The sequence below is a fragment of the Astatotilapia calliptera genome, chromosome 19, assembly GCF_900246225.1.
Source record: "Astatotilapia calliptera chromosome 19, fAstCal1.2, whole genome shotgun sequence".
In the NCBI taxonomy this organism is placed as follows: Eukaryota; Metazoa; Chordata; class Actinopteri; order Cichliformes; family Cichlidae; genus Astatotilapia; species Astatotilapia calliptera.
Window position 1 is genome coordinate 19,524,493 of NC_039320.1, and position 72,089 is coordinate 19,596,581.

The window sequence follows — 72,089 nt, forward strand, 5'->3', positions numbered from 1 at the left end:
ATGTACTTACAAAACACACTAAGGTCAGTTTGGAACATTTTCTGAGCACAACTTGACAGATGGATTTTGCTACGTTGGTTTATGGAGTCATGGGTTGTCTACATGCTGTAAGTGTGCTGCCAGCACAAAGTGTCCTATCAGTTAATTTTAGAATTTGGTATTTATAGTTTGGTATTGATTTCTGTTTCGTTTCTGTTTTCAAATCAGTTGAGTTCCAAGTAATTCCCAGAGTTGAGTTCCAGTTCAGTAAAAAAAAATAAAAATAAATGTCTGAAATGTTTTCATTTTCACTTAATATTTTATATATATATATATATATATATATATATATATATATATATATATATATATATATATATATATATATATATATATATTTTTTTTTTTTTTTTTTACTTTGAAATTCCTATTACTTTTTTAAACTATAGGTTTTATTTTTATTACCATTTATGTGTTAATGTTTTTTTCCACACCCAGTTTTTAGTTCACTTTTAGTTATCTGTCTGCTCAGAACTCCTTTGAATCTTGGCTTCCACATTAGAATAATTTAAGGAGAAAAAAAGTCTAAAAGCTACGCTGATATTAATGAGAAAAAGCAAAAACTGAAGGATTTAAACAATAAAAGTAAAAGTAAAAGAGCAAATGTATTTTGAAAGTGAAAACATAAACTCAGAATACAACATTATAACCACTATGACTCATTCAAATCCCCCTGTTTGTAAAATAATCCAATACAAAGTATTTAACTACAGCTCGTTACTGTAACGCTCGATCTCGCTGTCTATTGGCTGCTGGCAAATGCCGCGGTCGTTACATGTCAACCAACAAATTAAAGCGATTCTCCTTTCACTAGATTTTCAGAGAAAGAGAGAGGGAGTGAGAGAGGTTGAAAGGTAGGTTTCGCGCTGCATCCTGGGTACATAGCTCCACTGTGATGCAGTGAGCCTGTTGTGTTGACTGGACACCAAAGTAAAGTGAAACTGGAGCGGGTCGGCTCCGAGGGGCTCTCCGAGCGAGTTACGATGCGTCTTTCACGGTGTTGAACGGTCGCGGTGAGCCATGAGCCAACTTCGCCGGTCGCCTCGAAGCGGAATTAGCCACTGTTGAGCCCCGAAAACGATTCCTTCTCGGAGGGGGGAAAGCAAAAATGAAGAAGCCGAGCGCCCTGCTCCCCGTTGCCGGCTTGACTGGGAAATGGTAGCGTGCTGTAGGGACCGCACTGGGAAGGATCATGGTCGAGAGGAGCAGCAAATTCTTGTTGATCGTCGTCGGATCCGTGTGTTTTATGCTGATTCTCTATCAGTACGTGGCCCCCGGGGTGATCAATTTCGGCTCCCCGCACGGTTATTTCACGGAAGAAGACGAGGGGGACATCTTCCCCACTCCGGACCCCCACTACGTTAAGAAATACTACTTCCCCGTTAGGGACCTGGAGAGGACGATTGATTTCCAAATTAAAGGGGAGGACGTGATCGTGTTTTTGCACATCCAGAAGACCGGGGGGACTACCTTCGGTAGGCACCTGGTGCAGAATGTCCGTCTGGAGGTCCCCTGCGACTGCAGACCGGGCCAGAAGAAGTGTACCTGCTACCGGCCGAACCGCAAGGAGACCTGGCTGTTCTCTCGGTTCTCCACCGGCTGGAGCTGCGGTTTACACGCAGACTGGACGGAGCTCACCAACTGTGTGCCAGGGGTCCTCAACAAGAAGGAGAACAAGCAGAAATCCCTGAGGTGAGACTGGGAGGTGTTTGGTGTAGTCAGGCTACTGTAGACTATGGAAAAGACACAAAGTGTGGTTTAGGTTCTAATCCCCCAAACTGCGGAGGATTTTGTTTGTCTGAAACTTTAGAGCTCTTCTCCATTGGAGGTACAATAAGGTCACTGAAAGCTCGTAAAAACTTACAGTTGATAAATAAACTTATGTCACTCAGTCAAACTGCCTTTCAGTTCTTAGCAGCTTCTTTCTGTTCATGACATATTTTACCTCATCCCCCTGGAGACATTTTAAAAGGCATAATAGTCACTGGTTTAAAGATTATCTCTCCTCATAAAAATATCAAAAGTCCACCTGGAGCAGGGTTTTTTTTTTCTTTTTTAATCGCAGGATTGTTATTGTGATCCCAGAGAAGATAAAGCACAACAGAGGGTAATATAAAGGTGTTATAGTCTCATAAACGAATGTAACAAACACATGAAAATCCCCACAGCTTCTTCACGGATGTGTTGTTCTCTGCATGGGACAGCATTACCATATAATTTTCATAAAGTCATCTATCTGTAGGTCGAGAATAGATGCTGAGAGGCAAATGTTGATTGACATTTCAACACTACACTGTCACGAAATGCCACAGGAGCTCAGCAGCATCTCTGACAATTGTTGATCGGTGCCAATATCAGGGTGCCCTCCCACTGAATCGTACACTGAGATTTGGCTGAATTTATTTCAGGAGGGCTGTAATACATCCAGGCAACATTTCCGCTCAGTAATAATCCCTCGCTTTGACTGCGAGGTACCCAGACACAATGCGCATCTTATTAAGTTATAACCCATTTCTTCTCCACGCCTTCCCCATTGTTGTTGCCCACATATTGCATCCCTCACCCAGACATATTGACGGCTGTATCAACTTCCATTTCACTGCACCCCTGTGGTTAAAGGGTACGCTTGTTGAATGGGTTATGTGTCTTTGTGTTGTCTGAGCTTGTTCAATATTTTATTTTGGCTATGGATGATCAATAGGACAAAGAGGGATTAGAAATTGTGGAAATTTGTCTGTCTGGCAGCCAGGCGTGGTGGAGATGTCAGGCCGGCTGCTCTGCTTCCCATGGCTGCTCAGACTGGGGGATCAGTGCTGCAGGCTGGGCTGGGCTTGGCTGGTAGAGGGGGAGGGAGATTGGGGGACCCTGCGGGGGTTTGGCTCCGCTCTAATCCGGGTGATTATTACCACTGGGACGCGCATACACACATACACATACACACACTAGCAGTGGTATTTGCTACTGGCGTCTGTCCTGACTCCTGTGGTTTCCCTGGGGCAGAGGTGATAACGTGTTCGGCCATTCTGCATGGAGGGCTGAGATATCACCGTGGATGCAGGATAAACTGCCTTTCATCACTTTGTGAACAGTTTCTGAGCCCGCGCGCACCTGAAGAGGCCACAGGAAAAGAACGAGACAAGAAGGCAGAGAAGATGAGAGTAAATATGCACGGGTGAGAGCACAGATGACAGACGATCGCTTGGCCCGGGTGTAATCGACTGTCTGAGCACTCGGGGCAGGAAAAACAAGGCACTGCAAGGGTAAAAACGGCCTAAAGGAAACTGTGCCGCTCCAAGCTGTGTACAGCGCAACTTTCACAAAGAAGAGAAGTGAATAACTGCAAAGAAACAAGAAGCGCTCTCTGTTTCTCTCTCTGTCACGGCTCTGTTTGTTCCTTTTTCTCCCTCATTGCCTCTTTTTCTGGCCTCTGTCCTCATTGTTCGGTCCTCTTGTGGCACTCTTATAATGCTGGGAGCATTTATCTTGAGGGCATTGTCGTGCAAAGGCGAGTTAAAGCGTGAATTTAAAGGTGTCAGTGTGGCATTTCTCGGTGTCCCCCCAACCCGCAGCTTTCCGATCAACTGCGTATATTCGTAGTGCGTTTATGTTTGAGGAAGTGGGTTTGAGTGAATCTATGTCTGTGTGAAACGGAAAATGATTATTTAAAACAGACCTATGTAGCAGGAGCAGTTGTTGTGCTGACAGATCCAGCATCCCTCTCTCCGCAGCTGTGCGCTCATACAGCTGTCGAGTGGATTTTACACAAACGTCTCAAATGCTGCAAAAATAAAATGTGAATTAGGACCATTTCCATCAGCTGGATTGAGGCACATAAATACACCACCTGGCTGTCAACGAAAATATATATCTGCAGGAAAACCTGAATAAAGTCCAGACAAACAAACATATTTAAGATTTAATAGTGGACAAGTCACTAAAGATGGCTACCACTACTACTACTGTAAGGGTATGTGAATACATCCCAAACTCATTCAGTTTGGCTTTGCTTGGTATGCTGTGCTCTATATGATATGGATATTTCCTGAGTTTTAATGTAAGCCAAACATCTATTTCATGTCTATGTCTTTATGTTCACACGCCCTTAATGAAAATCGATGAGCTTTCTCCCACAGTGTTTTGGCAGCACACCAGTCCTTTTCATCTGTGTAGCAGGCTACCAGGGTTAGCCTTGCAGTGTTTCCCCGAGGTTAACTGTCTCCAGAAGTGGATGGGAGGGTTGAGGAAGCTTATCGGTGGGGTTGCAGCTGTAATGACATCAGCAGGAGAGCCACCAGGGTCGTGGTCAGGATTGGCTTCTCTACCAGCAGAGCTTCTTGCAGCGTTGTCTCTTGCTACTAGCTTCATGTGGGATGCATATTAAGAAATAATAATGATGACTAGGAGATTTTAGGGCTGACTTTCGGACGCTGGGGTTGTCGTTGGGTTTAAGTGGAGCTAAAGTGTTTTAAAGCTTTTACTCGTCGCTCAGTCACATGGTGAAACAGAGAGCAGAGGAGAGAAATGACAGTAAAACAGAGCAGATGCACACACTGAGCTGGAGTGAAATTAAGACTCATATAATATGTAATTATCATTAATGAAATGTTTCATTCTTACATTGTTTTAATTTTTTGATTATATTTTATCCCATTTTAATTGATTTATGCTTTGATGCAGTGATTCCCAAATTGCGGGCGGGGCCCCCTGGTGGGCCACAAAAGTATTGCATGTGGGGCAAATTACTAATAGAAAATCAGTTTGAGATTACTCAAGTATGTACAGTTCCATATTTATTTAAATTTGTGTATTGATGTCAAACGTTAATTAAAACTGGTAATATGGGTTGGTTAGTCTGTGGTAGTACTCATTACTGCTTTTGTATTGAAGTTTGTGTCAAAGTGGCAGGTGGGTCACTCACTGGGCTCAGCAGTTTGCATATGACTTGGTAGCATTAGCAATTTATAGCCAAGAGCCTGTTTCTGTTTGTTTGTTTTAAATAAAAATTTCAAGGAAACGCATCACAATCACAGATTCCATGGGATTTTCAGGTTTTTAAGTAGGCTGTAGGACTCTTGACTTTGGGAACTTCTTTAACGTGATGATGAAATCAAAGAACTTTGTCTTTGCTTGTTTCGTTCTGCTGATTAAGCATACCAGCAAAAAACCAAAAAATACTTTCAAGCCTTTTGTGAAAGAAGTATCAATATGGTTTTTGTCCAAACAAGTGCATCCATTAATAAAATTCTGCGATATTTGACAGTTGCCTAATTTATTAACTGTTTCTAATTATGTTTATATGGGGGCATGTTGCCCTTTTAATAAGAGCTAGAGAGCATCATAATTACCCTTATGAGATTTCCAAAACATTTGTGGATTTGGGAGCTGTTTTGTATTGATGCTGTAACACTTTCCAAGCCCAGTTGTTATGGCTGGATTAGTTATTGATTGAACAGATGAGTCTGTTGCACCATTTCTTCTGAATATTTCCACTTGAAGAGAGCGTAACAGCAGCTTTAAAAACGCTGAAGAAAGTAGATAAAGTATGGTTTCTTTTTTTTTTCTTTTAAATACAGTGAATCCTAATTTTTTTTTTTTTTTTTGAAGAAAATAAAACAGTTGATTGGACATAGTTTGGTGTGGAGATAAATGTGGCAGCTTCAGAGCAAAGCGCATTAAAAGGAGCAAGCAGCGGCGTGATGAATAGTTGGTAATGGGGGAGACAGGTCTGGCTTTGATTGGTGATTAGATGAGATCGATATGAACAGTGGCATTGTGGGAGAAAGTAACTCACTTACTTAGCAGAGCGCCACTGAGAGTGGATTTGTCATCTTCCCACTCCTTATACCAGTTTTAATGTTCCCCACTGATCCCATGGGACACACTATCTCGCGCTCACACACGTCCACTAATAAGTGTGTGAAACAAACAGTCAAATGCAATGCTTAAGATATGGCACTTCTAATTGGTTAAGGAGGTTCCTATCACTTTACTCAAATTAAAGCACCACTTTCAAATGGGGGAAACCATCTGTCCTCTGGAAGTGTGTGTGTGTGTGTGTGTATATACACACACATCTCATGACTGTGTGTGCCTGTTTTTCTTTCTTTTTTTTAATCCTGGCATGTCAAAGAGTGTCTTAGTAAGCAAAGTGATGGGGCTAATTTTACTGCCTTAGTCTCAGTCCTCTTTCAAATCGCCCCGTTTCTTTCTCCCCCACCTCCTCTTCAGCCCCCCTTGGCTTTTCTCTAGAACACTTTCCCTCCCTCCCTCTCCTTCCATCCTTTCCTCCCTCCTTCCGTCCACATGACGGTGTCACTCTAATCAAACAGCAGGCTTGCTTTCTGCTTGGTGGCTTTATGGCTGGGGGCTCTCTTGCTGTCTCTCTTTCACTTTTCCATCCATCTCGGGCCCGTTGTCTCTCTTTCCTTCCTTTGCCATCGTTCTCTCGCTCTCCCCCCGAGCGTGACTACTGCATTAGAGGAAATGTCTTTTCATGGAAGATTTGCTGCAATTTCCAAAATGGCTGCTTTGCCTAATGGACAACTGCCTTGGTTCTAATGAATGATTACATGTATGAGGGAGGGGAGGGGACGATGGCAGGGGGGGAACAGAAGAAGAGATGGCGGCGATGAAGAGCAATATGAGGAAGAGGATGGAATGAGTGTGGGACAAGAGGAGAGCTGTCAGGGAATGATTGGAAAGATAAAGGATGGAGGGGTGAAAACGTTTAGTTTCATTGCTGGGGAGGGGGCTAGTCAATTAGCACGGTTGTCAAGCACTGGGCATTACTCTTCTTTCAATAGGTCTGTTTCAGATTCACAGCACAAATCACTGCACCCTAAGATGGCTGTGTGTGTGCGTGCGTGCGCGTGCGTGCGTGCGTGCGCGTGCATGCGTGCGTGTGTGTGGCGTGAGAGCGGATGCGTATGCATGTGGTAGCCCAGCATGATGCCAGTGCAACCCAGCATCCAGATTAACTTTGCAGAGGCAGCCACGGCTGATTGGCATATCATATGTGCGTGTGTGTGTTTGTCTATGCGAGCACATGCACGCGCTCATGTGTAGTCAGGCAGGTCAGTGTTAATCCAATCAGATTAGCTGGGTTTAAGCGCTGCCGGCCAGGAACACCAAAGCCGGTTACGTCCGTTCATCCTGTGGCTGCGGTTATAGTATTCCCGACAAACATTCCCAGATCAGTCCAGCCAGTTATTCCGTTCATGAACTCAAATCCCCTTTTCTTCTCAGGCAAGCCTGCTTATCTTCCTAGAAACCAGGCTCTGATTGGGTTTATCTCTCATGAATAATACCAGTAGCTGCTTTACTTTACCTGATGAATATCATGTTTGTACAGTGGACATGCAGTGATAAGTGTCTGGATGGATGTTTACATTTAGTCGTGGGAACATTAGTAGATTAATGGAGTTTTCAAAGGACACACAATTGATCAATGACAGTTGTTATGACCTGTTTGGTAATTAAGTAAAATATCAAACACTTGCTGTAGGAGGCGACAGGAAGGGCATCCAGTGTAAAAATCCATGCCAAATTAAATATGCAGATCCATCCACTACGGCGACCCCTTAGGAATAAAGCAGAATTTGTGGTTCAGCAGGGATAGCACGTTTGCAGTCCATCTTTCGGCAGACCGATGCATCATCAACTTCCAGAAATGCACAGTTAGAATTTTAGAGGACTGGGCGAAGACCACTCTCTATGCACGTTTGCAGGACCATACCGAAAGAAGCTTTATAGGTTGTATATCTGTACAAGCTGCCACCAGGCCGATAATCCAAAGTTCTTGCTGCTCAACCTGTTTTATTTAAAGTTTTCTTTTTAAAGCTTAAAATGCTTTAGTGTGGATTCGAATAATGAAGCCACCACAGACGTGCCAAAAGCTTCAAATATCAACTCGTTGCTCACAGCCTATTTGAGACTTTGACAGGACAGTGGATAATGTCAGGTGGATCGGTAAACACTGCACTACTAGTTCGTCATTTAGCTTTATCTTGAATTGGGAAAAATGATAATCATTTGTTATCATACAGTTTTGTTTTGGGGATTTTTAAAAGTTAAGTAAAGGTTTTGATTCTTTGTAGTCTGTTTAGTTGAATGCTGTTTCAAGATGTCCTCAAATAAAATGGTTATTTCTCTACTGTTAGAAAAAGTTGAGATGGATTCTGTATCTGTTTTCTCCTTTGGTAACGTAGAATTGACAGGTCTGTGCTTCACTGCTGCTTCGCGTTGACTTCAGGAGTTCAGCTCAGGTTCATTCTCAGGTCATTGCGTCAACGCATAACACAGCCTCAGGATTCAGAGCTGAGACTTTAGCTCAATAGAATATGCCAATACCTCTGTTGGGCCTCATCACTACACACATACGCAGGGTTTTAGTTTGACTCTGTGCCACGGAGACCATCTGCAGACGTTTTGCAGCAAACGAAAGGTTGGCTTTGGTTGATCAGGGATGCAAATGTCTGATTAGAACCAAACTGTTGACGTTGGGCATTACAGAATCGACCTTAAAGTCAACATGAACCGGCACAGAAATCAAACCAGTACAGTGAAGCCGAGTTGAGGCCATTGCACGTAATTGATTGGCCGCAGCTGTTTCACCTCAGTGGATTGTAAGGGCAGGAGAAGTAGAGGGACTGCTAAACATCGTCTCCATTGATGGTATGTGAAAGGTTATCATTACCCTGCCTGCAAGACTTCATTATTGATTGAGTGCTATGGATTAGATAGGTTGGGTTTTTTTTGTCATTGATTGATTGAACTTGAATGACAGTAACATAGAGCAGAGTCTTACCAGACCAGTATGGATGTATGCTGAAGACGGACGACAGACACGCAGACAGAGAGAGCATGAGCGCGGGACAGAAAAGCAGGAGTGATGTGTTTCTTAATCATTACACAGCCCCTACCGCTCTGTGTGTCACTCCTTTTCTTCCACCCTCTGTTGCCGACTGTCAAATGTCAACCCTCGCCACCGCCACCGAAGTGATTCTGCGGCCCTGTGGACAAATAACCGTGCGGTGAATGATTAGCAGACATTTCTATGGCTGTTAATAAGGGGTGTTACGCTGCAGCAGCTCCGCCAACAGGATTACCGCCTATTGATTATCCTAGCCTAGCATTAGTTTTGCTAGCTAAAAGCGACTGGCTGATTAGTGAGCATTTCTATAGTGGTTAATGAGTGGTGCTGCGGAATGCTATGGTATGCTATCCATGAGAATGGGATTACAGTCTATTAATCAGACAAGAGGCTCGCTGGAGTCATTAGCCAGCCCCGCGGCAAAGTCAGCGCATCTGTGGCTTATTTCTGGTTCCTAAATGAGGTTTGGCCTTGTCTCCATTGTCTGGTCTCTCGCTACATATCAACACTGAGTTTCTTGTCTTTCTTTTAACACCCAATGATTCCCTATTCTTTGATCGCACTTCTCATCTTTTGCCCTCCCTCACATCTTCTTTCCTTCCTCAGAGATGGAGAAGGACAGAGAGAGAGAGAGGGAAGGAGACATCCCTAGGGGAAGCCTCTCTCTGCATCCATTAACGGCACTGTCTTTTCACGTCCCTCAATATGACAAGTCCAGACAGGATGTGAACCCGGAGCTGCTCCTCATCTCTCAGTGTGCATTCCCTCTCCTTTATTTGTTAACAAACAAATAAATGCGACCGTTTTCTGCATGCTAGGATTTATGAATAATCTATTCACGAAGCTGATGTGTGTCTGTGGGTGCGTGCTTGCGTGTGTGCGAGCGAGAGATGGCCAAAGGAGGCATGTGAACGGAGAGGCGAGGCTGACAAGCGTGTTAATTGAATTGTGGGAAAAATGCAAATCCTGCACTGCCTCTTTGAGTTAGGGGGAGGAGTTTCAGCTGACTGTGACCGTCTCTGCTCACACACGCCCATGCACACACACACACTGAGCTAACTTTTACCGATCCCCCAAAAAAAACAGTTTTGCCTGCTACTATTTGACGCCTCTTCCCATCATTACCCATCATCCTTCTCAGTTTTTCTGCCCGTCATGCCATCCCAGGACCTCTTTTGTCTCTGTGTGTGTGTGTGTGTGTGTGTGTGTGTGTGTGTGTGAGAGTGTGTGTTCATATGTGTTTGCATGTGAGGGTCCCGCCAGAGTGGGGGAAAAATGAAATTCCTCGTTCTGCTACACTTGGTTTGTGTACTTTGCTTTAGGGCAGAGCTGTAGATCACCAGAGTTGCTCCTTGTTTTGTTTTGGTTGTTTTGAAAGTGCAGTGTGTGTCTGTGTGCGAGTGCATGTCCTCTAACTTCATTGGTGCATGTGTGTGTGCCGTGTGAATGTGTGTCCTGTGGGATCTGTGTTCACAGCACTGTACATTAATTTGATTTGTGAGCCTGCCCGTGACTGCATGTTTGCCTGGTAAACCACAGATGAAATGTGTTGCTTACATTGCTGCCAAGCGTCACTGAAAATGCATATTTCTGATTATCTTCTAATACAAATAATGAGCTTTGAGCTGTGATTTGTTACAATTCCTAAAAGCCAAGGTGTGTTTGTGAACATTTAGGTGCACCTTACCATTATTTCTGCACAATGTCAGCTTCAGATGATGCAGTTTCTTGTTTCTGAGGCCCTCCCAGGGATGTGTCTCCAAAATCACTGCATTTACATGAATAAGATTGACGTTGCATAATAATATCTACATTTTCTAAAGGCTTTAAAAGGCGAAAAAGCTCGACGGTGGTCACTTTAAATATTAACAAGGACAAACCGAACAACAAAAAGTCACTCGCTGCTTTCTTTTCTCCAGTATGAACAGAGCGACAGTTGTGACGTCACATCTGCGCTCGCCTCTGTTCCATTGTTTCCATAACTCGCTGCCGCCTCTCATCCAAACTGGCATCTCCTGACTCGCCCTTGGATTCTTCTGTCGGATTAGTTCTATGTTACAAATGCCACTGGTGACATTGAGTGTTTTTGTCTTAACTCTGGAAACAAGCCCCCGAACTTCTGGTTTCATTTCAGCCCTCTGTGCACCATCTGTAGCTGGGCATAAATAATAAAAACTTCATCGGGCTGCTCGGAGAGATTTAGGTTTTTATTTTGTGCTGAGCAGAATTAAAGGCGAACCGCAGCTGATTACTTGTACCACAAACAGTCGCATGAGGAGCTGTCAGGTGGCAGCTACTAAAAGATGTTTCTTGCACACAAACGCACACAGATTATGCGAGAGGCCTGGTTGAGTTAAGAGTTAAATCCATACGTCTCCTTGTTTGAAAATCAGCACCGACTCTTGTTGATCTGAGCTTTAAATGTAGGGCAGGCCTCTCCTGTAACTGCACTAAAGAGACGAGTGAGAGAGTGTCACTCTGCCAAATAAAGGTCAGCGTTAAAGCTAATCCAGTTATACTATTCTTAGTGCCTCTTCACCTCTTTGTCTCTTGCCGCTCTTCCTTCTCCTCCTCTTCTTCATCTCACTTGGCTCTGTGGATCTGGGCTGCAAGTATGTCAGGTTCACCTTTGTTTTCCCCTTCTCTCTTTCGCTCTGTCAAAAAAAACTTCTTCATCCTGCGCGCCACCACCGCTGTCATTCCGAGTCCCCAGCGCGTGTCAGCTTCCTCCAGAGAGAGGAAGTGATGTGTCAGGATGCGCCTTTATCCGCCAGTGATCTGATCTGATGTGAGATTGAGATAAACACAGGAGGAGTATAATGTTCTCTCCCTCTCTCACCCTGGGGAACTGTACGACGGGTTTCTTTTTTCCCCCCACCCTCTGTCTGTGCCTTTTTTCCCTCATGTGCACAGACAGAAAAATCAGGTGGTCTTGGGGTAATTGCCAAGTTACAAAGGGAATTCTAGGGAGTGGGTCTTTCATGTCTGCTAAGCCCGTCAATTCCTTAAAATATCTCCTTTGATACCTTATACTAGAAGTTTAGGACGAAGTCTTGTAACAGTGAGATCACTGGTTTGATCCCCCATGATATGTAATATTTCTTCCGACAGCTTTGTGTTGTTACAGTCTTTAAGTAAGATACTAAACTTCCATCAGCTTCTAGTTTTATACTTTTTGTTAGCCTGTCAAATAAATGCAAAAAAATACTAAATTACTTCAGGAGCTCCTACAGATGCATAGTAGAGTGTTGTGACATTTTTTTAGACTAGTACTTGAAAAGGATACAAAGTGTATCAATATTTCAGATTTTCCCCTGGAGTTGTCCTAACAACCACATAGATTGGTTACTTAGGCTTTAATAGGCAGAGAAAATCCAGTCCCACTGAGGCTGCACTGTTTTCAGCAGACAGTCTAGTGTCTTATATTTAAAACTGCTGTATTTATTAGAGTAGATACACATGGAGAGGCAAGGCTAATACCATAACCAACCACTTGAACATTGCATCCTTCCATCTTCTACCAGTTATAAAATCAGGGTCGTGGGGAGAGGATAGGCCAGTACATCCTAAACAGGTCACCAGTCTATGGCAGGGATAACAGAGAAACAGACAACTGTTGAAAATGACATTCACTCCTATGGCCAATTTAGAAATCCCAATTAACCTAACCCCATGCACATGTTTGGACTGTGGGAGGAAGCCAGTATACCCAGAGAGAACCCACTCGAGCACAGGGAGAACATGTGAACTCCATAAAGAAAGGACTCAGCCGACCAGTGTGGATTCCCAGAACCTCCTTCCTGTGAGGCAGCCGTGCTAACCACTGCACCCTGGTGCTGCCCGTTGCGGATATTTTTAGATAACTCCCCAACTAAGCCTGAACATCTGTTTCAAAGTTTATTTTCATACTTAGTCAATGGCATCCACTGCTAATACGCTTTCGAGCATTCCACTCCAGTCTCGGCCTAAACCCCGGAAATTTTGGTATGCTGTAATTATCTCCAAGGTAGTCCTGCTACCTCCTAAAAAAATATTTTATTAGACAACCGAACAGATGACCAAAAAAGGATCTTTGACGAGTTCAAACGCATGAAAACGCATCACTTAGCGGTGCTTAAGAGGGCTTTGTCATGTCCCGGAAAGTAGAACATAACAGCCCAATTAGAGCTGAGTATGTAAATTAGATGTTTATGAGAGACAAGACTTATCCTGCCTCTTTAAGGCAAACAGTTAATTATGTGCGCTTCCCTTTAATGGAGTCTTCTCCCCATGGTCGAAGGCAAATGGGATCCGAAAGTCCCACCAAATGCTGATAAGACATGCCTTGTTACTACACTGGATATTAAGAGCTCGAGATGTATTGAAATCGTTCAGTCTTTGTTTTTGTGTTTTTCGCTTGTTCTGAAAATTGGACTTGGCTGCACATCCCAGTCTGTAATTACTCGACAAATGAAGCCAAAGTAATAACTATCAAACCGCTTTCCCAATGACTTCTTGTCACTCCGCTGCCGTCTATGAATTTCATATTCTCCTCTAGTGGAAAGCCAGGTAATTTGAGGTGTTAGCTCCAAAGCTTTGAACAAACGTTACCCCACCACCAATGAGCCTTTAAGCACAGAGAAGCTTTCAGAGGTGAGTGTGTCATTGTGAAGCAAGGTGTTCCCAGAAAATGAGTAAAACAAGTGAGATTGTTCTCTTTTATTTAAGCTTTTTTTCCTTTTTCCCTGCTAGGAAAGTAATTTAAACACAGTGTTGACTGAAAGAGGTGGCGAGGCAGAGGGTTTTGGAAAAAAAAAGATTCAAATTAAGCAGCTGATACTCAGAAACACTACGCATAAACAAAGACAAATACCGGTTATAGGACTAAAAGGCTATTAATTTGCAGAAGGCAAGATACTAACTGTAATGCAACACTTAAACCACCGAAACAAAATAAAGAGAAGTACCATTAACAGTATTTGAAGAAGAAAAAAAAACACAGGAAAAAAGACCTAGGCAGTAGCCGTTTTCTCTGCTTCTGAGTGTCTATAGCAATAGATGAAAGAGAGTAGAGGTATTAAAGGTGCATGAAACTCCCTGGAGTCCAGAAAGATGTCACTTCATCACAACTTGGACTATTTCCCATTTGCGTGATGCTGGCCTTTTGAGCATCACAATGCAAATAGTCCGAGGCACTCATGCAAAAATGCAGACCGTGCTCTCTCTGCCACACACATGCTCCCTCCGTCCCTTACAGACTTTATGATGTTCACTGTTCCCCCCCCCACATGTGCCTTCCCCCCCCCCCCCCCCCCCTCTCTTTTCCTCCCTTCCTTCCCGTTCTCCCCTCGCTCTCTGCCATCTTTTGTCCGGCATCTCTTCACGCTTGACCGGCCTTGCTGTGACTCTTGACTTCAAAGAGCTACTTCATTCATCAGTCACTCATCAGAAAGAGAGGGCCATTCAGCGCTGCGCTAAAAGAGAGGGAGGGGACGAGGAATGAGTGTATAAAAAAGAAAAAAAAAAAGAGTGTGCTTTGGGGGGGCGGGGGATAAGTGTATGAAAAGAGGGCACGAGAGAGAAAGGGGATCCGCTCTTGACCGCGGGAGACCTTGGGAGTCACAAAAGCAAAAAAAGGGACATGCTCCCACACATCCACACACCCATACAGAGTCCCTGTCAGCACTTAAACAAACTGTCTCACACTTGTTTTCCATCCTGTTGGGTGTGTGCAGATGCCTCGTGCACATTTCCTTCCATCGTTTTCTGTCAATCTCCGTTTTCTCTCTCTGTCTTTTTTTTTTTTGTCTTCTCATTCTTCTCATTTGAGCCAGCGGTGCAGAGGGGGCGTCGAGTCCCGTTCCTTCTGTAATCCCCTCACTGCACCTGGGTATTTTTTTTTCTCTTTCAAATCTTTTCTACACGACCGCTCGCCACTATTTCTAAATGTGTATTTTCACTCCATTGGTGTTCACTGACATTCTCCCTCTTTTTTCCCATTCCTCTGTATTTTGAGGTGGCTGGCAAGCTAGTTTTCAGGTCAGTGGGAATTGCTATTGCCTCCCCTCTCAGTTGGAGTCTGGCTCACACTCGACTGCATACAAACACACTCGCACACACAGATATGCACACTTATTGTTCATCCTGCTCTTTTTTCTCTTTTATAACCGGTTTATATGGACATGTGGTTCTGTGGCCTTGTACACACGGTTTCTTAACTTGTAAAGATTTCTTGTAGGTGCGCCAGGTGTCTTTCATCCACCTTCATGTCTTTTCATCATCCCGGCTTTTACTTGCGTTTCTCTCTCAAGTAATAAGTCACAACTGAAAGACTGTGACGCTCTGGGTGCTACGATCTGTTTTTGTGGTTTTTCACTCTGTATGGAGAAGCGATTTCTTTATGACTCACCTTGTTTGTGTGTGGGCATGTACCGTATGTATCTAAACTCTTACCGAAGTTAACCTTTCATGCTCAACAAGCAGGTTTTAATGTTTTTACAAGAGGTAATTATGGTCTTATGTAAGGATGCCAGTGCCTGTTGAAGGACTTTTAAAAGTTTGAAACGGCTTTTTGTTGTATAGAAAGTAAAAGTATATGCATACAGTGAACGGTAATATGTCATTGTCATTTTTATTATTATTTTTTGTGCACCCTGCAATTACTGTGTGCTGAGCGTAAGAGCCTAAAATAATATTTGACTGTTAAGATGTTTTGTTTTGTTTTTTTCATATTTATTTAATTTGATTATTATTTTTTTTTATTGTTAATATATTTTTTCCCATACAGCACAATTTAACTGTTTTTCTAAGGTGTTACGTAGGCACCCCTCACTATCTGGTGCTACTTGAGGCTTCACACTTTTTTCTGATGGGAAATTCAGCGTAAAAGATGGGTGTAGCATCCATTACTGGTTTCTGAAGCGCTGTTTTGAAGCTTCAAGATGTTTCCGTTCATATGTTGGGGTTCTGAAACCAGATCTGAGGAGCGAGGTGTAGCTCTGACGGTCATCCCGGATAATCTTCCTTTCTGAAACTGAGACTGAGTAAAAAAATGGAATAAATGTAATGATAGACTGAACCCATGAACTCGGCAAGGAATTGTATACATAGGTCAAAATAGCATTTTAATTCCTTAAGTCCAGTTAGCTTTTTTTTTTTTTAAGTGCAGGTGTGCAATTTTGTTATACATGTACGATGGCAATAAAGGGCTATTCTACTCTTAAACTAATTCTTACACTAATTACACAAACTCCGGTCTTTACTACTTCTTTTTTTTTTTTAGTTCCTGTGGCAGAAACTGTGGCTTTTGCACCAGTAAGCTGAATTCGTTCAACAAATTTTTCACAGTCCATTTTTTTTGTTAAACTGTTAACAGCGCCAAGAACTAGCATGACTCAGCAGTACTTTGGGCTAAATGTAACAATAAAGGCAGTTTTAGTAAAAGGAAGTCATAGTAACCCAGCATGTAACTACTCATTACACAGTCCTGTAGATGCTAACCTGCTGGGAAGGAAACCGCTAGCCACACCATGCTAACTAGCGCGACATTGTATGCAATTTTAAGCATAGTGGAAAGCACCACACATTTTTAACAAAATTGAAATATATTTTAGTTACTAAGGATTAATAGTTTCAAATAGCTGACAATTTGCAGGAACAGTACTTAACCTCAGCCGTTGAGTGTGGGCTTTCTTTTAGACTGAATGGTTAGTCTTGGGGGGGGGGGGTGTTTTGTTTTTATAAATCTTGTGTTCATGTCTTGGGTGCACTTTTATTGCAAACTGCGTTCTTAATCTATATCATCTTAAATTATGCGTTTGACACGACTCACTCTAAGCAGTGATCCTCTTCCTGTTTCAGCTTGACTGTTTGTTGCTACATTTAGCAACTTTGCAGACATTTGGTAGCATTTTTCTCACGTCAACCAACTGCTGTTCAGCAACGAAGGTCCTTCTACAGTCAATTGTCTCCTTCTGTGCCATTCAGCAAGTTGGAGAGCAGCATGCACTGAGGAGAAGGAAAAAAGAAATTCTGCCTCTTTTGGATCATTTTACTGTCAACGTCTGAAGCCCAACAAACGATAGTCAAGACAGCCCTAAGTGTAACTTATGTTTTTTGTTTATTTTTTTGTACCAAATTTGATTTCCTTCAAAATATTCAAACATCAAAGTCCTCCTCAAATACATTTTACGTTCATTTTATCAAAGCTCAGGATAGGTAGGTAGCTAGGATATTATTTCATAGAAATGAGAGATTTCAGAGTTTTATTATAATTGAATTCACTTCAAATGTAGTTTTCTTAACGCCGAAAAGAGATTTTAATTGCGATTAGAGGCAAAAATGTGAAATTAGTAGATACACAGTGCTGTTCATGCCAAAGCAGCTCTTTCTGGCATTGTTTTAGCTCTGTTTGGTAGAAGTAACGATGCATTGGGCCGTGTTTTTTAATATTTTACCATTCTTGTGTGTAAATAGGGACAAACAAAACATAAATTTGTAGCTTTAAGCAACACAGAAGCCCCCGTTAAAGGCATTCAACTAATTAACCGCCTGAACGAGCCTGAGAAGCTTCAAAAATATTGACATGTTGTTTTTGTCGCTGCATTTTAAAAAGTGGGGGAATGAAAGCAAAGAAGAGAAATTGCGCCCGCTGAGAATCCGTCAAAAAATTGGCAGGAGAGCTGACGTGTCCGCAGACCGCAGTGTTTGGATTTTAAAGTCAAATACCGTGTCCGTGTGCAGTCTTCATGAGCTGAACTTCACTCTAGCAGACGCACACACAAGCTGCTGGGCGCAGCTCTGCACCAACGGCCACAAAAAGCCCGGAGAGAGCAGGTGTAGAGACGAACATGAGTCACAGGTCTTAATAAAGCAGAAAAGGTGCAGAATAGTTAATGAAACACCTAGTCATTTTCCCCTTTTTGTTACTCTCGCTGCCACAGTGATAAAATGTGTGTTTCTGCTTTTGTGTCCATATATAAAAATATATCTGTATTTTTAAGTATTCATCTATATAAGTCTGCGTGTAAATTATGTACACAAACTCTGGCCCTATGGGGCTAGTCGGGCAAGTTCTTGTAAGCCTGGTGGCTGAGAAACAGACCTGCCAGGACATGCCGGCACACATGCACACTCCTGCTAAAACATTAAAACACCCATAGGAGAAAATGGATATGAAGGGAGAAAGAAGCTTAATAAAAGCGCCACGATGAAGGAAATTGGAGGGGTGGGATAATTGTGTTTGAGCAGGCAAACAGAAAGAAAAGCCTGGGAGAGATGATGGAGGTTTTTCTTTAAAAAAATAAATAAATAAAAAGTAAAAGAAACAGAAATCAAGAAGGTGAGGTGAAACTATCTCGTTGCCCCTCCTAACATGATGGAATGTTAATCAGTGTAAAGAGGTCAGCCCTTGCGGCGTTTTGTGCGTCTGTGTGAGAGAGTGTGACGAGGTGAAAAGGTCAGAAATGGGTGTACTGGCTCTTTGGAGCCTCATCTTAAAGTCCTTGAAGTGAACGACTTTACACAGGGGTCCGTTACGACTTTCTTCACAACACAGTCGCAGTCACAAATTGTAGATAAACACCCGATGATGATCCATCAGTTTTGACAGATTTAGAAAAGTGGCCTCAGATATCTGTCGACTGTGTTTTTGTCTATTAAATATTAAAAATCTATCGCACTTACCGTCTTTTCAGCTTCTCTTCCTTCACTCTCTGTTTTGTAAGTGCAGCCGTCAGCCTTTATGAGCAGCTTTTACCTGCCTGCTTTTTTTTTTTTTTTCATTCCCAGAAAGGGAATTATGCTGCCAGTGCATTAGATCTACAGGTTGGACCCACAGGATTGTAGATCATTAAACAGCCACAGAGCCATAATGTGTCGTCCACAGTAAAGATTTAAAACATGTTGTGCATTTCCTCTTATTAAAGAAGTCTGTGGAGGATTATTTCAGGGCAGCGATCGCCTTGGGGTGAGAGAAAAGGCTTTTGCGATATTGACAAAAACATCATAGACACACACACCCCCCCCCCCCCCCTTCTGAATCGTGCACATTGGCGTTTCAACAAAGTGAATGAAAATTTCACTGCTTAAAAATAAACACAATGCATAAATAAAAATTGCAGCTGTGAGACTAAGATGCTTTTGTTATAAATGAACTAAAGGATTTTCTCCTACATGAGTCTTTTTTTTGGTGGGTAAAAAAAATTCTTCACACCAATAAATTAAGTTGTATAGGAAACTGCCCGAAATAGTCTGTGATGTAAAAAGAAGGAAACACAGTCTTGGATTGGTTAAAATGGCAGGAGTTAGCATTGTACTAGCTGTACTACATATGATTTATCCTATGAAGAAACCCATCGAGAGAGATTTGAAGATTGTATGTTCAGTTTTTCATTAAACATACGAAATAATCAGTATTTTATTTTAACCAGATTTTTTTTACTTAAATGTAAAGCTCTCGTATTTGTGTTGTTTCAAATTATCTGTAGTAATTGTTCTTGTGTAAAAGATCCACTTTTAGTCTTCTCTCACTAACTTATTTGACACATCTTAAAGCAATTTGTGTATTTGTTCGGTCACTAATTGAATCTGGAGTAGCAGTTTGTGTCTGTACGTCTCAGCTGAGGTCATTTTTACAACTAAATCAGTCGAAGTAGCTGAGAGTGCTTTTCAGTTTAGTGGGTCGTATAAGAAATCGGGCTGTGTAATTTCACTTGGGAACAAAACAATCAGACCAGGAACTCGTTGAGAGGGCGTGCTGCTCGTCGACTCTAAAGAGATTCTGATCTTACTGGCGTCTAACTCTGTTACATGGAAGAAATTGTAAGATTTCCAGAAAAGTGTTCACGACGGTTCAGTCGGTCCTTGTGTTGAGAAACTGAGAATTCCAGTGAAATAGGATGACTCGTTTATTCGCAATCTCATTTTGTAAATAGTGATGTGATCCTTTGTTGTACATTGCGACCACATCAGGATACGTTTCTAAGGGGAATTTGGTAATGTAGTGTAGTGATCCACATCTGCAGCAGATGCTTCATGTTTGTTTAGCTGTTAAGGAAGTCCTCTCCAACTGGAGATTAATGACTAACAAAGAAACAAGGGCCATTGGGGGAAAAGCGTTTCCTTTTGGGTAGCATATACATCGGAATTAGTTTAATGAGTAACTGTACAAAGTCAAGGTGGTGACATGGATGTGATGAAACCTGATGAGGCAAGACACACTGGTTTAGTTAAAGTGGTAAAAGCTAAATAGGGTAGTTCTTAAACAGTGCTTTTTTTTACTCTACTGATCAGTTTCGTGCCCAAAGGATACTTTGGCATGCTGAATGGAGCAGCCATGGATGGAACTACGAACCTTCCAGTTGGATGACCTGCTCTACCTCCTGAGCCCGATAAAGCTATAAAGCAAAGCAAACTTAAATTCTTTCTCAGTGTTTAGCTGCTTTATCCAACCTGTCACCAGTTTTGTGTTGAAAATGGATTTCATAGTGCAGGTTCCATGCACATCTGCATTGGCTTCACTTTTCAAACCCGGAAGCTACGTCGATTTTTCATACGCTCTACACTTGTCGAAGTAGGGACAGCACAGATGTATTAATGATGGATCCATACCGCATACAGGAAAGCCTTGTAGACGGATTCACTGTTATGGCTTACTGGGACACTTAACAGACCTGAGCCATCGTTAGTACCTGTGCTTTCCCCACTGTGACAAGTCGAACTATCTGCTGTGCTGCTAAAAAGGTCTATAATAGCGTACTAATAGCGTAGTAATACAAGACATTACGCTAAAGTCGTCATTATTATCCTAGATGAGATCAGTCATTTTAGCTAAAGAGTCCACTTGCAGACACAGATGTAAAATAAAGAGCGTATTCAATCGGCAAGAGAGGAATAACAGGATGTATTTTACCAACTTTCTTTGCAAGGATGGATTATACTGGGTGGCCGTGGCGGGAGTTACCTTATGTTAGGTAGGGACTCAGTGTTTTGTTCTGGTAACTGGTGAATTATTGTTAGCCTGTTGATAGATGCTTGTTAAACAGAGGTGCACATAAGAACATTAGCTCGTCTTTATTCTGCCAGTTCCCCAAATTATGCATCTAACAGAAAATAGGCATCATAGATGAAATTGATTTAATTCCCTGGGGTTCAGTAACTTTTTCTTTCGCGTTTCTTTGGCGTTCAAGTGCATTTTGCTGTCTGTCATGGAAATGGGAGAATGCTACCAGCGCTTTCATTGCTTTCCCTTTTAGGTGGATTTATTTTAATACATGTTTTTAGATAAGCTATTAGTGTGCCCAGAGCTGTTGTTGTATAAATGATAGAAAATTTGGCTGAAAGTTTAAAAACATAAAATAAGCCAAGATGGAACAAAAGATAAGGAAAAGGAAATGCCTTATTAGCTCCTTCAAACCCAGCCACTCTCCTCTCTTTGAAGAGTGACAGACTCCGACTGTCACTGTATTGGGGTTCATTCCCCGCTCTTGTACCCAGTGATCTGTGCGTGCGTTAGCGTGGTAGTAACGTGGCATCTCCATCCATTACTACATATGTATGACCACAGACACGAAGGCTGTCAGCTTCGCCACGCTTCGTTTTAATTAACTCAACTCTGAGGCGAAAGTGACTGTCGCGTGTTCGCATGAAGCAAGACGTTCGCATATGGTGTCTGACATGCTGCGGATATGTCGAAAGGAATGGGCGTCTTCTACATCCTGATCTTTCTCCCCTCTCTCTTGGTGTGTAATCACATGCTTATGTATCAGGTGATTTTCTCTATTTTTCTTTCTGTCTGTTCTTATCTTAACCGCTCACTCCATCATCTCTTCCTCTTCTCTTCTCCCTCTTCCTTTCCTCAGAAGCCGACAGCTGCCATCAGGCTTATTTCAGGCACTGGCGCACACACACACACAGGCACACACACACACACGCATCATCGCCTGCTCCCTCTTCTGTTTTCACACTTTCTCTCCATTTGTCACCATCTATCCTAATTTCACCGTCCTTCTGTTTAACTCCATCTGAACATACCTGCTTGTGAGCGAGCGCCTGTGTCCGAGTTGGACCGTCTTCTGAAGCTTTGGCCAACGCCAGCAGAAGAACTGGAGGAACACCAAAGCAAACTGGCTCCTCTGCTACTACTTCCTTCCTCCCTTCTACCTTCCTCCTCCCCACCACCCGCTTTCTACCTGTCCATCTGGTTGCCAGCTCCAGGGAGGAGATTTCTCACCATGTTTGTGTGTTTGTCCCCCCAGCGTCAGCCTCTTTGGGCACGCATCTCTCATTCATTTATAATGAGGTGTCAAGCCTTCCTGTCCCCGTGGCTGCACAGGCTCCCTGCTTTTGGCACACTCTAAGTCGTGTCTGTATGTCTACTTGTCCATCTCACTCTGTCTCTTTCCAATTTATGCATCTGTCTACCTGTCGGTTTGCCCTCCTGCCTGTCACTCCTTTTGTCAAATAAATATCACTTTGTCCCTCCAACTGGCCTTCCTACCTGTCGATCTTTCTGTGCCGCTCTGCCGCTCGGGGTGTTCATTTTTCCCCTCACTTGTCAGCGTGTCAGATTAATTCTTCTGCGTCCTATAAATGAGCCAAGGAGTGGCATTTTGAACTATTGATTTCAGACTGTGTGATTGCTATGGGGATTTTCTGTGGTTCACTTACTGTTGACACAGTGTCACTGTGATAGGACACTTTGTTCCACCTTTATGTCAGCACAAGTCATTATTTACCACTCTTTCTTTTTTTTGTGTTTTTCTTCCATGGCTCCTCCTCCTCCTCCTCCACGTGGCCTCTTCCTGAGCAGGTAAGACCTTTTCATCTGACCTCTTTTGTGTGTTTATGTAAATCAGATCAGTTGTCACAAGACTCAAAGTTACATCGCGCGAGTTTGCTAATCAAACAATTTGCACTGCCCTTGTGGCTTTACACACACACACACACACGATCTCTTGTCCCCGAGCACGCAGACACAGACCCACTTTGTTCTTCACACATGCGTTTACAATCGCAGGTCACACTCGCACACTCAAGGTCCACGTGTGTTGATTTACTAAACTTGTTAAATGTTAACTCGACTTTGAAGCGCTGAAGGTCTTTGCGTCTGTGTTTGTTCTCCTTCGCGGCGTGTTTGTGCGTGCGCGTCGTCCTCCTGTTGGGACGTTTCAGCTCTCCCAAATGGGATTGGCCCTTTTCCTTTCTTCCATTCACCCAGCCTGTGGGACCCGTTTGTATTTGTGTGATTTCTTTATAAGTGTGAACATTGTGTAGTCTGCGCGCGTAAGTGTGCGCGCTGCTGTCTCATCACCTGCAGGATGTTGTTTTCCCTGAGCTGTCTCTTGTGATCTCTCTCGCCTCTGAAGCACCTCTTCTCTAATTTCCCATCGTTCTGTATTCTCCCCATTTTCTTTTCAGTTTTCTTTTTTTTCCCCCCTCAGCCCTCCTCTTTCTCCGGTCCCTTATCTCTTCTTTGCAGCCAAACCCAGCCCAGAAACAGCACCTGTGCGGACCTGTGTGTGTGTGTGTGTGTGTGTGTGTGTTGCTCTGGTGCACTCTAGTGTAGTCTGCAAAGGTGTTTCTCCACGTTCCACCGCTCACTCGTCTCTTGTGTCCAATTCATTTTCTTTTGTCTCTCTCTCACTCTCTCCCCACCTTTCCCCTGGTCTTCAGTCTTACAACCAAAAGTCTAGCTGAGCACCTCACTTCAGTGTGTGTGTGTGTGTGTGTGTGTGTGTGTGTGTGTGCGTGCGTGTGTGTGTGTCCTTGGTCACTGGTGCATCAGGCAGCACTGCAGTATTTTCTTCTTTGGTGAAAAAAAAAAATCACCAAGCTTTGCTTCATCCTCTTTTTTTTTTTTTTTTTTTTTTTTTCTATTTCTCAGTTTTTGGGGTATTTTTTTTTTTTAATAACTAACCAGAAGGCCAACAAAAACAGCCAAAACAAAGTAGCTTCCATCACAAATACGCCAGCCTGTAGAGTCTGTTGCTTCGCTCCCCGGGCTGGCAATCAGAACACAGGCTCAGAGATATTTAATTGTCTCGGCATGTGGAGTTTGTAAAAGAACAGTCGGTATGGAGACTTTTGGGGAGGGGGTGGTGGTGCTGGACTCTCCTCCGCTGATATTTGTCAGAAGTTTTTTCTCTCTCTCTCTCTCTCAGTCTTATTTTCTGTTATTTATTTATTTTTCTTCTTGCCTTGTTCTGTACCTACTGTACGCCCGCAGGGAAGCAGAAGAAAGGATGACCCAGATAGGGGGTGGGGAAGAGAAGGATTGAGGAGGAACAGAGGCTGCGCTGAGGTAAAAAAGTGATATTGAGAGAAAAGAAAGGGGAGGGGTGTGACAGTCGAGAAATTAACTGGCGACACCTGCTTCGTGTCATCGCTCCGTCGAAACGGGCGCTTTTATTCGTCTCCCTCGTCTCTCTCCTCAATCTGGTTTTATTTTTCTGTGTTTTCCACATTTCTTTTTTTTTTTTTTATTTCTGGCGCCCGTGAACCGAAAAGGCGAGGGAATAGGAGGGGACAGACAGGAACATGTCAAGCTGGGAGGGAGGGTGCGAGGCAGAAGTCCCGTGCGCAGCTGTTTTTCAGTTCGTGTGTGTGCGGGCGCCTCAGCGTGTGTGTGTTCGCGAGCATGTCTGAGAGTGTGTGTTGAAGAGTTACTCTCAAACAGCATTATTAACTCATCCGGGTTTTGCATGAGTCGCCTCCCATTCCCAGACAATGCACACACGCACGCACGCACGCGCGCACGCACACTGTCTCTCTCACACACACACAGTGCAGTGAGTTTTGACAGCTCCCCAGGCTCCTATCCTGGAAAGGCGAGACAGGAGAGCAGTGGAGCATGATGGGATGGTAGAAGACCCGGACGTTCATCTCTGAGCCCCCCAGCCCAGTTAATACTTAATGTCCCAGCATGCACACAAACACACACACACACACACACACACACACACCGGCATTAGTAGTACGTAGAGCTAGAAAATCATAAACACATGCACACACACAAGACGTAAGCATGCTTTTACACACACATATAACCTCTCACATACGTGCACACAAACACACACAGGCTCACAGTATATAAAATATTCAAGACCCCATGAAATAATGATGACCATTGATGGAATGAAACTTGCTAATTTAACTGGGACTCTCTCCTCTCTCCTTTGTTCGAAGGACATCAGACAGTAACTTGGGACTTGGATGCACATGCACGCACACCTTCACAGAGTTAATCACAGCAAGAGAGCTGAAGTGACAGGGCATGGGTACCACTGGGACCGTTTCTGAACCAAAGTGCGACGTCTGCGTGCGTGCACGATGGCGCACATGTTCACTCGGCTCATATCATAGTGGATGCATGTGAATTTTACAGTGGTTTGATTGTTAAGTGTGTATACGTGGAGTGTGCAAGTAGGGCAGTTGTCCCTTTTCCTTCGGTGCAACAGCTTCAGCAGTGAGTGGGAAGTGCGACAGTATTGCTATAATGATTAATAATGCTGGCTGCTGTTTGTAGCATTGAGATAGAAGTTTGGTAATCAGTTAATTAAATCAGCTAATTAAATCAGTGTTTGGAGGCGAGCGTGTTTTTCACATTTTGCTTTTCTGAATGGTTGCAAACAGTGGGAGGGAGACGGAGGAGAAGCCCAAACGGAGAGGAGGAGAATATGAGGGCCTGTTGAAAGCTGGACATCTTAGACGATAAGGCCACGTATGAGTGTGCGTCCGGGGCGGTCAGTCTGGGGGCCTGTGCGTTCGTGCGCAAGTGTGTTCACGTGTGTTTACCGAAGGGAGTTCATGAACGTGTGTGTGGCCATGAGTATTTACAGCGTGTAAGTAAATGCACTCGCTCATTCACATGTGGGTGTTTTTCAGAGAGCATTATTAGCTCATCTGGATTTCGCTCTCCTCTGTGTGTTTAACTTAAACAGTTTCCAACAGCAACAACTTCACATTCGCCGAGAGGCAAATTATAAGCGTGTGTGCACGGTGCACATTTTCCACTGATGTCAGCACTTGGACGCGGAGTCACCTTATAGTGAAAGTTGTTACAATGAAATGCTTTCCCTTATAACAACCTCCGTTTACGCGGCGTTACCTGCCACCAATTGTGCTCTTTTTCTGGGTTAAGCTGTCAGATAACGGCAGAGGTGAAATGAAATGTTTCCTCTTATATTCATGAATTCTAATTTAGACAGCTGCTTGAGCAGCGGCGCGATTTGAATCACAGTAAACTTCACATTTGCGACTACATTCAAAACACAGTTAAGAGCTTTACAAAGCAGTGAGGAAGCGAAGCCATTAAGAATAATAGTATAATGAGATGGAACTGCTTGATGTGAATTAAAAGCACGACTGCGGGAAAAGAATATGCAAGTACGCAGCCGGAATCAGACTGAAAGAAAATAATGTGGAAGCTCGCCGCTAAGAGTGCAAAATGGTTCCGAAGTTGGGGTTGATTTTCTTTGCCTCAGCTCCTCAGGCTCTGTGCTTAAAGGCCTCAGAGCCCACTCCACACCCAGGCCCCCACCGTTTATTGCTTGGTGCAGTGCCTGCAACCTGCAGCACATAAAAGCTAAGACAGAATTTGTGTCAGCACTGCTCTGTGATTCTAGTCATGGTGACGCTGGGGTGTTTGATGTTGCAGAGAAGAGGAGGGAGCATTTGTTTGAGCCTCACTGTGTTGGTGCATAGTTTGGTTCACCAATGTGGACGATCCCCTGCCGCCCAGCAGATTGACACCCCAGATCTCTGTTTGTGGCGCCCTTTAATCTGTCTCCTGCGTCTCACCATAATCCCTCCCCTGCCAACCTGCGCTGACAGGTGGAGGTTGCGTTGGGGTGTCCTTGACCTCCACTGCATGGTGGGTTGGCGAGGGACTGGATTAGACCAGATCAGGCCCTGCTCACTCTGTGCTTACGTGTTTCAGGGAGCCGGAAAGAGCTACAGGTAGCAGAAAGGCTTTTGGGGGATTTTTATTTTTCCAACAGCGAGTGGAATGAATCTCAGTTGAGTCAATATGTACTGTAGTATATTTTGCTGCAGCAAATGTTAACACCGTTAAGGGATAAATGCTGAACTGAGTTTTATCCCGCGTATCGGTCGGTGTGTTGCTTATGTTTTTTTTCCAAACTCTTTTAGCGAGAAGTGAAAATCTGGCAGCTAATAATTGACTGTAAGTAACAGGGATGGGAATCAGTCAGTCAAGAGCAGTGGTATCAAGGTACAGTCCCACAAATGATCACAGTACTAGCACCACTACAAATACCAGTTTCCATGCCACGATCCTCCAATAACAACAATGTTACACATAAAAAGTAACAAAAAATAACAGGACCTATTGGTGTTTAGGACCTAATAACACATGAGAACACAATAAATAGCAGGCTGGCTGTAATGAACATAAAAGATATACTCAAGTAAAAGAAAGGCGTTCCAGTTCAAATAACTCTATGAGGACATCTGTAATAGCAAAACACGAATCTAATGCTTTGTAAGATCCTATCATGCTCTTTTAAGACTGTTTCCTGGCAGAGGCTTCTGTCTTCCTGTCAGTTTCAGTCTGCTGACAGTAAGCAGAGTAGTGTAATGCAGCAGTCGTCTGAGGCCAGGCTCACTGGAATAACCCAGCGCAGGTAAAAGCAAATTAAAACGTCATGTTTGCTCTCACTGACCACCTCGCTGAGACAAATAAGCTGGGTTTTTTTTTTTATACTATATGAAAGTGAATGGCGGCTAACCATTTCTCCTTTAAGGTGAGAGAATAAGCACATATTTCATTTATGCTGACTGTGTTTATATGCTAGCAGAGACGAGATGGGGGGGAACATGGTGGTGATTTGCTAAACACCAGCATTATCCTTGCTTGGAAAGCCCTGCGGGTCAGAATAGATAAATCTGTAAGGCTCAGGTTTTATCTGTGGAGGCACACTCACTCATATCGAGTGGTTCGTGTTGATGCTGAATAGAAGAGACAACAAAACTGATAAATGGAATAACAAATCTATAAACGGAGGATAATGTGGCAAACATTTTTTTTTCTTTTTTTCTTTTTAAACAACACTGCAGCTTTTCATAGAAAATTCCTTTCCTGCCCAAAATGAAATTTGATTAGCTGTCCCAGCTGAATGCTGAAAGGATGACCAGTGGAGCAGAGAGAGGAAGCCGACAAATTCCTTTATATACGTTTGGGAGTGTTGCTACGGGGAGGGATGCGGAGAAAATAATAAACAACACATTATTACACCATCTTAGACTTCTCTGTCAGTTAAGAGTCTACGGGGATGTTTGTTCGAAGTTACTTGTGTGGAAGAGGAGCAAATGAGTCTGCACATGATGCACAGGAGCAAACCTGCTTTTCATTTTCTGTTTGAAAGCACTCAGCCACAATAGGACACAAGCCCCCCCCCCCCCCCCCCCCTTCTTACAGATGTAAGTAATAACCGTCATTTTCATCGTCAGATAATCGAGCCGGTTGTTTCCTCCAACTTTGGAGCTGTAAATGTGAGAAAAATCCATAGCAATTTACTCAAATTCTAGATATTTAAGCCTTGCGTCATTTGAAAAGTTCCAAACCAAAACGATTAATGAACAGAGAAGAGAAAATAATGATTTTTTTATGATAATCTAGTAGCTAATATCTGTATAATGCTGAATGTGTAATGTAATGGTTAATAAATTAATTGCCTAATAGTTTGAGGTTGCGGACTAATGAGAGAGGTTTGCACTGGCTCATCAGTTATATCTGTATACTAGCTAGGGCCCTTATTTTCCCAGTCTTTACACACTAAACGGGAATCCAAAACACAGGAGATTAATAAATCCTGCCCTGTCCTATACAGAGGCTATCCAGTAAAGCATAAATGCCCACTCACATAATAAATGGGAAGACTGTCCTCCAGCTGGAAGGTCTGTTTCCATATTCCCCCGGGAAAGGAAGCACCGATGTGGATGGAGTGTCCTTGTGTGAAGCACTTGCAGACCCTCCAGGTACCTGTTGGTATCACACATCACAACATTTCTGTGTTAAGGCCGTACCTGGCAGCCCCTCCGTTGCCCCTGGAGAATTGTGAATACCCTAATAATCACATAATGGATGCCGGTGGCTAAAAGGCTCCAGGCTGCGCGATAGTTTTGAGCTTTTTAAAATGTTTCCTGCAGGGGTGATTAGCAATGTGGCCATCCGGTGTAGACAAGCGAGCCGGAATTCTCAGACGAAATGTCGGCTGCTAGAGCCGAGGTGTCCTTGCAGCTCGGTGATTGATTCGAATTTGAATTATGTTGCTCTCTTCCATTTCCCAACAGAGTCCTTGCTGACATCAGCTCCCCATTAATGAAGCAAAAAAAGGTCTCACCAAAGTGAATCTCCGAGCAGCTATTTCCTCTCGCCACACTGTTTTGTTTTGGTTTTTTCCTTAAATACTCTTCAATATTTTTTTTTCTTTCTAGGACAAGATAAGAATTTAATTTATTTAGTTTAATTCCAATTAGGTGGATTTTTGGGGGCTCGAAAGAGGCCTTAACACTTCTGCACATTTCCCAACACGGGTTCATATCAGAGCGCAGCTGTCCAGCCCAGTCAGGCATAAACTGGTCTTCGGCCTGCCAGCTTCCTATTGCAAAGTCCATGTGATGTTCTGTTGTGCTGATGTGCAAACCGGCAAGTATTCCAGTGGATTTACCGCTTGCGAGTAGGCGTCATGTGTGTTCCCTCCTGCACCAGCAGTGTGGGCAGCACTATTTCTTGCTGTGTGCTATATGTGAGAATAGAAACGGACAGAAATATCCCATCCTGATACTCTTGAAATTGTTCCAAGTTCATGTGTGAACATGTCTAAACTGGAATACATCATATTAGGTCTGTTTGTTTTTTTGTTGGGTTTTTTTTTTTTCTGTCCCCCAAACTGGGAAAAACAAAACACTGAATCCTGCCTTGAAAATTGAGTCTGAGGCTTTTTATTGTGCAGGTGATTGAAATCCCGTTTGATCGATTACAATAATCACCACCGAAGCCATTTGGAGCCGAAAAGGTGCTTTTACATCACGGTCACCCATCTATTTTTCCAGCTGACCTCTTTCCACTACAGGCCTAGTTCCAGTCAGATGGGTATGGATCTGTTGTCAATGGCATCCTGTAGTTTTCTGCCTGTGGTCACTTCTTCTTATCCCCGCAGTCAGACTGTCCACCACACGTACTTCGTGCGCTCACGTGTGACGTTTCGAGGAACAATCGATTCAGTCACGTTGAGATTTTCTCAGAATGTGAAGACTTCACACTATGTGAGTATCGATGTGATTTGAGTTTTAAAGAGTTTTCAGCGGCACAGCTTGTTTTTGCAATTGATTAGAAAGATTTGTTTTCGTCGTGTTTTTTAAGCCTTAGTTTGATATTTTATTTTGCCTTGACAGTGACCGTGCAAATGGAGCCTTAACTCAGTAGTGTCTCTATTAAATCTCACATGAAATAAAGTCACAGTCATAACTACCATCTGTACTTCTTGGTAATATATTAGAAGATCTCTTAGCTGTGAGCAGTCGGCGAACAACTCTAAAAGTTGGCAGCAGTTGATAAAGCTGGAGTTTTGTACTAGGGTATTAAAAAAAAAAAAAACATGCTTGAAATAGTCTCAGAAATATCTAAAGGTTGCCCAGTTTTTAACCATATTAGTGTATTTTTAAACTGCTGCTCTATATTCTGTGCACCATGAAGTTGATTTGCTTATTTGGAGGTTGAAACGAAATTAGATTTTACTTTACCCGTATCACAAGGAAGTCATAAGCAGACAGTCTTCCCCGTTGTCATTGGATAGGTGCTGATTTTTCCATCTGTGCTGGTTTCAAATTTCACCGACATTATTTTCAAAGACAAAATACACCTTGGGTCGCTTTTTTCCCCTTTTTTTCCCTCAGTAGCTGCTTCCTTAACCTAAAATGTTTGCATTCCTGCAAATGTCAGTGTGTCAAGCTTCAAAATAATAGAGCACGCTGTGATGTGGTACTGTTTGATATAAGATACAGCTGCGAGTTTGTTTCTTGTGAACAGCTGTGAATGCCTGTGATGTATGTCTTTAACTTCTTTATAGATCTTTTTTTTTTTTTTTTTACTGCTGCCAGGAGCTGATTGAACATGGGAGGAGAATAGGAGGGGGGGTGAGATTAGAAACCTACAGTAGAATTGTAATTCTCTTCATCTAATGGCCTACAGTAGAGTCAGGGTAATGTGAAAAGGATTAACGCTGGGATGAATGCACGAGAGGAGGGAGAGAGCCTGAGATTACAATGAGAGCTTTGTTTCTCCAACTATCGAGCCGAGGTTCCTGTAAGGATCCATTATTCTTGCTTTAATGCTGCTGTCTCAATGAAAAGTAGTTGGCGGCAATGCATTGTTTCAACAGCAATGGGGATATCACTGCAGTGCTATTCAGCATAATTTAACCCCCCCCCCCCCCCCCCCCCCCTCCATGCTCGTCCTTGCCTACGCCCCCCAAGTTACTTCCCGCCTGCTTCGTTGTGACTCTGCAATTACCTGCGGTGCTAAATCAGAGCCTGACAGCAGTGGCTAAATATGGAGCTTCATGCCCACCTTCACCTTATCAAACTTTCAGTGCTTTGCCAAGCAGGATCCTATCCAAGAGGGATGGAGGCCCCTGATAAACGTCCCGGTTACCCTGGACGACGAAAGTCCTGGGTACCGTTTATCAGTTATATGGGCTGGTTGTCAGGGAGCAGATTGTCAGAGAACAAGGAAGTCGGCGACAATTAGAAGATGGGTGATTTATGACACCTGATTTAAAAAAAGGAAAAAAGAAAAACAGCCGCTTTAGCGTTCGGTGTGTGTGTAGGCGTGAGCGGCGCAATCCTCAGCTGTGCGTGCTTGTGTGTGGATGCACTTGGGCGCGTTGATATGTCAAAGAGTGACAGATATTCCAAGCTTGGAGCTTGCAACATCATTTCCCATTGCTCCTCTCGGCACAGATGTTCGTCTGCGCACACCCTGTCTCACACACACACACACACGCACCCCGCTGCACACATACACACACATTATGGGCAGCTCACTGCATGCATCCCAGCTCCAGCTGTTCCAGCAGTTAGTGGGACATGGTAGATGCCTCTATTAGAGAGCCGCAAATCCCTGCAGAGGTGGAGAAAAGAGATGGAGTGAGCGATGGATAAGAAATGAGCAGAGAGGGATGAACAATGACCCCGGTGCTGCAGGGAGGGAGGGCGGGATCGCGCTCTGGCTCTGGCAAATCTCACAGCAGACATTCTGGACATTTCTGGATCCAGCTTCAGGGAACTTTGTGGAAGTGGAGGGAGAGAGGTACACACAGCAGGGGTGTGTGGGGGCTTTGTGAAGAGGTCTTGGAGCGGCTGATGAATGCTAGTGGAATGCTCCAGGAATGTCGGATGAGGCTTTTTAGGGGCGGCCTGCTTAGCGGAGGCAGATGTGGCCTCGGGGGAAATCACAGGATCATCATTCCATCACTGCTTACCTTTTTCTCTGAACGCACGTGCATCAGACACTTCCACACACACAGACACACATTCCAGTGGAAAGGGGAAAGTTTAAGGGATAACTTAACCCCCAGCTGTGGAGCTCGCTCGCCTCCAACCCTTACAGATGGTTTTATTTACTTTTTACAAGGATTTATGTTTGTGAGTTTGACGCTCCTGCCAGCTGCTGCTTGTACACAGGAGGTTAAATGCTACAAAATAAAGTACAGGGTTGGTAGAATCCCTCTGCTACAGCAGCATCTCTCTGGTACGCCGAACCGTGTCTGACCTCTACAGAAGTCTATAGTTTACTCCTCCAATCTCTCCTGTTTCGTTCTTATCCGTCTGTCCTGTCACTGCTCTCCCGGGGACAGGTTGTGAAAGCTCCAGATCACCGTCCAAAGCATTGTGTAGGTAGATCGGCCTCACTGTTAGGCGAGACAACACAGTGCAGGCCAGACGAACATACTTATCCAGCGGGCTTTTGGAGTGATTAGTTTTCCCTGTGTGCCTTGAGGTCGATCTCAGCAGTTGGTAATGTTTCCTGTTAGTCTGGGATGAACCAATGTGGGCGGATTAACAGATAATAGTCAGTGGGAAGACACGGGAAAAAGACATGGTGAGCTTTCAGCGTGGTGACCCAGTGTGGGAGGTATGCAGGCAGACTCTGATAAGGGCCAGACTGCTAACTGTTTCCTCCAGTTCCTACTGAATGCTAATCAAGAGCAGCAGAAGACAAGATTGGCTAGTTTTTCCTATTTTCCTCTATTGAGCGTCTGCTGCTTCCCTCCCTATCATCTCTTGTCCTCTCCTCTCATTCTGTGTTCCTCTCGTCTCTTTCGCTTTTCTCCGTCGCAGGCTGAGCAGGGATAGCAGTTACAAGGCTTTGCAGATTTAGCATGAAAATGAGGGAAAGCACTTGGCTCGTCAGCGCAGACGTGTGTGTTTAGTGCTCAGTTGACTCACCATATGGAGGAGCTTTATTTGCATAGTATATTGTTCCCTTGGCACATGGTCTCTTGCGAGTTTTAATATACTCTCTTGTAACCAGCACATTAACACGGAATCACTAACCGGGACCTCCAGTCGCCTAGTCTGGCTTCTTATTTTTCCTCGTTCCACTTCCCAACACCGTCACCACAGCATCTGATCCAAGGATTTGTTTGGGATTCTCTTGGATTCACCCTGATTCTCCCCTTTATCAGTGCGCTCGTGTGCTCGTCTCTACATGTTTCTTCTGGCTGGGCACATGAGGATAATTACATATCAGCCTCCCACACAGTCTCTAATATCTTTCCAACAAGACAAAATCTCGCATTGTTCGTATTGGTGAGGGTAGGATGTGCTGCCGCACATTCGCGCACACACTTTCACACACTGATACTATTACTGTTATGTAGACATTCCATTGACTAATATCCGCTCCAAAACACAGGACATAGCTGTTATGAATAAATGCCCAACTCGGTGTACGATGCAGTCTGCAGCTTTTTTCCACATAGATCTGGCCAACTGAATGCTTGTGACTCTATTTACTGTCATGGTCCTAAATTTTTAGTAGATAGCGTGATGAGTTTGATGTTATTACAACATAAAAAAGGTGTTATAAAAGGACCTTCATAAATAGGGTTGCAGACTCAGGGTTAGCTGATTGATTGGTTGGTTGATACGCACTAATCAATACGTGTTATTGAGACAGTCAGCGGTGTTACTTTTATATGGTGAAAAGCACAACATCAACAGCTTTTCAAAAACACCCCCGTGCTTTTGGTAACTTTGAGCTCACCCAACCTAATGGAGACCGCTGGGTCTAACTTATTTAATGCTTAGTCTGAGTTGGCTCCAAACTAAGTGGCACCATGTCAAACGAGTCAACAGAGTGGCTGTGTTTTGTTAAAGTGGATTGCGAAGAAGCTGAGTGGAAACTCTACAAGCAGCACTTTTCATATAGCAGCAAAAACAACTGCTGTGCGTTATCTGAAACAAAGGGGGCTAACTGGTGTGCGTTATGATATCTTTTGTGTTCAAAGGCTGTGATCTCACGCGGCCAGCACCTGAACACGTGCACCCAGCCACAGTTCTGTTAACATGAAGCTGGATGTGAAGCCTTCTCTCTCATCAAAACAGGAAAACGGTATCTGAATAGGAATTTAAATTGCAGGATTCAATAGATCATGTGTGTTGTTGTTTAGTTTGTTGAGTTTGGGAAAGTCCGCTCAGAGTGTTTTTCATCTGGCAGAGCTTATGCCGGATGCCTTTCCTGGCACCACCAAAATAAGAACTACTAATAAGAACTAAAAGCGCTGACTTTTATGTTATGTTTTCATAAAAATATGCATGCAGAATTATTTTTTTCCCCCCCTTGTTGAGGGGTTAAAGAGTGTGATTTGAGACAATCAAGATTTCCTTTTGCTGATTTCAGACCTGCGCACGATAAGCTACAAACAACCTTTTTTTTGGTTCACATGAGACTAAATGGTTTTTCACGGTCTTCCAGTTTTTGCTCTCATTAAACATGTTACACCCTTTACCCAAACTCTCTATTCAGCTGGCTTTTTGTTCTTTTGTTTCTGTACGAGGACTAGTCCAATTACATGACCATTAAAGGAGATATTTATTCACTCTATTTTCATTTTTCTTGCCTCTCTAAAGGGAGCACTCCAGCTTTGACCCTTGGCCTTTGTTTACTTTCATTTTGGAGGATAGAATAAACCCGTCAGCTGTGATATATATTTTTTCCATCAGCCTTTCACTTGTTGTTTTTCCATGTCATTCGTCTTCTATTGGAAGAAAATCCCAAAGCATGTGGTTGATTCGTGCTGGGAGAACAGCAGCCTTATGCCACTTTAGTTATATAAAGTAAATGAATAGATATATGTGATATATATATATGAAACATATATGTGTATATATTAAAAAAAAAAAATTACACATAACATATAATGTAATTACAAGGAGGTATTTCTGTAGTCTATTGATACTAGATAGTGGAAAAGGGGTGGGATTAAATAAGCTTATGCTTCTTCCTGCTCCTTTTTGAACATGGACGTTATTTGGAGTTGTGGTTGCTCGTTTTCCTTTTGTTTGCTTTGTTCATTTGTCTCTTTTAATTCTATTTTTTTTTTTTATACTTTTTCAACATGTTCAAAATAAAGATTCAATCAATCAATCAATCAATAGATTTTTATGCCAAATCCAACCAGGTGGCACAAATTCTGAAAGGCGCTGTTGATACCAAAACAGGTCTCTGGGCTTTTGATTTAGCACACTTTTTTTTTCCAAATACCAACATTTACAATTGTCCTGCTTTTGAATTCTGACTAAATAATTCCAGGTAGGCTCCTCAGCTGAATGCGTAATAGTTGCTGACAACATGAATGGTTATTTAAGCTGACACACACACACACACACACATATATACACACACACTGCATGTACCCTGTCCTCTGCTGTGTTGAATGTCGGGGTGTTGATGCTTGGTAAGTTTTTATCCCAGTTGGTTGGCGAGGAGTGTTGCCAGGATAGCAGCTGCTCCAACTCCACATTCCCCTGCATGTGATCCGAGATTGGAAACTCAGGGGAGCGTCTGACTCGGACAGACACACACACATGCGCACACGGTGAAAAACACATGTACTTAGAGCCACACATGCACAGCTTAGAATCACATAGACACATATGCAGGGTGAAGGCTGAAGAGCTAGAGAGGCTAGATGTCACGGGCCTTATAATAGAGGGATGCCCCCTTAAGCTGCTTCACAGCAGAGCCCAGAAAATCAAACTGTCATATCAATGAGCAGCTCAACACCCCCCACCACTACAAAAAATACTCCCCTCTACACTTCACTTTTCTTTTTCAGTCTCTCTTCTATCTCTCTGCCTCCCTCTTTCCATGCTGAGAAGCAGGTTTGAAGTTTTCTGGAGGACGGAGCGGGCTTTTCAATTATTTTCGGTGTCATTCGTAATGGTATAAGACGGATAGAGGAAGAGGGAGTCATGAGAGAAAAGGGGAGACAGAGCTGAGAGCAGAAGAGAACATGGGCACTGGCAGAGCAGAGCTGTTTGTGGCAGGCTAAATGGAGATCTAATTCAATTTTAGCTATGACCAAAGGCCAGGTTCCTTTGCTAAAAGCCTGCTTGCATCAAATGCAAACACAACATCTGTTTTTTTTTTTCTTCTTCTTCTTCTTTTTTCTAAATCCTTTTCTTCCTTTTAACCCAAGACGGAGACATCAAAAGGGCATGGTTTTTCATCCCTCTTCAGTCTTACATCTTATCTTCTTTTGCCTTTTCTAATTCCTGTTTAAAGGTTACTTCATAACAGCATTTCCAGGTCTTCCCAGCTGCCCTCTGTGTTGGGTTTTGTGCAGAATTAACAGCCTTTTGAATCTCTGAATGCACAGTCAATATGCACCCAACAGATGGTGCCTGGCTCCACTGCTTTTCCTCTTCTTGTTTTTTTCCTCTCCACTAGCTAGGAACAATTTGCTGCTCGGTGTACGTTAGCTGCATGTTGCTCTGCATTGGTTTATTCTGCTCTCTTTCTCTTTGTCGCAGATGTAGCCTGAAATCACGTCTGTCACACTGGCCTTAATCTCACTGATAGCAGCTGCCAGTTGATTTTGTGTGTGTGTGTGTGTGTGTGTGTGTGTGTGTTTGCGTGATCTTGTGTGAAGAATTAAATAAGCAGTTAAAATCCCCCTTAACGCTCTGGTCACTTGAATGTGTAAGTGTGTATTTAAAGCTGTTGGTCAGTGGATAATTAAAGGAATAAACTGATGTTGATCAAGCTGGACAGACACACACATGCGCACACAAACTGTCTTGATTCAAGTTTCACTAGAAAACTTCTGTCTTATCTGAACAACAGCGCACTAGTGCAACGGAATAAGAAAAAAAACACAATAATGTGCAAAAGTCTTGAGCCACCCTCATTTCTTTAGATTTTACCAAAATGATAAATATGCAAAAGTAAATGGAAATGCGCTATGTAAGGCAAAAATAGAGCGAACTCAGTTTAAATAAAATTTCCAACGAGCTTGATAATCAATATTTGGTATGACTTTTATTCTTCTTGAACTCTGGGGCAAGTTTTTTTTTTTTATAATTTCTTTAAAGTTACAGTATGTAAAATTTCACCACTAGATGTCAGTAGGTTGCAAATTCCTGTCAACTGAATTCTGTTTTCCTTCCTCCCAATCCAAGTGCAAAATCCTGGCTACGGTGGCCAATGTAGAACAAACAACTCAGTCTATTGTTCATCTGTAGTGAGTGTAGGATGTCAGTCGGCTGTTTACCTATGCCAGGCTGTAACACTTTGTGAAAGGAGTCCAATACAAGTTTAAGAATCAGGTGACGGTGATACTGAGGTGAGTTATAGAACTTTTCTATTATTAAGCGCTGGTGTTTTTATTGTTGTTAGCTAGATTTAGTGAAGCTTTCTTTAACCTGGATTTTTGGACTCGGACATTTAACAATTTGAGAATGTGATCAAACTGTTTATCAGAGAGAAAGTTTGATTTTTACACTCGAGCTTAACATTAGCTGCAATAAAATTAGTCTCTAACCAGCTGTTGTTGTTTAGCTGGCCTGCTGTCAGCCATGGAGACAGGAGGGCCGCATGTGTAATCTGACAATAAGTAACTGTGACGATATCAGGAATAAATAAGCATGTTTATGCACAGCTTTGTGTGTTAAAGCCCTGACTTCAGCTTAGGAGGTGAAGCTTGAGGTGAGGAGGAAGATGATGACGTTTTTAATCCACATTCTAGTCATGTTTTGGCTTTCCTGATGATTAAACATAGATCTGATTCACACTAATCGGTTTATATTTATGAGTACAACATTCTTTTTTTTCTATTAAAGTACCTGAAAACCTTTAAGTAGTCTTCAGGAATAGTTCTCCAGGCATCCTGTAAGCCATTCTCTTCTTTGGATGTTGGCTGCCTTTTGTTCCATTTTCTGTCAAGGTGATCCCACACTGCTTCAATAATGTTGATGTCTGGGCTCTAGGGAGGCCAATTCATGACTGATGTATTTTTCTATTCAGGTGCGCTTTTACTTCACTGGCAGTGTATTTGGGATTATTATCATGCTGAAAAATGAAGCCATTGGCAATCAGATTGTTCCCACATGGTATTGCACGGTGGATTGAAATCTGACTGTACTTTTCAGCGTTTATAATTTTGTCAAGATCCCTAACAGCACTTTGAAAGAGCAACCCTGGAGAACTATTGCAGCCGTTAGGTGAACTCGGCCTCTAATAGCTGTACAGTGCTGCACCAGAAACCTCCTTAAGATTGATTTGGTCACCTGTTAATTGCTGCAGTCACGGAGTGCTAGTGAAGCTATTGAATGTGAAATATAAACTAAAAGGGAGACTATTCACCTTTAAAGTAAAGGTCTTGCCTTTTCTAACATGTTGGTTGGTGTGGCAAGGCACGACCTTTACTTTGAAATTCTCCAATTTCACCTGGTGACAACCAGCAACCACCTGCAAACCAGTCGGGGAATACATTTTTTCCTAGCAACAGGTAGTTATCTCCTAATCTATAGGCCTGTGTGGCTCATGGGCCTTACCCTTTCCCCTGTTATGCTCTGTTCTAACAAAGAAATAAGGCTAAGCTCCAAAGTCAGATGTGGCTTTGGTCACATTAAATAAATTTGCCTATTAGTGTCTCTAAAGCTCCAATATCTAATCGTTTTTGTTTAATCAACACAACAATTGTGAGCAAAAAGTGTGAAAGCCACAAATTGTAATTTTCCATGATTGTTTGCCTAAATATTTTTAGACCGTGACAGGTCTTTCCCATTTTACATAATTTCTCTTGTTTGCCTGTCACAGGCTGTTTTTGATAAAGGATTTTTAGCAGACTATAATGCAGTTAGTGTAATAGGGTTATTGTGGGGTTATTTCAAGTAGTGTTTATACCACTTAAGCGGACGAGTCATAACATGTTAATTAGCAAGCTTGTAGGCAGATATAATGACTTTCAGACGAGGGAGGACTTGCTGGGGTTTTTTGTTTTGCTTTTTTTTTTTTTTTTTTTTTTTTTTAAGGCCTCTTAAGCTACCAGGCTGTTAGCCATAACTATACATCAGCTTCTCATTTAACTTGCACCCCAAAATGTCAAACTGCTCTTTTAGGAATAGATTGAGCCTTATTGAAGAGATTGAAGGTAAGGAGGGAGGGAAGGCGAGGCGGAAGGATGCTATAGCCTCACAGCTTATTCGAGACAAAGCTGGAGCTGTGAGCTCGAGTTATGTTACTAGACAATAGTCTTCTTTCACCCAAACGCACAGACACACACAGCACAGGGGTTCTGTAGAAATCAGTTGTTGTGCCTGTTGCACAATATTTGGCTGTTATTATTTTGCTATGCCCCCTTCTTCCTGTTCTCCTGCCTCTGCTGACCATCTCTGATTGTAATTTCCTTGGCTGCTTGTTTTTGCCCGACTGATTGGAGGGTGTGTGTGTGTGTGTGTGTGTGTGTGTGTGTGTGTGTGTGTGTGTGTGTGTGTGTGTGTGTGTGTGTGTGTGTGTGTGTGTGTGTGTGTGTGTGTGTGTGTATCTTGTGCGTTTGGACTTGCCTTGCCCTGTCACATGTATATAGCCTGTGTCGTATGATTGCGCATGATAACAAAGGCTAATTTTAGCTGTGAAATCCCTCTGACATTGTGTCTCCAAGTTGTGGCTGCATAATGAGAGAGTGTATGGGGACACAATCTAGGGAATGCCACCTTTATTCTTTAATTCCCTGGAATTTTCTTTCCCATTTTCCTCCACGCCTTGTTCATGCCAGTCCCTCCCTCCAGGCACTGCTCATTAGCCCCTTGGCCCTCTCTAAACAGGTGGGGCATGTTTGGCACAGCCCTCCAACATGCAGTCAGGCTTAATTGGGCTTAGAGGACCCCTTAACCACGCGCGTGTGTGTGTGCGCGCGCGCACACACACACACACACACACACACACACACACACACACACACACACACACACACCCATCATTCATATTCACCCCTCCTCCTCCCTTCACACTTTTCCCTCCATTCTTAAAGAACCAATTGTCCCCGTCCTATTCCCCAGGGTGAGGTTGTGGTTCCTAGGCCGGACCGCGTAAATCCAGCCTCAGGCTTGTCTCCAGGCCTGGCTGACTCACTGACTGACTTCCCCCACATCTCCCTTCTCCCCGTTTTCAGTCAAAAAGATAATAACTACTACCAATACAAGCTCCATTGACATGCAGGAATATATTCCAAATTCACTGGGCTCTCCTGGCCTTTGGCTCCTCAAAGTCTCCGTGCTCGCTTTTTTCCTTCCTAACTCCACCTAGTCTTTACCTCTCCACTACCTCTTTTTCCTGACTTGTCTTTCTTTCCATCCCTGACTTGTTTCTAAGTAAACTCTTTGTCTTACTGCCTGAGAATATATTTATTTATATATATGTTTTTTACCTGAAGAGGATTTTTTTTTTACTTTTCAAAGATACTGAGATTTATCCTCATGTGACTGCAGTTTTTGTTTTTTGTTTTTCTTCGTGCTGCACATATGCTCAACTTTCCAGGTAATCGTGAAGCATCAGCGTGCCTATCTATGTCTGCGTAATTACACCCGCATCGGGCTGCTCTTTTAAAAATTTATTTCTTTTTTTTATCGTTCTCGGGCAAACGCTTGACACTACCTTAAAAGGATGTTTACTTCAAACGAAAGAAAAATCCCCAGTCTCGCTTTTTTGCCTCCTCGCCTTTTTTGTCTCTCGGTAACGAACACACAAGCGTACACTATCCACCGCTGCTACTGGCTCAGCAATATCTCATTATCCTGTTTATTCACACAGCTGAATGCCTACTTTCTCTACACGCGCATGCATATATACAGATGTAGCGCTGGAGCCGAGAAGTAAAGAGAGCGCCGTGGTGTGTCTGCGCGTGGAAAGGGTTGCGCAAGGCAGGTGGGGAGGTTTGAATGTTAACTGCCTTATCACTCCAATTTCACACTCTCGCCTCCAGTCACGCACGCACACACAAACACAATGCACGCACACAGAAAACACCCTGTTGCCTGCAGTCTCGTATGTGGCGACTGATTAACGGACAAACAGGGGGGTCTCTCTCCCTTTCTTTCTCACACACATGCACACACGCACACACATAAAGTGCACACACTAATCCCAGCCAGAGGGGAGGTGTGTGTGTGTGTGTGTGTGTGTGTGTGTGTGTGTGTGTGTGTGTGTGTGTGTGTGTGTGTGTGTGTGTGGCTGCTTCTGTAATGGGGCCACCTGTCTACTCATTAGCCTCGTTATCCAGCCTTTTAATTGCCCCCAAACTCCGCACAGTCTCCTCCTTCGTCTTCTTCTCCTCTTCTTCCTCCCCCCTCCCCTTCATTGGAATAAGTGAACTGTTGGGACATATCAATAATCTAACATCACCGCATATGGCGAGGATTATGTCACAACTTGCAGGTGTGTGCTCGAGTGCGTTTGTGCAATAGGAGTGGGTGAGGTTGCGTTGATTGCAGCTTTTCCATATGTCAGCAAAGTGATTGCTTTGACCTCGGTATCAGGAGGCATGTGAACATGATGCTGGGTGGAGGGGACTTTTGCACGCACGCACGCACGCACGCACACACAACAGGATATCAAGTTTAGTCTGTTACCTTAAACAGCGTGACGCTCCACCTTCATCCCTCTCATTTCCTGGCTCACATTTCCTCTGCTTAACTGGATGCACGATTATGAAAAAGGACTCTGATTACTGAATTTTTATTACTACTGCGCTCACACTTACAACAACGATTATTTGTCTCAGCTTTGGGAGACTATAGCAGATTGTTTTATTGGATTTTGTTTGCAGCTTAGCATACATTTCCACTTTATTTCCGTGCACTATTTCTTAAACTTGCTTAGAGTGCTTTATTCCACACTCTGCGATCTTTATACTCTCGTTGTGGTCCTTTTTGCACCCAATTCAGTTAATAATCACTTCTTTATTACTTTGGGACACAGCTGCAGCCCAGAGGCAAACTTAGCACACATTCTGCAGTTATTTGTCATAATCTCCCTTAAAACTGAAGATAAACTCAGATTTGGGGAGGGGTCTTTTCTTAAGATGAGCCAATTCACTCTGCATCACAAAATTTAACTGCTGTTTTTGGTCACAGTGATGAGCGTTACATGCTGGAATGAATATGAGGTTATAAGTGCGTATCACGGACACAAAAGTGGTTGCTAACTACTTTGATAATTATCAAACTGTCCCAGCTTGTCAAAAACGGAGACATTCGTCAACTGTCGTGCTAGCTGCAGGTTAACTTATCTGGATGGCTGAATAATCAATTAATCATCATTTCCACTCTAAATGTTGAGGGGAAACATCGACATTTAAGAATTGTATATCTGCTGCAGATACATCTCATACAGCCACATCTTCCTATCCTAACATGCGCGCATAACATAAAATTGCAAAAACATGAAAAATGATCTGCGATTACTTGTGCAACTTTCCTTGTCCTCCACCCATCTACCTCTCACCATATCCATCTTACTTTCTCCCGGCTCCCTCTCGCTCTCCCTCCGTCTGTCAGACAGTTCTCTGGGCTGTTGCCAGCCAAGTTACATGAGCGAACAGGCGGCCGAACATTCCTGCCGAACATAGCTTTGCACTCAGGGGATTCCCTCCCCTGTCTCTCTTTTCCTCCTGCCCTCTCTTTGTTTTTGTCCATTCCCGAACTGTAACGAACAGCTCCGTAAGCCGTGGGCTACACTTCCATACGAGGCATTCTGCTCCCTGTTTGCTGCTCCTCTTTGTCTTGTAATCACGAAGAGGATGCATTTCTGTGCTGAAATGCAGCGAGCCATGAGTTATTTTGCACTCATGGCAAAAGCCAAGGTTTCACACGCTCTTTTAGTTATGGTCGCACAGCAACTCCCACTTGCATTGCCAACTTGCATTTTTTTTTTCTTTTTTTTTGTGAAGAATACCTTGCTTGTAGAGAAGAGCTCGCCTGAATGCTTTGTTAATGACTGCAGGGGCTCTGAAGCATTCTCGGTGTTGGATCCAAATTTACTGCCCCAGTGGAACGACGATTCAAAATTGTTACTGTACATCATAATAAGACTCCTTTTTGGGGGCGATGCTGGCAAAATGTGCGCCTAATGGCACTGGTTTCATTCTCTTGACAAAATAATGAGTAATAAAGGCTGGTTAATACAACTACAGTAATTGTTGTTTTGCTAATCTTGCAGTCCTACCAAAAACTCTTGAGTCACCCTCAGTTCTTTATATTTTGCTGGGTGACATAAATGAAATGGGAGCTATTGAAACATGTGCAAACGTACAAGGAAGTAGAGCAGGGCGATATTACCAAAAATATTTATCACGATATACATTTGAAAATTTGCAATAACAATATAACTGACGATATAATTGACACTAGACAAAACACTTTACAACTCCACAACTTTGATGGGTTTTTTTGCACTAATAATGTATTTTTACTTAAACTAGCAGCTGTTTTATGTGCATTAAAGTTCCTTGCTGACAGTTTAACCAAAAGGCATTTCCAGTGGAAATTGGCCGACATATCCTCAGCATAACCATGTATAATATCCACAAAACTTAAAAAGAGGTTATACACACACAATACGGTAATATTATGTTGAAGCACAGTACGTATCACTCCGCGAGGTTCCTGCCTACGATAGCCGTAATGCTCCGACAATCCATCAAGCAGTCCGGGTTCGTAGGTTAGGAAAGTCGTACTAAAACATTTGTCAGATTTTCGAGCGCCGTGTACGACATAAAATCGTTTCAAGGTCAGTAAACACAACCAGAATTCATACATAAGGCGCACGGGATTATAAGGGGCACTCTTGATTTTCAGAAAAATCAAAGGATTGATTTTTAAGTGTGCCGTATTTTCCAAAGAACACGGTAATAACGACGGCCTGCTAGCATGCTCTACCAAAAATAGTGCTTTGTTGTGTGTCTGACGGACGAAAGCTAAACCAGTTCCACACCACTGAACTTGCAGCATTTTTACAAACCAATTCTGGTTCATCCGTTTCATTCAACGATCCGCTGTCGCCCTTCTCATTCTCCATCGCCGCCATGCTTTTCCTGCCAGGTGCGTATGAAAACAAAGGCACTGCGCATGCGCGGTTTTACCCATATTCTATCGCGATATTTCATTTTCTTATCGTTGCCCAACATTATACCGGTATTACCGTGAACAGTATATGGCCCAGCCCTACAAGGAAGTACAATATACGGTGCATAGTGGCTCAAAATCTTATTCATACTTCCATCAATGACAATTTTGAACCAAAAACTTCACATTTACGACTCCTCACTCTATAACACCTTTTGCCACAAAATTTCGTTCTAGTATTTGCGTACTTTGGGAAACCCCAACCAATTCTACCAGTTTCCCTTTCTTAATAATGGCTTCTTGACAGCCACTGAGACCATTTCTATTGAAGCTTCAGTGAACAGTAGATGGATAAACTGAAGGACCAGATTCATCTTTTAAATCTTTACTGGATTTGTTCCTATTTTTTAAGGGCATAACTTCACTGTTCATCTGCTGTAGATATTTTTCTCTAAACCTGTCACTTATTTTTTGTTCTTCACCTATTTCTTCATAATTTAAAAGAAAAGTCTATATACACATCATGTCAAACTATTCATTTTTTACTAATAGTTCTTTAGGAATCAGCTAGTTGGCGCACAAAAACTATTTTATGCCTCTGAAATTGTGTTATCTTTCCTTAGATTTGACTAAAGAAATTGAAACAAATTGTGTTTTCGTGTCAGGCTGCTACTGCCTAAAGATACAACTTAAAATTGGTTCTTTGCTGTGATATTGGTTGTGTGGAGACAGAGCACTGGCTCATCCCTTCAGTTAGATACCTTCACCTACTAAGACTGGATTGACTGTTTTTTCACTCATTTTCAGTGTCTGAAAGAAAGTCCAGAACTCGGAGAGATAAAAAGAAGAGGCAAATCCACACTCTTGATAAGCTGGAGCTAACCAGTGTTCAATATACAGACTGAATAAATGAGCAATTAGATCATTAATAGTGCTAATTAATTTCCTCTTACCTGTTCTGATCAATTAATCAACGATTTCATTTTGCATCTTAATAGTGGCAGTAATCCTGTCTGTTTGTGAAGCTGAATGATGATGTTAATCGCGTGATAATGTGATTTCTCTAATGGAGAAAAAAAAAAGTACAAATCTAAGTTGCTGGTTTTGTGTAACTACTACAAAACCTGCTTTTGAATGTCTTCAATTTACTAGATAAAAACCACCGACTCTCATTTCAACATCAGTTCAAGCAGGGCCCTTTTTTACTTCTACTCTCAATCACAAATAGACGGCTCAGTAATATTGTCTCATTAAGCAAAATGACATCAGGTTCTCTATTAAATGGTTTGATTTGCTGTTTTTTGGGGGTTTTGGACATTTAGTTGCACAAAGCAATCCCTTAGTGGATGTTCCACATGGTTAGGGACAACTGATTTTTCATTGTTTTGCCAAATAATGATTGCAGTTACAGGTCATAATGTGATATAATTCTGAATTCTGTTGCTCTGAAGGTTGGCCTTAGCCACGTTACCCCAGTCACATTTTCTTTGACACATCAGCACATATCCAGTTGCATCCAAAAATCTAAGTCAGGATGTTTTGATATATAGAAAATGTGGATACGCTAAATGGAAAATATTTAGAAACCATAAATTTCCTCTCTTGCTGTTGAGAGAACAAAGAATTTCTGTTAATGTCCTTAATATTTAACCACAAACGCTCTTGGATGTCTGCTTGATCCCACCGTGCTCCCTCTGCGTCCCCTCACCCCAGCGCTGTCCCCACTGTCTCCTGTTCCTCCCACTTCTCTCCCACTCTGTTTTCTTTCCACTCAGTCTCTCATACGTCTTCTGTGTTTAAAGTCCAAATTACCAAGGCAGGCTGTCTGAGTCCCGAGGCTGTTATTGATCAACTAACAAAGAAAGCGGTACAGGGAGGAAGAGTGAGCTAGGGCAGCCAGAAGAAGAAGACGCCCGGAGAGCTTGTCTGAACCGGAGGGTCTATTTCTGTCTGTCTCGGTGCGTCATTATTGGCTAGAGACACTTGGGACAGGAACAGGAAAACAGAAGTAGGGGGGAGGCCAAGAGATCACCTTTTAGAGGGACAAACGGGCACTATAAGTCAGCTTTGTGCGGGTGGGACGGTTCTGGAGCTTGAAGCCTGCCAACTCCGAAAAAGACTGACTACTTGATTTATGAAATGAGGTCAACATGTGTCCAACCTGACGATCAATTATTTTAGGCCTGTGTCGAGTGTGCGCGTTCATCCAAATGATGACGTGAAGGAAGTCCTCAGTGGTAGTCTGCTGAGAGTCAAGTCTCGACATGTTGATCCCTGCTTTCACTCCAACATGGCTGATGTCATCTGAATTTACAGCCATCTTATTCCACACACCAGCTCCTTTGCCAGCATTCAAAGTGCCTGTTATTGAGAGTTAAACCACACGCACACATTCAAAATCTGATTCTTATTTTTCGTTTTTGGTGTAGACCTTGTCAAATCTTGATGTTCGTTTGTGGTATTTGGGCGAAGAAATCTAAATGTGACAAGAAAAAAGAGCAAAGCCACACTTGCATATATTGTGCTAAAAGGAGAGGATGTTAAAGTCCGATTTCTGGCATCTTTTGTGGTGGTACTAATTAAAAACCGTTTATGTATCAAACGTAGCTGTGATGTTAAAAATGATGGCTGTAACTGTGATTTTATGTATATGTATATAGATATATAGAGATATATATATCTCTCTTAACCAGGCTCCTGTTTGACAGGTTTTTATGTCTGATGCATTTTCTGATGCATTTTCTGTGTCTCCTCCCAGGATCAAACTTGAGAGCTTTCGCTTGTTAGCCGAATGTGCAAACCAATACTTATGCATTTATATTATATGGTTTATATTTAAACGTGCTCTGCGTTCCTGATGCATTTTGTTTTAGTCTTCGTTATTGCCACCATGCAGAAGACCGTAAACTTCTCACTGGTCCACATGGTGGATTTTGACAGAAAGAAGTGATGGGATTTGATCACCTCTGGCCAATGTCTGATCACAGTATCCCAGTTTCAATCAATCCTTCCTACTTTGAACACATTAAGTGAAATAAAGTACATTTTAATTTGCTTGTTTTATCTAAAATGAGGTTCATTTTTACACAAGTTATCCTCAGCGTTTCTTCATCATCTTTAAGAAACAAGATGTGCTGCTGGAATTTCAAATCTTTGCATAATTGACCAGCAATCTGAGGATATTCGTGCACGTTTTTCGCCTGCTATTTCCGACCTTTTCGTCTGATTTTTGAAGAGAAATTCACCAGCCTGTGGCGTTGGCATTAAAGCGTAATGGTCAGTTTGGACTCTCCTTGCGGTGGTTTTGCTTCCAATTCCATTTTTAGAGGTGGAAAAAGTTCATTCTCGAGTGGATCTGGTTCCAGACTATTAATAAATCATGGCTGCGACATCATAGGGTGCTGTTGGCGTCACTGTGTTTATAGGGCCGGATGAGCATGATTTACGCATGTAAACACCCTCAGATTTATATTTAAACAAGTTGTCTTAACCCTTTCATGTTCTTAAGGCATTAAAAAACTGTTTGCATCTCTTGTGTACTGAAGCGAACCTCTGGTATTTCTTAAAAAAGAGATTTTAATTGGAGGACAACCTGCAGACCTCCTCACCCTAATTAATGGCAGTCTTGCTTTCTAATGTTTTACTGACTAACAGTAAAGTGGTAGAGAAAGATTTGGGTGTCGCACTTTCAGGGTGTTACTCCAAAAGGAAAAAAATAATTTCCTAGATTGGATGGGCTAAAGTAGACGACCCAGAGGGAAGGGAAGATTTAAACAGAAGGAAATAGAGGCTTAAAAAAAAAAGGAGGTAGAAGTTGTAGAAGTGATGATTTAAGGTCCTCAGGAAACAGGGTTATGTTTTTTTCCGGGCTCTGAGGGACCGTAGCCAGCCCAAGTTCTGTGTGTTTCCTCTTGATAACACTCAGCAACCTCACTTGTTGTCACACTTACTTGCACTGTAGAGAGTCTGGACTGCGTTGTTATAGAGGGATGAGTCTAGCACGTTTTGTGTTTATTCAGTTGTCCTCCAAGTTGTCCACCAAAACCTGCAAGGAATCACAAGCATTCAGTGTTTCCTGACATCGTCGTAGTTTTGGCAAAGTTGGAAATATGAATAAAATATAAAAATGTGGAAAAATACAGATGCACACAAGAGACAAGGAGGAAAGGAGGGGGAAATTTCTCGAAATGGAAAACTACTGGAATCATTGCATGATGGGCTTGCTTTGTTCTTCGTCCTATCTTTGTTTTTGTCAGTCAGTCAGCTAGTGAGCTTCATAATGAGCTTATAGCCTCAATTTTGAATTCAGTTTTACTGATCAGGACAAAGTAAAAAGGGATGAAGTAAAAGAGGTACTAGACAAAGCCCCGCAGTGGCTTCCTCACACCTCTCCCCATTAAGCAGTCGTCTTTTTTTGTCTTTTTTTTTTATCAGTGCTCCACACACCACCAGTCTGACGGGATAAATCTATAAGTGTTCGCCGATTAGTCGACGTGTTTCATAAATGTAATTTTGACTGCTTTTGCAGATAACGCAAAGGCAAACCGGCGAATCTTATGGAAGGAAAACAATGCAATGCATTTAAATGTAGTCTGCAGGAGGGGACCTTTCAAGCTGCAGTGTCATGACTACGAATCCACAGCCGTGCTCAGCCGGAGTATGACGATCTTTAATCTCGCCGGTGAGAGATTGAGCAGTTCATATTACCTTTGAAGCTGATTTGACAAGTGCACATAAGCTTCAGCTACGAGCCATGTCACCTGTGGTGGGGGAGAAAAAACCAGAATACCTGTTGTAATGTTCCGCTCCCTCAGAGCCAAGGGAAAAAACATGGAAAAGGGAGTGGCCTTGCTGGTGAGTGAGTAAAAATACGTGAGGCTAGGTGTGTGTGTGTGGGTTGAACCATCATTACCTTGGGATCTGAGTACACGGCCAGACATCATTAGGCTTTAAGGCGAGAAAGTCTCCGCGGCACTGGTTTCGCAGTCTGCCTGACCCAGCAGACACGACAGGCCGGCATGCCGTTTAAGATCATTTATTTGGCTTTGCGTGTGTGTGTGTGTGTGTGTGTGTGTGTGTGTGTGTGTGTGTGTGTGTGTGTGTGTTTGTGTGCGTGTTATTTATTTATTTAGCCTGGTAATATGCCTGAGCCTTCATTATAGCGGGAGCCATAACTTTGATAAATCACTTGGGCTTGGGGCCCTCACTGCTTTCACAGTATTAGAAAACTAATTGAAATTCTCTTCCGCCCCCTCCTAACTCTCTCCCTCGCTCTAGCTTCCCCTTTTTTCTTTTTCCCTCCCGCTCTGTTTTTCACCCTTTCCCTCGTTCTCCCTTCCCGTCTCCTGTATCGAGGGCCAAACAGTACCGTGTTTTTTCAGTGGAATGGAAGCCAAGAGGGGGAAAATGTCATCACTGATTTAATAGGCATATTCTTACTGAGACACACACACACACACACAGTTCACTCTGGGGAGTGTTAGGAATCTTGATAATGTCATCGCAGGAATCTCTATAATGTACTCAGGTGTCCTGCAGGCTCCAGTTTGACTGTGCCTCTCCTCTGTTTTTGATTAGATGGGTGCGATGGGGTGGGGTGGGGGAGATTTTAGGTTTAGGGTGATGGGATTTAGAGTTTAGATTCTTGTTTCTGTGGCTGTGATTTCCACCTCCCCGCTGTCTCCGAGATTGAAGGTCTGTTTGGTTCGTTGCCTGGGATCTCCCAGCTGCCACTGGATTGAGGGTTTAGTCGTTTCATTGTTCATGATCCCCCCCTTGCCGCTACTTGATTTGTTTCATTTGCAGAGATGTCTCTGTGCTGCAGCTACAATCGGGGTGTGGCTGTTTTGTCGTGCAGGGTCTCCCAGATGATTTTTTTTTTTTTTCTTTAGCTGTCCAGGATCGCCTCATAACTGCTGGATTTAGTTTTTTTTGTCTTTATAATGATGCTCTATCTCTCAGCTGTGGCTAGATTTTGGGTTTATTTGTTTTGTTGTCCAGGATCTCCCTCCTCCTGCTGCAGCTGCTAGTGCTGCTGGATTTTAAGGGATGTTGCCACTTTTTAATAGCCAGACACTGCTACTGTTTGTGTGACACTTGGGGCTTTGTGTCCACCCAGCAGTCCCGCTTCTCTCGCCAGGCGAGCTTTGTAGTGTGAAGCCCAAGATTTAGCGATGAAAGCAGAGACTCTGTGTGTATATGAGAGGCGGCTTGTGTGTGAACCAGGCGATTTCGTAGAGTTCTGTCAGCACACAAAATTCCCTCTGCAAACATTCCTCTGATGTGATGCAGGCCCAGGGGAAAAGGGCAGCGTGTGTGCCTCTGCGTGTGTGTGTTTTTGACAGTTGACGTGCGTCTGCTGCCCAGACAAATCCATACCGCCACTCTGAGCCACGCTGCAGGCACATAGTCACACATAAGCATACACACGTGGGTTATATGTGTGCGTTTTGGTTAATGAGGATGTGTTGATTGATTAGACTGCAGTAATTAGCTGGAGTGTGAAGGCCTAGAAAGGTCTCCACTCTGGTGGGAGTGTCCCCTCTAGAGAGATGTTGAACTGTGCTATGCACCATTACATCACACACAAACACGCACAGACAAACACCACAGAAATGGTTCCATCCAAATCCAAGATGTGGGATGAGTCATCTCTCAGAGAGACTTGGTGCAAGCGCGAAGGAAGGGGAAAGGATGTTTGCCGCGCGCGTGCGTCGGAGCCCGAGACAGAAGGATGTTTGCAGCGTGGAGATGTGTGCTGCACACATGAGATGTGCTTGTGCCAGCAGTTTCCTTTCCTGCACAGCATGGCCCCAACACTGACCCGATCCCTCTGCCTTACAAATCAACTCTCTCGCTCACTTCCTCCTCCTCCCGTGCTCATTTGCAGTTTGGCTTCCAGTCTTCCACCCAGATTTCTTTTGTGCAACACGGAGCTGCTTCTAGTAAATGCAAATAATGTGGTACTAAATATGACAAGCTCAGTGTGAAGCCCTGAGTTAGGAGCATGCACAATGAACTGCTTCGGGAAACCATTGCACACAGTGCCACCATATGGTCGGCTAAAGAACTGCGTGTTGATTTAGCGTTCTTGTTGGCATACTTGATGCGTGTAAAGAGGCGAATAAAATTCACTTAAAACTTTAACTGTGCATACACCAAATGTTCTGTACAACTGAGGTAACCTCTGCTTTTTTTCTCTCCTCCCTTTTGCTCCATCCTTGTCCCCAAATAGAAAGTTCTACTACATCACTCTGCTGAGGGACCCCGTGTCTCGCTACCTCAGCGAGTGGAGGCACGTGCAGCGGGGCGCCACGTGGAAAACCTCCCTGCACATGTGCGATGGACGAACCCCAACGCCCGAGGAGCTGCCCTCCTGCTACGAGGGGTCCGACTGGTCGGGGTGCACCCTGCAACAGTTCATGGACTGTCCCTACAACCTGGCCAATAACAGACAGGTACAGAGGGGGGGGGGGGAGATCATAAGCATCAATGTTTATTTTAATCTCAATAACTTTAAGAACATCAGACACCAAATGTCTCAAATCACTGGAAAAGTTTCTGTACACCATGTTTTTCCCTTTTATTTTACCTCATAACACACAAGAAGGTGTACTGGCAAATTCTCATAGAGCTAGATTGTTATTTTACTATCATTTATTCCTGATGTTTAAAACTGTCTGTAGTCTTGCTTTGTCTCCTCTAAGATGTGTGGCCTGTCCTGGCAGTGGTAGCGACTGGTGATCGGGTACCACAGTTTAAAAAAGCTCAGTTTGCTTTCTTATTAAAAGTAGCGAGGAAGCAAAAATCCATACCATAAACATAATGGAATCACAAAGCTTTGTAATGTATAAAACCAGCCTCAAACGTTGTCTAAAGTCAGCACAAAAGTGTCACCAGGAGTTATTCCTTTGTATCCATTGATTTGGTTCATAATTTAATACTGATGGACTTTTGTGCAGTCTTGTGTGCCGTTTCAGTTGAAGTGTGGTTGTTTTTATCCACCTGTCCAGGGATAATGGATGCAAATTAGATGCTGTGCAAATACTTTTAACTGTGTGCTGTCACTTTTTAAAAATAAGCAATAAAATAAGTTAAACCTGTGCACTGTAATAGGCCTTGACCGATATAGGATTTTTAAGGCCAATACTGATATTTGAAAAGAAATTGGACATTCATATTATTATAGATACAGATTTTTTTAACAGTTTTCACACAAATGGTCAAAAATGGTCCATCAAACTTGCATCACATCACCAGGCCTGACTTCTCTCCTATCAGGTTGCTTTATCACCGTGAGAATTACTGTACAGATGTTGAAAACACCAGCAAAGATGCACTTTGGCTTGAATTAAAGTTAAACAAGTTCTCCTACTACTTTATTTCATTTCTTACATATAAAAAGTGCCTGGTACACTTGTAAGATGAAATCTGCATGAGTGAAAATACACTAGATCTTTCTCCCTCTCTCTTACACACACACACACACACACACACACACACACACACACACACACACACACACACACATTTACTAGTACACCGTCAGGAGTTTGCCTTCTGGTCATAAACACCTCAAATTCGCACCTCCTTTTCTCATGCTATCTCAGTCTCCCACCTCAACGTGTTGGCCAGCTTATCTCATCTGAGCCTCGGGGTGTTATTACTCAGGGTCCTATGACTTATAAATGCGACACGCGCGCACAAACACACACACACATGCATACTTGAGGAATCCTGATAGACCAGCGGGCTATGGTGCATGCAGTGAATCCAAATTTATGTCCAGTCTGTTTGTTTACTGTACTTTAACAGCCCCCCCGTATACCCTTGGTAATGAAGTGATCTCTCACTTTGGAGCAAAATTTTCTTGGCTCTAATCTGCTCCTGCTACTGGAATTTCAGAGGGAAATTTGTTACTGATACCAACATTTTAAAGATAACATATGATGTGCCGGCAAAATCAAAGATTTCAGGATCAAGGCTGGACGATGAATAGTGAAAATCCAAGTAATATTTGTACCACCTACATAAATTCTGTTGCACATGCAGTGAGTGACAGACACTCCATGGGCTCGCACAGCCGCCTTCACGTCCTTTTCTCCCGTCTTTAGGTTCGTATGTTGGCGGACCTGAGTCTCGTAGGCTGCTACAACATGTCCACAGTTCCAGAGAAGAAGAGGGCCCAGCTTCTCCTGGAGTCTGCCAAGAAGAACTTGCGAGACATGGCCTTCTTTGGCTTGACGGAGTACCAGAGGAAAACACAGTTCCTCTTTGAACGAACCTTCAGGTTGCGCTTCATCAGGCCTTTCATGCAGTACAACAGCACGCGGGCTGCAGGGGTGGACCTGGACAACACTACCGTAAGTGCAACATTGTATTTACCGGTAACTCTATAATGCCAGATGTATCATCTTTGATATACGAGTTCTCTTTTCCCCTGAAAAACCTAAATAAATTGCACAAAAGTAACAAAAGTAGTAGATGTAGCAAAAATTAACAAACAAAAGTTAAATAAAAATTACATTCCTTTCTTTCTTATTTGTTCAAAAATAAGAATTTTCTGGCAATTATTTTAAAGCAGCTTATACTATAATCACGCTGTTTCTATTTTAAGATGATTTATTTCTCATTGCGTTCAAATTTGTATTACTTGGCAGATACTTTTTTTTAATAGAAACTGGAAGAAAAAGGAAGAAGTACAATAAGCTCAAACGAAAAATGAAGAAAGGGGGGGAAATGTCAAAAAGAGACGGAGAGAAAAGTCTGCAGTCTGATATTGCTGTGAAATGAGTTGGAATGACTGTTGCTGTTGAGAAAACAGCAGCTTTAAACATGTTCTTCACACTTGTGTGGGAGTTTTTAAGCTCAGTTCTCATCTTAAAAAAAAGAAAGAAAGAAAAGAGAAATCCTCCAGTATACAGCAGACTGGTGATTTATACATCAAAACCAGTTGGAGCAGAGAATATAAAATATGCTTCTGACAGATGCTGTGGAAAGGTGGACCCACTGGTTATTATCACGGAAAGGAGGAAATGTCATATTGTGACAGGTTGGAGTCCGACAGATGTGGCGTTTTGTGTCGCATTTTGTTTAAAAAGTAGGTTATAAAATTGGTTTAAATCTTTGCGAAGCTGAATTAGTTTTTTTTTAAAGGAATTCAAATAATTATATCAGCAGGTTTGGCGGAGACTGTTTACTTTAGACTCTCCTCTAAAGCTGCTGAAAGCCCACTCTTACCCTCATCCCTTCAAGATCTCAGTGAGTCATTTTTGTTTGAAACTGGTTTCTAAATAATTCGACGCCTGTTCTCAGATAGCCGTGCGCCTTCTCCCTGGCTTTCTTTTGCTGGTGTCCCCCCCCCCCACGCCGCTGATCAAACGCCTCAGATTTTCTAACATCGACGCATCACGTCGCTTCCCCCTGTTATCCCACACATGGCTCGCAAATGATATCCAGCACTCCATCACAGATTTCAAAGGGATTCTCTTAATTAAACACACACACCCCCCACCTCCATGTTCAATCTGCACACAGCAGATTACAAAGCCAGCTGCATGGCACAACCAAACAATGTGTTTCTGTTGTCTCCACGCTGGCGATGCATTCTCTTTCAGTTCCCTCTCTCTGCAGACGCGCTATAAAGCATGTGATCAAATGTCACAATGGGATATTTTCGCAATTCCAACTTTGAAACTTTCCCAGCATCGCATGGAGGAAACTGAGACTATATTTAGTTTCTGGGCTTGTGCCTTGAGTGTTTTGGGAACTTTCTGGGCCTGAGTTTGTAATATTGAGCAGTATTGATGGGTCATTAATCAAAGAAATATCCCTGTGTCCCCAGAGTCAGTGTTTGGGTTAGGAGTGGACACAAGTTGATGAAGAAATTAAGGCTTCCACATCAATCCCAGAGCAATCCAATACCATGGCTAAAGTGATAATACATTCAGCTCCATGCATTTCCAAGCATATCGGCCTTACTTGTGATCCATCTCACTTCCCCTGTGAGTTTAGTTGACCAAAAAAGGGAGATGAGCCGCGTGTCAAGTATGATCACTGTGTTCTGACCTTCATCTCTCCACAGAGAGTTTTCTTTTTACTCCCGCCTACATCAACACTCCAGATAAGGGAACACTTTGTGTTTTTTGCATTGTCAGCAAGCGGCCAGGCCGTCCTTGACGCAGAGCACGAGGTAGAACGTGACGCAGTCAGGTCACTGTGCTCCAAAAAGGTCCGCCATGACTGACCCTTTCTGGTTCCTCAAACTAGAGTGAGAGGTCAACTTTAAAAATCTTATGGAAACAATACCGATTAGAAATCAGTGCAATCTAAGAAGAAACCTGGAGCTATTGAAACTTTTAGAAAAGCTAATAAAAGCCTTCCCTGTTCTCTCCCCCCCCCCCCTTTCTCCATCTCATCCACCCAGCTAAATTTCTCCTGCTCTCTTCTTAATAGGTCCAGCGTATAGAGGAGCTCAACGAGCTGGACATGGAGCTGTACGACTACGCCAGGGACCTGTTCCAGCAGCGCTACCAGTATACCAGACAGCAGGAGAGGCGGCAGCAGCGCATCAAGAACCACATGCAACAGAGCCACCAGGGCCTGGGCATCAGCCTGTGGCCCTCCCGCAGCCAGCAGAGCTTGGTGTCGACACTGGAGGACGGGGACGGAGAGCGGGAGGAGGGCGAGGAGGGAGGTAGAACGGAGGAGGCGGGAAGCAGGCTCCCCACTGAGGACTACATGAACCAGATCATCAACCGCTGGTAGCAGAAGAATGAGAACAAACAACAGACATGCATATGTAATGTGAAATGCAAACACATACACACACACTTACACTCACACACACTTACACTCACAGAAAGTGGCGCCTGCTTCAAAGACCCGACTGACTGGAAAAAAAAAATACAAAAAAAAGGAAAACTGACTTTACCAGAGTTGGGCTGCGGGAATCAGAATCCGAGTGGGTTGCTATGGAAACCTGAGCTTGGTCGATTGCATCAGCTCACATTATTGAGGTTTGCCCAGTTGTTATTAGCGCCTGCTTGACCTTTCCTCCCCTGTGCATTTCTTTGTCTCTCCCATCATCATTACTGACTGAGCAGAGGAGAGATATTTTTAAAAGTCGCTGACAGCTGAGTAACCCAACCAGCACTCCCGCCTCCGCTCCTCCTTCTGTATTCCTCTCCGTCTCTATGGCCTGATATGGAGCATGAGAAAATGAATTTAAGTCTGTGAATTCCCGCTAATCCTTGCAAAAAAAGAAAGAAAGAAAGAAAGAAAGAGGGAGAAAGGAGAAAATAAAGGACCAGTCTACTTCCTGGATTCTCCAATTTCAAAGGAACTGGGAGAGCAATGAAAATGTGCTGATTGCTGGGCCGAACAAAGAAAAAGGTGCGTCAGAGACTGCCCCAGAAAGATGGAAAGAAAAGTTGTGTAATAAAAGCTTTCCGCTTTACAAATAAAAAAATGAAATAAAAAAAAAATCTGTCATCTCACCCATGAACATGCTTTGGCCATGAAATAGTGACATTCTCATTTTAGGATGAATTTATTTGTATTTTTCCTTCTGTGTTGATGCTTTTTTTTAAAAAAAGCACAATTGTAATAACACTGAGACCAACATTGCTGCCTAAAGAAAAGTAATTCCTTTATGTCTTTGTTTTTATTTGTTTTATAAGTCAAAGCAAATGGATTAGATTGATGTACTATGGACCATAGCCATTACTGAAGCCTTGCTTCTTAGGGGTGGGAATTTTTGTTTTTTGTTTTTCTAGTCAAGGTTTCCACAGCCCTTGTCGCTTGATAAGTTCATTATTTCTCTTTTTTTTTGGTCTCCATCCTGCAGAGAATGACAGCCAATTACAGCGCAGAATCTCACATAGGTGCGAGGAAATCAAAGGGAGGGGAGAGGAGCAAGTGTGCTGCAGGTTGTTGCCAGGAACTGTGTGAGCGGCAAGCGCTTTGGAAGCCTTAACTCAGACAAATGCTTGAGATGGGAGCCATGGAACTTCTGGTCACCATGGCAATGTGAGCTCTTAATGCAGTGGGTGGCATTTTCAGTTTCACCGTTTATTCCCATTTCTTTCTTTTACCTTCTGACTGCGTTGTAAAAGTAGCAGTCTCAAAGAAGCTTCCGCCCTACCTGCTGAAAGGGCGCCCACAGCGCCGGTGACCCGCGGTTCGTTAGTGGGAGCTGTCTTTTTACCCTGAAGAACGGACAGGGCGAGGTAGCAGTGCCTCTATGTACTGGGAATCATAGTCACCATAATTATTGCTGATACTATGTCTGCATTACACTACAGTAATTTCTCTGACTACTCGTGAGTCTGTGTGGATGAGTGCAATTCTGCAAGAGTGCGTGTGTTTGTGTAAATAGTATGTACAGTATGCCTTTGATTGGCGTATGTGTATGCCTTTGTAAATAGTGTGCCTGACTGACTGACAGAGGATGTGCGATGAGTTTTGCGAGTGAGTGGCTTCATGACCAATTATAATGCCTTTTTTGTTTTTGTGGAGGGCAGCATGTCAGAGCAGTGCGACCCTCACAGTGATGCAAGCCAATAATACTCCCCTCCCCTCTCCTCCTCCCCCGCGACCTGTCCTTAACCCTTGTTTTTTTTTGTCTGTTACCCATGATGAGGCTACGTATAAAGACTATCAGTACGACCACTTAAAATCCTAATGTGCATTTTTGTCAATCAGTCATAAGTAAGCTTAGTGGGATTTTTCTCCTTTTGTGACCTTAGTTCCCCTCTATGTTATTCAGTGATTTGGTCATGTAGCGTTATGTATGCAAACTGCAGGAGGGAATCCAAACGTGCTATCCAGCAGCTGACCGTATCTTCAAAGGCTTTTCCACGTTCCCACAGGGGTCAGCTTTTTAACTGAAAAGTTAAATATTTGCATGGGGAAGACTGAAAAACTATTTCCACGCAGCGTGCCAGCTACTGGCACAGGTCGAGCAGGAAGCCTGTGGAAAGATCGGATTTAAATGCGTCTTTAGCCCAGGGTCATCATTTTATTGTTTTCTACAGTAAGTAGCTGCTTGAGTCACCACAAAGAGAACTGGAGACACAACTTCTATCCAGATCACAGGTAAAAAGAAAATTAGATTTTGAGTTCAAAGCCCAAGGTTGCGTAGGACCTCTGACGTGGTCACAGATGGGGCTCTAGTGGCAGCAGTTTCCAGTCATCTGTAGCTAATCGACATTAAGTCCATAGCAGCTGAGAGATATCTGCAATTTTCTGTATTCTGCCAATGATTGTTTCCTTTCTATAACTGCTGGGAACTTATCTGGTTAGCTGAACACGTCTCAGGAATATAATCAATACTTTAAGGTCATCAAATTAATAGCGCCCAGCTCACTGAAAAATATGGTGCAAAGCTACATCTGTTCATTATCACTTAATCAAGACTTTGTGCTACAGTGGGATTTCGCTTTAGGCTTGAGTTACAGGCTGGAAACAATAAATGTATTTGTTTCACATGCATGGAAGGAAGCATTTTGAAAGAATTTGGGTTTAAAAGTGGATTGGAGTTGGAAAAAATCCCTCATCGACCCTGCCTGCAAGCAAACACTGTCAGCAATAAAACGGGAAAACGAAGAGAATGTAAAAGTGGGACGGGAAGAATCTAAACTGAATGTAGTCCGCTGTTTGTGTCCTCAGGCAAAGGATGCAGGCAAACAACCTGCTTTCCTGGTATCCAAATACATAAGATGATTCATCTGGTTGTTAACGTTATTTTATTTTTATTTTTTTTGTAAACAAAGGGAACAATTTAGCTGAAATTTAACAGGCCGGATCCTCCTGTCCTCCTGCAGATCTCTTTATTTGATCAGCTCTGTTTAAATCAGGGATGATTTATGAAGGAGAAAAGAACAAGGGCGAGGGGGGATGATGAAAATGTACTGGGACACATCCAGAGTCAATATGCTTCTTTTAAAGTAATGCATTAGGGAGAGGAAAAATGGTTATAGAACGAGAGAGCTCCCTTTTTCATATTTTTCCGTCTCAGTCATTGTATTCTTCAAACCGGAGATTTTTATTTATTTTTTTCCCCCCTAAGCTCCGGGCGTTTTGCCCACAACTTCTTTTTCAGAGTCACACTCACATTAGTCCATGTTTTGGCTCGAAACCAATAATATCTGGCTCCGCATTAGTGGTTTCGGAACAAATAAGACACCAATTCTGTATCTCAAGAGCGTTTCATTTTCAGCGTCCCAGTTTCAAGTGTAGTAGTCCTCAAAAACACTCCCCGTACCTGAACAGAGTGTGAGAGGAAATCTCAAACCTTTCACCGAAATGATTCCAGTTACCGATGCTCTGAAGCTATGCTCAGATTTTTGTGTCTGATCTCTGTGTATATCTGATGTCTTAACAGCATTTTTCTTTGTGACAATGAAGCAACCCGGGTGTCGCTAGCATCATGCTTTTTATTTTTTTAAAGAGTGTGATAGAGATGTGTGTTGTTTGTTTTTGTTTTTGAGTTGGTGTGCAGTCTGTCTCTGGCTCCTTCTGTATGCATATTTCTGGGATTGTTTCTTATGATTGCAAAAATGAATCATCAAGCCACCAATTAAAATATTTCATTTTTACAGACCGGGCTGTGTTGTGGTTGTCACTGCGTGTCATTTCTGATGTTTCCCATTCTGTCACTTTATTATCAAGCATGAAAAATATCTCCCGTTTTTTTTTTCTTTTTTTTTCTAGCTGGAAATTACATCCAAGGTACTGAACTTGAAAACGAGCCACATGTTCAATTACACTCAGTGATTTTTTGACAGCTTGAGTGGGAGCCGAGACCTGCAGGTTTCCACACTCCCATTCACAGGCCAATTTGTAACTAAAGGATTTCTTTCTTTTTTTCTTTTTTTTTACCTTTTGCCTACACTAACTGCAAAACTGTGACCCCATAAAGATGCCCGTTCCCCCACCTAATGACGGTCCTCAGTCCTGTCGCCAGTGATCTACAGCCTAATTCAATGTGCAGACACTCTGAGCCTGCCTGATGCACTTATATGCACACAAATATGCTTCTTCCTCTGCTGTGGCAGGTGGGTGTTTGCGAGGAAGAGGACAGCCTGTATAAATATAATTCCGTGTCCTTGGCTGAGCTTCCAGAGGAGAGAGGCCTCCACCCTGCCTCATCAACACACCAGTGAGCTTCAACTCTGACCTATCGAGGCAGGCGTAGAAAATAATTTGCCAGGACAGTGACGAGCAGGGCCAATTGGCTGGAGGGAGATCAAAGCTGGCACGGACAAGAGCAAGAGTGTCGAGCAGATGAGGAATCAGAGAGAGTCTTTATGTAGGACATGAGGAAAGAGATGCTGGGTTTTTTTGTTTTTTTTCTGCCTGACATACGAACAGAAGAGCGGGATGGAAAAGGAAGAGCTGCGAAGCCTCTCTGGCAGCTGGCAAATGGTGTATTAGACTGAACGCAGTCTTTAATCCTCCCCCTAGCTCTGGGTCGCTGTCATTCCAAGTGCAGCTGGACTGGACAAACAATAATGGCTCGACCGTTGCAGAGGGGTGGACAGCTTTTGTGCGGCTGAACGTGTGCATGTGAGTGTTTGGGAGAGAAAGCGCTCGCTCGCTTTTGCAGTGGGAATCCAGCTCCAAGTTGATTGTACGGACTCTGGCTGCAGTCCATTATTAGCAGGTCAAACTGGCTACAGCTCCTCAGTGCTGGTCCCATACGTGCGCCGTGCAAACAAAGAAACTCTGGCGTTATTACTGCTTATTTTCAGCGTGGAATTCTGCAGATAAGTTCATACCGAGTTGCTCCCTTACGTGCATCGAGCCAGGCTATTGTAGTTCTGGAGGACTGCCCTGTTGGCGCCGGCAGCTGGTCACGATGGAGTTTGGTCTTTGTGTCCGGGCTTGAGTCATTTCCAGCAGTGGCATGGCTTAGACCCTCATCGCCAGATATACAATGTGGATAAATCTCTCTACACAAACAATTTGCAGAGTTTCAGTACCCTGTTTTGTCAGATTGTGAATGCGGAGGGCGGTGAGGGAGAGACAGCAGTCCAGAGTGGGAGTACGCATTTTTCCCTTTAGCAATAAAATAAATATGATTAGATGGACCATCTGGGGCTGTTATCTGACCTTCCACTCCACGTCTGGCTAATCTCCCAGGTCAACACCAAATCACCTCTCGTGATACTGCAGGATTGAACAGAAGAATCTAACCTCCCAGGCAGTGCTCTGCTGACTTACACTAGTGGGAGTCCAATCTGAAGGATCTCACAATCCTATTAGGCTTGAAAAATGTGTGTTCATTATGTTTGTTTGCACGCACGTGTGTGTGTGTGTGTGTGGAGCTTTGGAGCTGTGGGACAGGAGCTCATAAAGAGCTGATCTGCTGCAAACTTATTAACCTCAACATAAAAGCCTGATAAATGTTGATGTTGGGGAAATGTAACAGGACACAAACCCGCAGGGGCTGGGCCAGCCCATGAGATCTAAAAGGCTGTTTAAAAGGGATAACATATTCACATTAAGTGACACATGGATCCTTCAGAGAACACAAAAAAATGCTACAGTGCAGGGAAAAAGTGATGCGCTCATTAAGCGTGTGCATTCTCAAAAGAAAGCACCTGGATGTTGTTTTTTGAACATTTTTAATGGACTAAGCAAATATTTTACTCAAACATATACATTTATCAGGGTGTAATTAAGGCTTCCCAACAAATTAATGCATTCTTATGAACTTTGAATTAATCAATTAAAAATATAGAGGTGCAGGCATCGGTTTGTGAAAGCGCCATGTAAGAGTTTCTGTGCAAGAGTAAATAAACGTGACTATATATTAACAGCTGAGGCGAACAGCGAACTGACAGCCTACACTCACTGCAGATGAATGACCAGAGTTGTCATACTGTAGCCACCAAGCCAGGATTATCCACTTTCAGTTCACCCAGCCTGCAATCTACTGACATCTAGTGGTGAGATACTGCATATTGTACCTTTAAGTTGTGGAGACGTTTCACCTCTCGTTCAAGAGGCTTCTTCAGTTCTAAAGCTAAAAGCTGGAGAATCCCAGCTAAAGCCTAGTGGGGGCTGTCCCCTTCAGAGGTGATCGTTGACCCGTTATTGATCATGTGAGGGTGTGGATCATTGCCATCACTGGGGGTTAAGGGTGAAACTACTGTAAGACCTTGGCTGACTTACTCACGTCACCTGAGGTAAATTTGTGAGTGGGGCTTGAAGCAATGCATTGTAGGTGGTTGACGTAAGCCACCACCATGCATTTGTGAAGTTTCTCCTGCGTAGAGATCCAAGCACTCCTCACTGCCCTGCACAGCATATGCTACATTGTTTAGTTAAGCTGTGGTGATGAAGTCCAGTTGCCTTCCTTCTTTTCAAGCTCTCGAGACTACCGTGACCTGAATGACTGAGAACCTGCGCAGATGTTTACGTACGGGTGTAAACAAAACGGTCCTCATCTCCGGGTGTATTTATAGGAAGCGAGCTCAGATCAGCAAAGAGTGTTTGGTCGCTGTTATGTGGTGAATTAGCTTCATGTTAGTGACCCCAGCTGACCCTCATTATACAGTCAGGGACACATTTAATTAGCAGCAACTCACGTGAAACGACAAAATGTATTAATATTAATGGAGGTTTAATTGAGGTCGTTTTGGTCCCCCGTCGAGGCTTTCAACCTCTAAAATGGCTGACGTGCGATAGTGTGAGGAGAGGGAGCCCACAGCCCGAGCTCGCCATTTCAAATGTGACCCCAGAGAAGATGGCAACCATCTCCCATAATTCATCTGAAGATGTCACCTTCCTGACAGATGAACAGGCCCTGTGGGCAATGTGTGTGTGCATGTGTGAGACGGGTTTTAGCTATACTTATGCGGACTAATGGGATGTTTAGGCCTGTCCTAATAGAGATATGGCTGAGTTTTCTGTGTATGTGTTAGATTTTGCGAGTCTGTCCGCATGGGCACGTCAAAATGAAGGTCAAAACCAGAAGGATAATTAATGTTGCTGCTTTTTATATAATGTTAAATCAAACCCTGGAACTGCTCCCTCTGGAGGATCAACTGTCCAATTTAATTTAGGCTGCTAGAGCGAGTAAATGAAAATGCAAGAGCCATGTCTCTGCACCCTGGGACACTGTCTCCGTACCTTTCATCTTCTTTATCAAGACCACACAACAGGTAGAAAGGCAGTCTGGCACATTTTACCAAATCTGCCCCACAGGGATTGTCTATCTAAAAGATATCGCACAAACTCAAGGTAAAGGTTTACAAAATGATCCCAGGTGCTCCTTTCAAAATAAGAGGGTTTTCAGTTTATCTACTTTTTCATTACCACATAACAAATACTTTTAACCAAAAGGACAGGTATGAATGAAGGATTTATTTCCCATGGTTATTACACTGTGCATATAGAATATGTAATTCCAGGAGCTGCATTTCAGAGTAATACCTAGAATCCCAAATACATATAGCTCAACAGCCACTACACACTGAACAATGCTCTCTCTTTTACAGTTCTACAACAGGTGAGTTTTTCAGATTTGGATCAGCACCGGAGACTTGACTTCAGAATATGCATGCTAATCAGTCACAACATTAGGAAGTGAAACATGTGTCTTATCATAGTGAAACGTGTGTAAGGGGTTGGATGTATTGGCACCAATTGAACAATTTTTCCTTGAAGTTGATGGGCAAGTATAGTATCTGAGTGAGATTAGGGTCATGGACTGTAAAGATTGATCCTAATTTGACATAGACAAAGTGTATGGAGACGGTCATGAGAGAGGTACAACAGTGAGTGTCTATTATGAACATAAAAAAGCATTGTCAGATTTTAATGTACCATGCAATACCATGAGGAGAGCAGCAGGTTGGGAGCAGCTTCATATTTCAACATAGCAATGATCCCAAATACACTGCCAATGTGGTAAAACTATACTTGGATAGAAAACAAACAATGCAACACTGTCAGTCATGGATTGGCCTCCCCAGAGCGTGGGCCTCAATAATATGGAAGCAGTGTGCAATCAACTTGACAGAGAACGGAACAAAAGGCAGCTATCCAATGAAGAGCTTTGAATGCCCTTCAAGAAGCCTGGAGAACTATTCCTGCAGACGACTTAAAGAAATTATTTGAAAGCTGAATAAGACATTTCAGGTCGTGTTGAAGAACAGCGGCAGTAAAGTGAACTGACGAGCCACGGGGATGCTGGCGGGAGGGGCTCTTGCAAGGCTGAAATGAACTTTTTTGTTTCAAGTAATTAGCATCATAATTAAGCTGCCTGAATAAATAAGTTGGGAGACTGAACCTTGATTTAAAAGGATTGTGTAGGCTTTCTAATGCCCCTTTCACCCTTTACAAAGTACGACAAAATAGTTTAGTCCAGTCCTTTGTATTCCCAGAAAAGCAAAACGTATCAAAAACAAAAGAAAGGCAGGAAAGTAAGCAAACTAAGGGAAGTCAGCTGTGTAAAGTCAGTAACAGGTTAAGTTGCTTGGTTCACCTATCAGCAGCTGGTAAAGAAAGTGAGGCAATGTGGAATGTGACTCCATATCTATCAGAATGACCCAGCACAACTTGAAATTCGTGGCCCTTAATTTCAACAACAGACTCCAGATATTCAAGATGAGACACAAGGTGAGCTCATATAGTGGCAATTGACAGTTTTTCCAAGGAATTATATGTTCTGGTAGCAGGTTCAGTTGAAAACTTAGCAAAGCCATCGTCAGGCAACATTAAGCTTTATTCTGTGTTAGGCCCACAGTTTTTAATTGGTATGCCATGAGGTAAGCAAGAGATTTTGAGGAAGCCAGTGAATTTCAAGCAGTTGAAAGAGTAGTTTAAAAATACCACAATGACTCTGCTTTTTAATGTAACCTTTTTTTTTAAAGTAGGTTGTCAGTTATATGTGGATGAATAGATTTATTTATCTTTTTCTAGTTCTAATAAAACACCATCAGACAGCACACTAACATGTGTACACCCTCGAAAACCATTTAATGTTTTACTTAATCACACAGTATATCCACAAGACTGTTAGAGTGAACACTAACAGAAAATAGCTATTATATATCAAATCATTGCACATATCATAAACCTCATTTAACCTAATGCATTGTAACATAATGCTCTTCTGCCAACTCAGCCAAGGTACTATAATTACACTGATGCAGGTCTATAAACACAAATAGGTTTGGATACTTATTTAAACGGACTATTATCGAGATGATTTCATTATTTACAGTCATTACGATGTCCCTTAGTCTCTGACCTTTGATGTGCCATAGCACCAAAAAGGTTGAAAACAACATCAGGCTGTCTGTGCAGCAGAAGATATAAGTCATAGACGCTGATGGAAGTGAATATGCAAGAACAATAATGGCCGTCCTGAGGGTGATGGTGAGGATGAGGAGCAGACATAGCGTGTTAGAAACTCAGATTTGACTTTTAAACTTTGTTTATAAACCATAAGCATCATGAATTCTTATATAAATTAAGAAAATAATACAATCATAAACTTAATACTCGAAGCAAAACTTATTTAACCATACAAACCGTGCATATTTATGAATGTATCAGTGATTTTCTTTTTATGCAATATGGTCTATGAACACAAAATCATAAGATATGCAAGACACACACGAATCAAGAAAGAAAGGAGGCCCACAGAGACTGCCTGGAGTTCAGCTCTACAGTCCTGTTGAAGAATAAATATTGTCACACCAAATATTGACTTTCGAGCTTGTTAAAATCTTACAAACTCTGCTTATGCCTGATTTACTGTATTCCTATTTATGTTTCCTCGTGTTTCAATAAATATTTATCCAAAATATTAAGAAATTGGGAATAGTTCAAGACCTTTCCGACTGCTCATGCTGACCACTGTCAAAGGCCCATAGTGGACATATGGGTGTCAGAATTCACTCATAGAGCAATGGAAGAAGGTCCTGTTTGGTTTTATGAAGTGCATCTTGTGCATGTGTCAGTTACATCGGTAACAGAAGTCAGAATCTTTATTGTCATTGTGCTTTAAGTAGAACGAAATTGTGTGCAAACCCGTTCGGCTCAAGTGAAAAGTGAAAAGAGTGCATTTTTAAAAGAAAAATAAATAAGACAAGAGAAACCTCTGTATATATATAAAAAAAAAAGCACTGTAACAGGAGACAGCAGGGTGCATGATTGGCAGAGGTGGCAAAAGCACAGGCATTCTACACTTAAAAATGCTTGTGTTAAAAAAATATTCAGATAAAGGTTAAAATACTGATTCAATTTCTTTGCTCAAGTAATAATTAAAAAGTAATGACTCTGAAATGTCCTCAAAGTATAAAAGTAAACAGGAGCTCTTTGGAAGACATTTCTACTGGGTATTTTTGTGAAAAGCTATCTGAACCTCATGTCATACTAATATAAAAATACAAGAATTCAAAATGCAAGGAATTACAAACTTACAAAACTACAAAATTTAGCTGGGATAGGCTTCAGCTCTCCCAGGACCCTTATGAGGATGAGCAGAAGAGAACGGATGGTTCTTCCTCCATCTCTGAGTAAAGTTATCAGTCATTCTTTTGTCTTTCTGAGAAACACAGCAGATGCACATTTAACTAGCAGACACACTGCACAGAAAAACTACACAGGGAAATGTTGTAGTTGAAATGATATGCTTTCAAAAGCAACCCCTTTCATTCCTTTTTTGTAGCATAAGCTAGATGCCGTAATACAGCAACCACAACTTCTGTACATCTGCACCAAAAAGATAATAAATAATGCATGAACTATATGCTTTTTTTGGTTCTTTCATCTCATCTCATGTAATTATATTTACCTACAAATACTTAGCATAAACCACTTTTTAAACAAGACAACATTTTACTGTTTTTAAACACATTTTCAACACATAAATACTTCCTTCTAACTGTATGACGTTTTTAATTCTCTTGTAATTTCTTTTTTTTTCTTTTTTTTTATTATTGACATTTTAGAATCACTATACAATACCATCAACTTCAGCTATCTTTCAGTACATATATATTTTTTTCTTTTTTTCTATATTTAAACAACTAAAATATCCATACAATAAGAATGAAAGAAGAAGAAAAAAAGAAAAAGAAGCAAAACAGGAAATAACAAACAACATAAATAAAAAATACATAAGGAAAAAGAAAAAGGAAAGAAAAATAAATAAATAAATATAGGGAGTGTGTTTTTGTTTCCATTAATATAACTAATATAACTAATATTTCCTCTAGTCTTCTAGTAGTTAACAAAGTCAAAATCTAAAGCAAAAGCAAAAACTGGCCTGCGTTTTCTAATGTAGTCCATCCATTTCTTCCATCGTGATACAAACAGGTCCCTCTTGTAGTTCACATCAATTCTCTTGTAATTTCATTCTTACCGTAGACTAGGAATGTCTTGTTATTTCAGCTTGTCTCATTAACAGTTTCAACACTGTTCAGCGAGTAGTTTACAGACATGTCTGCATCTTCCATGCAAACTGCTGAAGACCACAGCAATCACAAGCAGATCGATGCAGCACTGTACACCTCTTTGCAACCTCCAGTAATCACTTGCCAACTGTTTAAAACTAAGGTCTAAGAACAAAAGAAGAGAGCACAAAAAGCAAAGAAATGACTGAACTGTACAAATAGAAAAGGCTAAATAACGTTGTCTTTAGCCAATAAGAGCAGTTTATTGTAACTGTGTTCGAGTTTGAATTACAATTAAAAATTTAAAAAATATTCTATTGGAGTCTTTCTTCATTTGTGTTAATCATTTGTGTTTTCTCACAGTCCTTTTGAAAGTTCTGATTGATGGTTGATCATTGTGAAAGAAAGAACTCAAGTTTGACTATCTCCATTAATATAGAGATCAAATGTGCCTATGTCCTGCAGTTTTTGCTGGTGGGTTTATTTTAATTTTTTCTAAGTAGGAAAGGGACAACAGTCTTTAATCACATGTTTATATGTAATATAGGAGGACAGTTGAATAGTGGAACATCTGTGATGCACAGAAGTATTAGGTAGTATATAGTATAAGTAAGGTTAAGCTACTACATAATACAGCGGCACCCCAAAATGTACAGTATATTTACACTGTAAGATGTAAAATTAAAAATTAACCATACAAAATGCCTGGAAATTTACTTAAAATGACTTACACTATAATTCTTCTTTCTTGCTAAATCTTGAACTATTACCCCCTTATTGTAGTCTATTTACTACTAAGTATTTGTAGGTAAATATAATTATATTGTAATTCCAGGTGATAATACGTGGAAATTCCATTTAATTCTAAGATAATTACACCCTTTGTCAGGCCCGTATTAAAAAGTGTTTGTTACCTGAAGCACTTTGTTACTTCCCACCTCTGACCATTGGGAAACAAGCTAAAAGAGACAATGGTAAGTCCTTGGTTAGTGCTATTGCCAAGAGCTGGCAATACTTTCTTTTCAAATATCTTTAAGTGGGTGCTGCTTTTTTTGTCAGTGGTTTTAATAATACGGCTTATTAAATTATGTATTTTCTGCTTCTCACTTCTTACACTTTTAAAAAATAATGTCCTTTCACATAGTTTACTTAAATCAGGAAAATAATTTTAGGCAACAACACTAACAACAACAATAATAATAAATATAAAAAGAAAATGGATTTTGACAGTCTTTGTTTTTAATTAGTGAATCAATTATCAGCGAAATTTGCAGTTCACCGTCTAAGGCACGTCTTATTAGTTAATCATTTATTGCTGAGAGGTTCAGTAATTTTGAACAGGCAACATTGTGGTTGCCTAATGAGCCTGTCAGGACCCGCCCACTCCACAGCGGATCATGAATTCAGGAAGCTACCGAGCCGGCTTCGGTGAGACTAAATCATTAATTTTCTGTGTTGTGGAGCTTCATACGCTTGTAGCTAAGGCTGTTTATTGTCTTTTCAACAGAATTTGACAATTTGTGCGTGTAAGTAAACAAAAACAGGTGCAATCGGGCAGTTTTGCTTTTGTGCGGGAGGCGTTAGCTAGCATTAATTTCAGGTAGCGCTAGCTCGCCGTGAGTTTTCCGGCTTTGAATGGGCTCTGAAGAGTAAATATAGCAGACATTAGAGCTGGTTAAACCAGTAAAATTTGAACGTGTGAGGTGTTTGTTACAATTAGCAGTTAACTCGTGATTACAGCTATTATGACAGCTCTGAGGGTTGTCATTGAGACAGCCCGGATGTCCAAACTGTGCACTCATTGGACGGATGAGCCACGCTGAACTCTCCCATTGGATAGAAATGATGGCACGTTTTGTTTACAGCCTCAGCATCCTGCTCTGCTGTAATTAAGCGTAACACTATTAAAGAAATCTGTAACGTTATGATATAGCGATGAAGGGTTCATGCATTTCCTCCTCGTCAGTTTGTCTCTTCTTTTTGTCTTCTCAGACCTTATATCTTAGAGTTATTTAGAGTTTGACTTGCTGGTCACCCAGGTGTCTTTCAATGAAGTGTAGTGTACCCAGCAGATTATACATAACCACTGGTTCACTACCCATTGGTTGTTTTGTGGTAGGGTATTTGAACTCGCCCTTTTGGCCCAAAAAACACACTCGCCCCTTCTACCAGGCAGAGTATCATTATTGACCATAGCAAGATAACTTCCAACTACTGTGATATTGGATTAGTTACAGCAACACCACCAGCCTGAACCACTGATAGGATGCAGAATGGGTCCATTCTTTCACTGTGTACCTTCTGCTGTAGCCAGCCTGCTTTAAAGTTTGATGTTTTGTGCATTCAGGGATGCTCTTCTGCATACATTGGTTACAACCAGTGGTAATTTGTGTCTTATTCCCTTTCTTCCTCATTTCTGCCATCAGAATGGGGAAGAACTTTACATGCCTATATTAATTGAGTTTCTGTCATGTGATTGGCTTATTAGATATTTGTGTTTAAAAGCATTTGAACAGCTGTAAAGATGAACTGGCAGGACACATTTACATTTACTGGTGCTGGCTTTTGTCATTATATATTTATAGTCTATTCTTTGGAGATCTCTATCACCAGTTCCTGTAATAATGTCTCTGACTGAAGTAGGCAGCACTCGATTGATCAATTTTGTGTGGAAGAAGAGTGAAATGATACTTGATAGTATCAGGCTATATGTGAACATGCACAGAGCCTGAGGCGAAAGGTCTAGGTTAGTAGACAAAGCTGATAACTGCTGTTTTGATACCTGTTAATTCTGACCAGGTTTTTAGAGTTTATTGAGCCAGGTAACACAAAGAAACAAGGTTACTGGTGCATCCTCTTTAGGCCTTTAAAGGCTCTAAGGCTTTTTTTTAAGCCGTTCTAAATACTGAACTCCTAAAAAAATATTTCTAAAATGCAACAATATGGAAAACCCAGGCATCATACCGATGTTTAAATTTGACAGATGATCCTGATACCAGCATTAATTATTTATTTCATTAATTTTTCATTGCTGTTTATTTGTCTTTGTTGAGCTCTGATCCAGGGCAAAAAATGATCAGACACAAAAAAAGTAAACCTCAGCCACCACCTTTGGTAAATGTTATTTTGTTTCCACACGGTAATCGGCAAGGTCTGACATTGCTGTGTGGTTAATAGCTGTGCATCCCAAAAGCAAGAAGAAAAATTGTCATATTAACATACGATAAAATATAACTTATTTGTTATATTTTATTATATGTTATGTTATTTGCAGCTAAACTTGCACAGGTAAATGATTCTGCATAATATGAGGAATAAAATGTTTAAAAATCCAGCTTTGTTTAGATTAATTACAGTTTTTTTCCCATGAAGTGATAAATAATGACCAGGTGTTTCTTTTCTTTAATATTTAATTTATGTGTATTCTTGTATAATTGCTAAGTAGTCAAACATGTAGAATCAGTTGCACAGCTTGAGGAGATGATCTGGTACCTTGCTTTAGGTGAACACTTCACAACCGTGTTTGAATTTCTTAGCAAATTATCAGTATCCTACTGTGCCTGGCAAGCCTTATGTTGTCGGCAGCACTGCTGAAGGCGGTATCACGATGTTAATAAGGAGTCTTAAGGATATTTTCTGACACTACACTTGTTGAAGCAGCGCAATGTGTCCTACTATTAAGATGATTATAAAGTCTAGACCACATAATCATACATATGTGTAAAACAATAATATTAATTTTGTTTATTTTAATTTTAAATGACTAACTTGGAACCATTTATTGTTTGAGCAGACTTTTTATTTAATAACAGGATTTGATCAGATCTCAATATTATTCAGTGGAAAGCTGATAAAAGCCTGTTATGCACACCCTGTGGCACTGAATAATGGATCGTTCAGTGCCGTCAGAAATTAGAGTTCACCCACCATACTGTGGTCTTACAAATACATACAAAGGCAAAAACAACGCTCATTTTGTCCATTAAAATATAAGAATTGTTTGTCCTTGCTACTGAAACAGTTTTGCGTGTAGTTTAGTTAACAGACTAACATAAAAAGACCGCAAAGGAAGAACTAACTCCTTCCATCTATTTATTTTGTTGTCTGTTTATCGGAGCCGGGTTGCGGGC

General features: G+C 42.3%; 2 protein-coding genes across 3 annotated transcripts in view; both read left to right on the top strand.

The window, feature by feature from the left end:
• Positions 1-876: 876 nt before the first annotated feature.
• hs6st1a (heparan sulfate 6-O-sulfotransferase 1a) lies at positions 877-60,146 on the top strand. The gene is made up of 4 exons (XM_026152644.1): positions 877-1,731; positions 51,777-51,999; positions 53,656-53,904; positions 55,997-60,146. The coding sequence occupies exons 1-4, from the start codon at positions 1,232-1,234 to the stop codon at positions 56,306-56,308; spliced, it is 1,284 nt and encodes a 427-aa protein (XP_026008429.1). The 5' UTR covers positions 877-1,231; the 3' UTR covers positions 56,309-60,146.
• A 9,158-nt stretch (positions 60,147-69,304) lies between these two features.
• The window catches only part of uggt1 (UDP-glucose glycoprotein glucosyltransferase 1), a 31,386-nt gene continuing 28,601 nt past the window's right edge, over positions 69,305-72,089 (top strand). For both annotated transcript variants that reach the window (XM_026151289.1, XM_026151290.1), the window contains exon 1: positions 69,305-69,387. In XM_026151289.1, the coding sequence (XP_026007074.1) occupies positions 69,357-69,387 (31 nt within the window). In that variant the 5' untranslated portion in view covers positions 69,305-69,356. The remainder of the gene's footprint in view (positions 69,388-72,089) is intronic.

What these genes read in the sequence shown, in the direction of transcription:
- hs6st1a (XM_026152644.1), top strand. Translation starts at nt 1,232, where the DNA reads ATGGTCGAGAGGAGCAGCAAATTCTTGTTGATCGTCGTCGGATCCGTG. An exon ending in AACAAGCAGAAATCCCTGAG is followed by an intron (nt 1,732 to 51,776) that starts GTGAGACTGGGA and finishes GTCCCCAAATAG; the next exon opens with AAAGTTCTACTACATCACTC. An exon ending in ACCTGGCCAATAACAGACAG is followed by an intron (nt 52,000 to 53,655) that starts GTACAGAGGGGG and finishes TCCCGTCTTTAG; the next exon opens with GTTCGTATGTTGGCGGACCT.